Below are 72089 nucleotides of genomic sequence, written 5' to 3'. Positions count from 1 at the left end.
AAATACAAAAACAAAAAGCCGATGTGTTCATCCCTACTCTAAATTTGCCGCGCAGTGACAAACAGCTGCGTTTTTGTGCATAGGTCTGGCAGCGTCTGCTAGAGCGCCCCAGCATCCTCCCAACTTCCCGCTTACCTACTGTCATGACTGCACACTCATCCCCATGGCTGCCCACATGCTCGGTTTTGTGGTGGACAGTGAATAAAATGCAATACCTCGCCACTAAACCACTTAGGATTTTACAGTGTTGTTAAGAAATTAGACAGTGCAGAAAGTAAAATTCAGAGTGCAAAGGATTACGTGAAGAGTGCAACACTGACATGTTGCAATTGGAGTGGTGCAAGTACGAGCAGAATGTGCAGTGTTAAACAATTATAATGCACAGTGAAAAAGATTAAGTGCAGCGCAACACTAGATTACTGTGGTGCTTCAAGTGCACCTTCACCACTGTCAGAGCCATAGAGGAGGCAGGTTATTTTTCGCAACGGTCACAGACGTGTCTTAAGTACCCTGTACACTGCTAAATATTTTCCATACTCACTTGTAATTTCTCATTCTCTGGTTCCTTCTCGTCTATTTTATGATTTCTCTCCCTTATTTGTGTGAATTTGGCCTTAAAAGGGTCCTGTTTCTGTCCTTATTTGTGTGAATAGGGCCTTAAAAAGGTGCTGTGCATTTTCAGTAGGGAGTTATTTAGGTGGCCTTTAAAGTTAGGTTGGGTTGGGGTCTATAAGTTCCTGTTCAGAGGCATTTTTCCCAAGTCCCGGACAAAACCAAGTCCCGTACATGCCTTTGGCTCTATCACGTCGGATCTTGGAGGGATATATATATATATATATATATATATATATATATATATATATATATATATATATATATATATATATATATATACTGAAATAAATGCAAAAGAACCAGAGAATGAGGTTTTAGAGGTGAGTTTATACAATATTAAACATTCTGGGTACTTACAAGTCCCTGGCTCCTGGACTGGTACTTAACTGGAAAGAAAATAAGAGGCTGATGGATTTGGACTATCATGATGATATTGTATTAATTTGCGGAAGTATTTACGAGAGGCAGAGGGTGTTTGATTGTCTGGTGGGAAAAAAAGTGGGATTGGTAATAAATTGTGGAAAGACTGAAGTTATTGCTATGAACGTGGAGAACCAAATGGATTGTGTAATTGGCAATGATGTGGCGAAAAATGTAGAAAATTTTAAATATCTGGGAACGATTGTACCATCTAATGGATTATTAAACAATGAAACAGAGGAGAGGATTGGACAAACTTGGAGATGTTGGAATGTTGAAATCTGTTTGGAATAATAATATGCTTCCGGTACATACTAAAGTAAAAATTTACAAGTCCATGGTTAGACCAATTTTAATTTATGGGCATGAGTCATGGTACAGTACAATCGCAACAGATCAGAAAGTATTAGGATTTGAGAATAAAATACTGAGAAGGATTCTTGGGGTAAAGTGGCAAGACACAGTTACAAATGAAAGAGTAAGGAATATTACGAGAGTGGAACTAGTTGATGAATATGTAAGACTGTCTCGCTGGAAGTGGCTGGGGCACATATATAGAAAAGAATGCAGTTTAATACAGGATGTGGCAGAGTGAAGGCTAGGGGAAGAAGAGGCAGAGGTAGGCCGAGGGAAACCTGGTTGAGGACAATGAAAAGAGAAGCAGGAGAGGAGTGTTGGTGGTGTAGAGCCTTGAAGTGATAATGAGTTGTATCTGGTTCATTTTATGACCAAAAGTTCGGTTTAGTGGCCAGGGTATAGCTGTTTCCATGTGAACGTGATGAGATTGTTCTACTGTAATTTATCAGTATTAAGTCTCTTTATAATAATAAAATCTCTGACGGGTAGGAATATGTGCCTATGGTCATGTAATCCAGTATAATGTACGCATGCGCAAAGTGGTGTGAGGCACGACGATTTTCAGTGTTGTTTTCCGATGCAAGGGTATAGAGAGAGGTTGGTGGATAGTAATTATTGTAACTAGGGAATGTAGTTTTTTTCGGGAAATCAAATGTAAGGGGAAGCGCATCACATTGAGTCTATCATGAGTCTATAGTAACGAAAAGTTTATTTTGTGTAAGCCGTCATTCTCTCCCCCCCCCCCTTTCTTTTCCATCACACAATACTGGCTTACCATGAGCGTGTCACTCACCGACTGTTAAACGAGGAGGATGGTCGGTGCTGTCATCCTCCCACCCCCCTCCAAGGAATGCTGTAAGTAATTTGATAATATTGATGTTTGATATGTTGAAGCGCGAATAAGTGATACCCTGCGAGTGATAATAGTGACGAAAATAGAGAAACAGACTCGGGTTAGTATCAGGTGTTGTCGTCCCCCAAGAAGTATTGCGCTCTATCTTGCGAGGTGACGCCATTGGCCTCATTTGACGAGTGAGTCCTGAGTTCCCGCTCACCTCCCTTGTATTCTGTGAGCTGGATAGTGAGATATTTCCCATATACTTGTGTACTGTACTTTATATTATTATTACCTGGTGTGTAACTGGAATATGAGAATGTAGCAAAGAAGCAGAGTTCTGTCTGAACCTCAGCTAAATATATAAATTTTCTGGGCCAAATATCAGGTGCCCTGGAACTGTGAATTGTTTACTAACATGTGTTGGGATGACTTTGCAATTCAGTACTTATTAGGGCCGTGTTAGTTGTGAGTTAATGTTCACGTAGTTACTTTGTGAGGCACAGTGATATCGATGCAACGATGTTTTTCATGGTTAGAATAGGGTTGTTCATGCTTATTTGTTATAGTACTTTTCTTCTATGTTATCCCTACAATATGTATTATTTTGAGCAGACCTATGTGTCTGTAGTGCCATGTGTTATTCTGTTTCTGCTTGATATATCGAGTGTTGTAACTCATGTTTCTTAATTATTAGACTTTCTCGATAACCTGAAGGGATTACTTGCATAGGGAAAATAGTTATTCATTGTACATATTAATTTCTAGCGGGTTCCAGTGAGGGAGTCAAGTTCCCATTGCTGGAATCCAAGTCCAAGTGTGGAGGTCGAAGTCCCAGTGCGGAAGTGAAAGGCAGGAATGTCAGAAGACTGGACCAGTGAACTATGGGCTCAGGGAGACGATTATGGAGAGCCACATTGGACTGAACTTGGGACAAAGGAGCTAAGTCTTGTGGAAGTTGATATTAGGGCCACATGTTTGCTGAATAACGTGTCAACTAATTCAGGGTTATTCTGTAAGGCTAGTAGATGGGAAGATTTCTACTTTTTTTTTTTTTTTTGGTCTTATTAATACAGTACACATTTCCTCTCACTCGAACTTTATTGTTTGTATAACCCTTGAGAACTGGTGGTATATAGTTTACCTACTAGCTTGTTAATATGTAACCCAGGAGCATTTTGGGAAATCGCGAAGGTCGGGCTTGGGTTGGCCGAGTTGGAGACTAATCCCATCATTTGGTATGCTACCACTCTTAACTTTGCCACTCGAAAACTAACAAACGCAACCGAAGAGGCCGCTATTGGGAAAGAGTCTCCGTCAATCTGAGTTCCCGACCGTTCCAGCATGCTGTGGTCATCACCTGTGACTTGGTTTTTGCCCCCTTCTGACCATGCTAAAGTCGGGATCGCAGAGCTTACTCGTGCAGTGGGACCTAAAGAAGAAAGTAAGAGACAAATATTGGTGAAGAGAGTTCATCGAGATCCTTTGCATCCCGTGGGGTGCCACAGGAAATGACTGATTGATTGATTGATAAATATAGTGCCTTAGCTGGATGTAATCATATCAGTGAGTTGGTATATTATTACTAATGATGTGGTGAGCATAGTATTTACCTAGCGTTAGCAATAAAGCCACCAACATTAGAAATCGATCAATCGGTGAAGGCCAGAAGATGTTCCCTCCATCGCAATGCATGGAGGCGTATATGTGTGTGTGGATGCAATTATTTTCTCACAGTACTACTGCACCTAAGTTGGACGTAATTATAGGAATTAGATAAGACATCACTGTTCCCAGTGTGATAACCATAGACGTAGCTGTGGATATCAATCGGCCAGTAACCAAGCGATATCTTGGTGTGAGGAAGGCTGGTGGTGGTCGTTGTGTGTGTGTGTGTGTGTGTGTGTGTGTGTGTGTGTGTGTGTGTGTGTGTGTGTGTGTGGAGGAAGGGAAAGGGTGGAGAGAGTTGTCAAGGAGGGAAGGAGAAATGCAGTGATATTGTGTTGCCAGCTCCCTCCTAATACTTCCAGAGAGAGAGAGAGAGAGAGAGAGAGAGAGAGAGAGAGAGAGAGAGAGAGAGAGATGAATGTGTGAATAGTCTAAACATGAAAAAAAGATCACGGAAAATAATACAGGAAAAGTTTTACGTACGACACACACACACACACACACACACACACACACACACACACACACACACAATAACAAATGCAAGATGTGGGTAAAGAAAGAAACAAAAACAACACAACATGAGAGAGAGAGAGAGAGAGAGAGAGAGAGAGAGAGAGAGAGAGAGAGAGAGAGAGAGAGAGAGAGATCAGTATGTGAAGTCTAAAAAAAAGAACGAGGAAAATAATACAGGAAAAGTTTCACGAAAGACACATATAATAAAACACACACACACACACACACACACACACACACACACACACACACACACTTATATGAAAAGATAGGACATGTATACCATTTCCAATGGAGTTCAGTTTGGTAGGAATGGTCTGTTGTTGTCAAAGTCTCATCCAGTTGAGTCTTAACTGGTAGATGTAACTGGTCGTTGCAATTGAGAGGAATAGTTTGTTGTTGTTATGGTCGATTGAGTAGCATCCAGTTGAGTCCAAATTGGTAGGTATAATTGATTTTTGTTGTAGTCGGTCTTAATCTGCTACAAGGCGAGGGGGTATCACGTGAGCACTCTCTGCCCATCGACGGCCCAGGGATACTATTGTATCTGTAGCAGTATCAAATATTTCTCTAGTAAGACTATGTATTCCTCCTTTCAGGTGTTTGAAAGAGTTGGAGTGACGATGATACTTTTTCTTTAATGTCTTACATAATTCTGTTTTGAAGAATCCTTGACTGAGGAATTTGCTTGTGATCTGTTGGATTCTTGTAGTAAAATTTTCCAGATTTGTCCTAGCCTTTGCGACTCGTAGCAACTGAGACATGTATACACTGTATGCTGGAACTCGAGGTGTTTCCCGACAAATCTGGGTATGATACAATTTCAAAATTATAATAATCCCTTTTACCACAGATTTTTGTTTATATGACTTTGTTTTCCATTTTGATAGCCTATTAATTTCCAAAAAGCTTGCTTGGCATTTGTTGATGTTTTCTTTATTTAATACCAGTGCTTCCGGATATATTTCCTTTATCCTTTCTTTCATTTCTCGGTCATTGTTTAAGGATATTAGGTCGTCAATGAATCGTCTAGTTTTGTTAAAATTCTTCGCAACTGAATACTGAACTTTTGACATTCGTTCCATCCACTTGAATTCATTACAATATAAGTATAGGAATGCCATGAATGGGGCTTGGTTTGTTCCCATGGGTTATTCACACACACACACACACACACACACACACACACACACACACACACACGAGAGGCGCCAGGCAGACAGAATGCACGTCACATCGCTCTGCATCTGGCCAAACCTGGCCAAGTGGCCATATCTACATTAGCCCTCTCAGGCAATAAGTTGTTAGACTGTTTAACCCCTACACCGCGGGCTTGTTTACCAATTACTTGCGTGTCCCGCGGGGTTATTTGGGCTCCGACAGACTCTCAAAAAATATTTGCTAAAAATCAGTTATTAGACCTAGAATAATACAATTATATATGCTTATAGCACATACCTTCAGCTTTCTCCTGGAATGATTGTTGAGCCTTCGTCAGTTTCCGTAGGACTTGTGGAGACCTCTGAAGTAGGGTAACTAAGTCTCCACTTTACACTTCCCGACAACCCGTTATATGATTACCACAGCCAGATACAAACACTATAAACACTATTCTACCATTTTCAAGTAGTTTGGGATCCATACTAAAAAAAAAACAGTGTGAAAGCAATGGAAATTACGAGCGCGTCTGATCGCCGCACTTGCGCTAGTTCGCTCCAGGCACTCTGTCATTTATTATTCATAAAACCCCTCACACTTTATATTTCTATTACTATATCACACTTATATATATCTGGAGTCTTTCTCCATAAGTTTCCTTCAGTCGTATTATTTTATTGTCACTGAAGTCATTCTATTTTTCAGTCAGTAAAATACGTAGAGAGCCACGGATTCACTCTCACTGTTATAACAAATTATTTGTACTCATATTCCTATATTACTAATTACTTACATTACTATTTACATTTTCTATTCTATTTTCAATATTTACCCTTCTATTTTACTTACAATATGTTATTGACTGTCACTTTCAGTAAGATAAAACTATAATACACTGTTCAATCATATGAACTGAACATCCATTGCTTTCACCTGCTATTTACACATTATTTACACATTATTTTCAAATAATTCTGCTTCCACACTTGCACTGTTAGAACTGCTTCTGGCTGTGATAATCGAAGAAGCAGGTTACACAGAGGGGAACCTGGCATTCAGCGCACTGCCAAGAGGTGCGTTTATGCTCAGGTGTGCGGCGTGTGGTATGCGCACATACCTGACACCTGCGAATCGCAGCCTTCCTTTTCCCTGTGGCAGGCATTAGCTCAAGTCTGTGCCGATCCATATACGCCCTCTGCTCAAGTCGGTCGGGAAGTGTAACTGGATGGCGCCTTGGAGTTGCTGCTTGCACCTTACCATATTTTTCCAGCAGCTGCTGGACACAAGTCCTGGCAAACAACCTCAGGGAGAAGGACTTGGGTGGCTTTACCTTCATCTTGTACAGGATGAAGGCGTTCAGCATCGTCATATCTATGAGATGCAGAAAAACTTTCCTGTACCACCTAGTATTCTTCCTGAGTCAGTCGATCTCACCAATCATCATGTCGGACTTGTCCACCAGCCGCATGTTTATATTATAGTCCAACACAGCATCAGGTTTCATCACAGGTTCGCCTGTCCTACGGTCGACCTTCCCACTGTCTCTCATCTCCCCCTTATGTACGGTGGTGAGCATGTGCACGACTCTCTTGTCATGCCACCGTATTGCCAGCATCTTCTCAGACTTGCGTAGGTGCATGTCTCCTCGCTGCAAGTTTCCCGCCATTGGGAATTTGGGGAAGTTGGCACGATTACTTTTCACAGTGCCGCAGGAGCCAATGCCGTGCTCAGAAAGGTATTTGGCAAGTTTCGGTGCTGTATAGTAGTTGTCTGTATACAGCACATGATTCCCACCAAAATACTTTTCTAGGAACACTTTCACTACACAGCCTGAGAAGCCAAGGGGGTGTGTTTTATCGAGATCGACAGTGCTGGCTGAATATATGACGAAGTCAAGGATGTACCCCGTCTTACAGTCGCACAGTACAAGGAACTTAATTCCAAAGCGATGGTGTTTGCTTGGAATGTATTGGACAAACCGAAGACGTCCTCTGAACAGAACCAAGGACTCATCAATGACAACCTTCTGAAATGGGTGGAAGAATGACATGAACTTATCCTTCATTCTGTTCAGAATCTCCCGGATCTTCCAGAGTGGGTCAGTTTGGGAAGGTACATCATTATCGGCAAAGTGCAGGTTTCCCATGATGTTCCGGAAGCGATCTCTGGCCATGTACTTGTTGAAGGTCGGTGAGGGTAGTAAGGGGTCCATGGACCAGTATTCTTCCAACTCATGCTTCTTGGAGTGTGGCATAAGAAGCATGAGGGCAAAGAACACATACAGCTCCTGCACTCCCAGCATGGTCCACTGTTGCATCTTGGCTGCACCTGTACCACTAGCAGCACGTTGTGATTCGAACCTGTTGGTCTCATCACATATGTGCTGCATGACTTCGTCATCTAGGAAGGCCAAAAGGTAGTCGACACACTCAGCATTTTCGTCCATAGTGAAGGCAGGCTGAACTCCTGACGAGCTCTCATCGAAAACCAGGTTTTCGGGGACAAAATCTGACCCTTCCGTCCACGCGAAGGCGTCCAGGATTCCCTGGCGTGGCGGTGGAGGGATGGTGGTGGTGGTGGTGGTGGAGGTTGGCTGAGAGGGAGGCTTATCTCGGTCAAGGTCACTTGCACTGACCCTAGGTTGCCGTACAGCACTAGCAGCCCTTACCCTACTAGCTACACTACTTTTCACTCTCTTAGATCTACCTCTACCTCTATGGCCGGCCTTCACTGTTGATGCTGGTGGTGACTCCGATGACGAAGACTCCGGAGATAACTCAGCCGACGATGATGACGAGATGAGTAAGGCGGGGCTTGGGGAACGGGGAGGTGAATGCTCTCGTGACTCATGGCGGGCTGGGTCACGTGGGGGCATTGTTCTGGGGCTAACACGCCGCCTTTTCACTCCCTTCCCAAATTCTTTTCCTTCCTGCACTAAAGGCTCCTTTCCCTTGGAGCTAGACACAGATTCACGGTAGGAGCACTTGTTGTCGCTGTTTCTGGCGCGATAACTTCACCCGGCTCATCACATGATTCACCGGAATCGTCAAAATCGCTGTCCATTATTATCATGGACAATTCAGCAAGTTCTCGTGCCACTACAGAGTCACTGAGGCCTTTCCTGCTTGCCTCAACACTTTTCTTGGGGGTAGAGGTCACGGGGCCCTTTGCAATGGGCGCAGAAGCGGCAGGAATGGCGGGGCACGAGTGCGACATGTTGTCTCTGCAGTGGAGGACAAGGAACTAAATGCCGCGGCTTATCTGAGAAGGGAAGGGTTGACAATGACACTTTAGGCTGACTGCTGCTAACTTACAGGCTAATTTTTTATAGGTAGAAAATCTTGGCAATAAATAAAGAAATAGGTAGTTCCAGGTGAATGTAAATGTCAATTAGGATTCTCCCTTCCTTTCTGATATATATTTTTATTACAGACATCGATTACAAGGCATAAATCAAAAGGGAAATTACCGTGGTAATGTAGCGAATGAATGCACGTGAGGTTTTGTCAGGTGATAATTAGGCAATTTCTGAAGTATAACACTATCACTTACCTGTTTTTTTTTTGGTATATATTATTGGGTAAAAATATTGGGCATAGGGCTTATTTCAATGGATGAAATCTGTGGAAAAAGAAGGGGGAAATTTCCGTAGCGCAGCGCGGCGTGGGAGGTGAGAGGAGAGGGTAATGGAGGGCAGGTAGGGAGGGGAGTCAGGAAGGGGGTAAATTATCTGAGAAGGGAAGGGTTGACAATGACACTTTAGGCTGACTGCTGCTAACTTACAGGCTAATTTTTTATAGGTAGAAAATCTCGGCAATAAATAAAGAAATAGGTAGTTCCAGGTGAATGTAAATGTCAATTAGGATTCTCCCTTCCTTTCTGATATATATTTTTATTACAGACATCGATTACAAGGCATAAATCAAAGGGGAAATTACCGTGGTAATGTAGCGAATGAATGCACGTGAGGTGTTGTCAGGTGATAATTGGGCAATTTCTGGAGTATAACACTATCACTTACCTTTTTTTTTTTGGTATATATTATTGGGTAAAAATATAGGGCATAGGGCTTATTTCAATGGATGAAATCTGTGGAAAGAGAAGGGGGAAATTTCCGTAGCGCAGCGCGGCGTGGGAGGTGAGAGGAGAGGGTAATGGAGGGCAGGTAGGGAGGGGAGTCAGGAAGGGGGTAAAATAGCTAAAATGTCAACAATGGATGGGAGTACAGATGAGATTTTGAGTGCTGACTAGTGTTGGACATTGGCAGTACTGATATATGATACAAGCCACCACTTGAGAGCCCGGGATAATTCAAAATAACACAGAATCACAAAAGTGACGCCCCGCGGTATGATCCATTGTAGCCGAGCGTCATGAAAGTGACGCCCCGCGGTTAAGGGGTTAACAACCTGTAAAGCGCACCATGACACGAATCGGGTAAAAAAAATACCAAAATATGACACACATCAGCGGGAAACTTGTGTCCTCCCTTGTTTGACGCAATGTGCATCATGGTGCATTGTACAGGATGGCATTTAATGACTCGACTGGAGTCCGTGCATGAAAGGGTTAGTATCTTTATATGAGTCAAGCTCTGTACCAGGTTAAACTAAATGGTGCCCTAATATAAAAGAGGAAGTTTTAAGTAAGACTGTTGTTCAAATAGCAAAATAAACAAAGTAGTGCAGGAATGCACCCAGCAGCGTCAGCTGATTGTTTTTTCTGTGCCAGGGAATGTAAGTAGAATCTGTGCTCTTAGTAGCGCATGCTGTCCACGTACTTCAGTAAAGCAAATTTGGAAAAGAAAAGGGATAAAGGTAGAACGAAGGATGATGATTTCTACCAGGAACTGGTTGAAATGGAGACGTACAATAAGCTGGTAGAACGGGTAAATGGATTGGAGATGGCATTTCAGAATGAAATGGATGAAATAAAGAAAACAGTTGCACATGCACAAGGAGGAAATAGAAAAATTAGGAAAGGATGTCAACAAGAAAGAGTCAACAATAGATGAGCTGACAGTAGAAGTGGGTTCACTCAGAAGGAAAACTAGTGAAATGGCAAGTCCAGTAGTCAACCACGAGAGTATCATGGAAGCGTTCAAAAATGATACAGCGACAATTAGGCAAGTAAGGAATCTGATAGATCACAGCAGTGATATTGAGAAGATAACACAGGTGAATGAAGCGATGCAAAGCTACAAAATGATGTGGAAACCACTTATGCTGAAATGGTGAAAGTAAAGAAAGTAACAAGGGTTGAAGAAAAAAACTTTAAAAAGGAAGCGAAAAAGAATAATCCAGAACAATTCTAAATTGGTCAGAGATTCAGCAGATATCAATAAATGTATAGTAATCACTGGTATAGAAGAGGAAGAAATAAAAAAACAAGATCTCGAGAAACAAAAAGGAGATGGCAAATGTAATGAGCATATTGAAGGAAGTATCAGAGGAAATCTGTAATAAAGACATAGTGGAACACAAACGGCTAGGGAAGTATGAGAGAAATAACTCAAAGCCCCTAAAGGTAACCTTGCAGAGTGTAAACACTGTGGAGGAGATACTAAAAAATGCAAAGAAACTCATGGAAAAAGAGGAATTCAACGATGTGTGGATAAAAAGATGCCTAACTCAAGAGGAACTGGAATTACTAAAAGAAGAGGGAGGAAGCAAAAACAAAGAACGAGGGAAGATCAGAGGAGGAGCAGAATACATTTTTTTTTAACAAAGTCATTGGATTGCGGGTTCGAAGGTGGTACATAACCAGGAGGGAATACAAAGGAGGAAGGTAGTAGACCCAAGTCATAATAAGTATGTAAACAAGATGAATAAGTTGATGTACTCAAATGGAGATCGAATGGTATTTAAATTATTAGAGATGAATGATTATATCATAGAAAATGAACCACATACAATATGCCTAACTGAAACAAAATTAATACCAAGGATATCAAATGACATCCTAAACTTAGAGGAATATAATATATGGAGAAGAGATAGGAACTTAAAAAGTCAAAGAAATAGAACTAGATATACCCTTACAAGTAGAACTGATTGCAGAAGAGATCAATACATCTGAAGGGAAAGTAATTGTAGCAAATTTATATATGCCACTCAGATCAAACACATGGGAGAGAGGCGAATAAGAGGATCTGGCAGAGAGTACAATTCAGAGTTTATGAGCATTATTACATAGGATGGTAAAGAAATCGGAAAGAATCATACTTACTGGAGATTTTAGTACAAATATAAATTGGAATACTGTAGATATAATAAGCTAAGAAAGCTGTTGGGGCCAAAAGCTCCTGGATCTCCTGCAGGAGTTTTTCCTAACGCAACATGTACCCTCAATATTAGATCTTATATTTACTTGGCGAAAAAATGATATTGAAAATTTAATGTATCACCCTCCATTCGGCAAAAGCGACCATGCAGTACTAAATTGCAACTTCATGATTCCATATGACATAATTAACAGCAATGTAAAGTTGGCTGAGTGGACTTTCTGACCACTACTTGGTGGTGGCTAGAATTAGAATTCAAGTAAGATGGAGGAATAGAAGAAGGGAAAGGGATGAGAGGAAGTAGTTGCAAGGAGAGTGGAAAGGTTACAAGAGGATGAGAAAAAGGCAGAGTATAAGAGAGAAGTGGAGGAACGGTTGGGCAAATATGAATTGGAGCAGATGGGAGACTTGGAAGGTGTGTGTAGGATATTTACAAAAGAAATATGTGCAGCATGTGATGTGGTGTGTGGAAGGAAGAGAAGACGGAGGGGGGTGCAAGGAACAGCGTGGTGGACTGAAGAGGTGAAACAGGCTGTGGCACAAAAGAATAAAGCATACAATGAATGGATGAGAAATAGGGGCGTGGAAGAAGTTGAGAGGCGGAAGAGAGAGTTATATGTAGAAAGAAAGAGAGAGGTGAAAAGATTAGTAAGAGAGAGTAAGAAGAGAGTGGATGAGGAATTTGGAAGGAATTTGAGTGTAAAGTGGAGGGACTGTAAGAAAATGTTCTGGAAAGAGGTGAAAAGAGTAAGACAGGGTGGAAGTGAAGTTAGCAGGGGAGTGAAAGATAAAAATGGTAGATTACTAGTGGAGAAGGGAGAAAAAGTGAGCAGATGGAGAGAACACTTTAAGGAATTGTTGAACATAGAGGATGGAAGTAATGCGAGTATAAGTGGCTGGGGAATGGTTGGGAGAAGGAGGGAGGTGAGAAGACAGGAAGAAATCAGTAGGACAGAAGTTGTGGAAGCAATGAAGAAAGTTAAATCGGGGAAAGCCCCAGGAATTGATGGAGTGTGTGGTGAAATGCTGAAGCATGGGGGAGAGATAGTAGTAGAATGGATGTGGAAGATGTGCAGATTGGCCTGCGAGGAAGGTAGAGTCCCTTAGGATTGGAAGTCAGGTATAATTATTCCCTTGTACAAAGGAAAAGGGGAAAAAGAAGTGTGTGGTAATCATAGGGGCATTTGTCTTCTTAGTGTAATAGGAAAAGTGTATGGTTGGATACTTATTGATAGAGTTAGAGAAAGAACAGAGAAATTAGTTGGAGAAGAACAGGGAGGCTTTAGGAAGGGAAGAGGTTGTGTAGATCAGATACTCATTCTTAGATCTTTAGTGGAAAAGTTTCTAGAGAAGGGAAAGAAGTTGTATGCGGCTTTCATGGATTTGGAGAAAGCATATGACAGGGTGGATAGACAAGGATTGTGGAAAGTGTTAAGAATATATGGAGTAGATGGGAAGCTGTTGAATGCTGTGAAGAGTATGTACGATGGTGCGAAGGCTGCAGTGCGTGTGGATGGTGAACTAAGTGAATTTTTCTCTTTGAAAGTTGGGTTGAAACAGGGATGTGTCATGTCTTCATGGTTGTTCAATCTGTACATGGATGGGGTAATAAAAGAGGTATAAGGTAGGGTAGTGGATGTTGGAGTGGCCCTGGCGAGAGAGGATAGTGTTTGGAAACTCCCTGTACTGTTGTTTGCAGATGATACTCTGTTGTTGAGTGAAGACGAAGGGGAGCTGCAAGGCTTGGTGGATGAGTTTGAGAGAGTATGTAAGAAACGGAACCTAAAGGTGAATGTAGGGATGAGTAAAGTGATGGTCTTTGAGAGAGGTGAAGTTAGTGCATGTACAGCGAGGTTGGATGGTGAGGAATTGGAAAATGTGAGTACGTTTAAGTATTTGGGTAGTGTGATGAGTAAGGATGGAGGTTTGGAGGGTGAAGTGCTTGAAAGGGTACAGCAGGGAAGAAAGGTTGCTGGTTCTTTGAAAGCAGTGATAAGAAACAGGGAAGAGAGCATGGAAGTGAAAAAGTTACTACATGACAGTATTGTGATACCAACTCTAACGTACGGAAGTGAAGCTTGGACATTGTTGGAAGGACACAAGTCAAGAGTGAGAGCAGTGGAAATGAGTTATTTAAGAGGAGCCTGTGGAGTCACGTGGAGAGACAGGCTGACGAATGAGGATATAAAGGAGCGTTGTGGTGTGGATGTGGATGTGATAGGAAGCGTTATGAGGAACACACTGAGGTGGTTTGGCCATGTGGAGAGGATGGAGGGTGAAAGACTGACGAAGAGAGTGAATGTGAGTGAGGTGGAGGGGGGAAGAGGGAGGGGGAGGCCGAGGATGAGATGGAGGGATGAGGTGGAGAGGTATATGAGAGAGAGGGGTGTGAGTTGGGAGCAGGGCAGTGAAATGGCGGGGGACAGAGCGACTTGGAGGCGAATTGTTTGTGGCCACCCCAAATGGGATTGAGGCGTCTGGCAATATATATATATATATATATATATATATATATATATATATATATATATATATATATATATATATATATAATCTCTACAAGTTTCAGCACCCCCTGCGAATGTGGATGTGTGGAGATGACTTTAGCTAATGGCCACTGGGATCCTGGCTGGTCTGTTTTTATTAAGTACACATTTCCTATGTTTATGACTGACTTGGTACTGGCAGCCTGATCCCCATAAAACCTTACTCTTACTGTAGGCTGAAAAGATAAATCTTCGCCCCAATGTCTACTCCAGGTGTCCAATACTTTTTTCAAACCTTCATATCACTCACGTAGATGTTGTCCTAGTTGATTATTCTTTATGGTGGGATCATCTACTTCCTCCTGTATATCCACACTAGGCACCGGATGAAGCTTTCTGCCATACAATATATGAGCTGGTGTCATGGCTTCAGTTGATTCACTAGTTTCGTCTAGATAGGTTAGTTATTGCCTCAGTTTCAGTTATTACTATTCTCAGCTCCTCTGTAGTGATTTTAGTTTTGTATAAGGTTTCCTTAAGGCAGTTTTTCACAGTACCATTCATTCGTTGAGTGAATCCATTTTGCCATGGTGCTCTAGGAGTTATGAATTGCCAGGTACAATTTCGGATTCCCAGCATCGACTTAAACTTTGGGTCATTCATTATGTTTAAAATTAAGGGTGATGCTCGAACAAAACTGGTTCCATTGTCACTTATTAATTTACTAAGGCAAGACCTTCTAGCTTCTCATCTTCTGAATATGTTCAAGAATGTCTCTGAACTTAAATATTCTGCCATTTCTAGATAGACTGCCCTTGTGTAGGTGAATGTAAACAAATGTACATTTTATGAGGAGTTCCCTCACCCATAACAATTATAGCCCTTGCGTAATCAACTCCAGTTACTTTGAAGGACCGACTTAGTTTACCCTATCCGTTAGTCCTGGATAGTCTTATAGTGTTGTTCATACCTCCTATATATAATGCAACTCTTGAGATATTTATTTACAGCCTGTCTACTCCTTGGAATCCAATACCTTTCTCGAACTCGGGCCAAAGTCTATGGCACTCCCCTACTAACGAAGAGTTAACTCATGGGCTTCCTTAACAATTAATTGTACAAAATAGTCATTCTTGGGTAATATTATTGGATGTCTAGATTGGCGAGGCAAATGAGCCTTTACTATTCTGCCACGGCATCTGATTAGACCCTTTCCATCTAAGAATAATTCTAAATCTCTTATCAGCTTATTATTGCTGCTAGTGCCATGGCATAAAAGGTAAAAAATCTCACTGTAATATTTCTTTTGCAATTTTTTCACCCAGTATTCCATGGGATCCAATTCCTCAAACCCCATTTTCTTATGCAAAAACTTTTTCAAGTAATTTAGTTGTGTTAAATAGTTGTGTACCACATCTGGGTCGGGTACTACAGAATCCAAGTTTGCAACACTAACCTCAGCAATAATATACTGTTTCTGCTCAGGCCATTCTTTAGTAAGTAACCTCATTGGAACTTTAAACCACAAATCATCTCTGACCAATCTCTTTACTATCGAGCCTGTCGAAAGCAGATCAGCTGGGTTTTGCCTGTAGGATACATGCATAAATTAAATTTGGAAGACAGTTCTTTTATAATCTTCACTCTGTTTTGAAGGAAAGGAATTTTACTGTCTTCCTTCCCTATCAGTAAAGACATATCTCACTGTCAGTCCATATATAAATATCCTCAAACTGAGTGTCAAGAGTAGTGGTACCTTGCCAATTTAGCTCCTACTTCTATGGATGCCAAATCCATTTGAAGCAGGGTTCTTCCTTTAAGTCGTGCAACTCTGGTTTTGGACATAATAATTTTAGTATCATCTCCTGTTGCACAATAAACTACTGCCCCATATGCCTTTAGAGAAGCATGACAAATTATATCGGCATACGAATTCTAATTACTGTATATCTGTCTGGGAATATGAATGCTTGGTGATTTTTCAAATTTCTTTCTAATCTGTTCCCATTGTTCAACGTGTCTCACCTAATTCAGTGTCCCAGTCCAACTTTTGTTGACAAGCCTCTTGCACTAAATATTTGCCCCTTATAACTATAGGACTAACCAAACCTAATGGGTCAAGTAACATGGAGACTTCACTTAACTAGGACGTCTTAGTGAGAGTGACATTAGAGAACTTAATTGGTTTTAAACTTATTTCATCAGCCCTTGTATCTGAGTGAAGACCCAACACATTTTGAGTTTTGGGAATGTCAATGTTTTGATTGTCCTCCTGTATTCTACTCTTTAACCCACCGCATGCTGACGACATATGGATACGTCACCACGTTTTGTCACGGTGACACCTGACGACGTCTCCATACGTTATGCAATTGCGAGGTCCATCATTTGCACATTTTTCAAGTTTCACGGGTAATTTTTGGTAGGCACATGTGGGAGACCTTCCTCTACCCAACGCCAGGCGAGGATAATGCCTGGCCCCACCTGACCCCCCTCCCCCCCGCACGCCATTTTCTCGGCAACTCACCTGTTAGCAGTGACCTGGCCAGTAAAGACATGTCGCACCACGGTCTCTCCAATTATGAAATTCAATGCAAAAGTGATTCTTGAGGTGGAGCACAAAGGAAGAAAGAAGCCAAAGGAAAAAACAAGCAGAAGTGATGAGGTGGTAATGTCGTAAAAGAAGGTGCCATATGAACAATGCTTATATCACCTATATTATTGTCTGAAAACCAATATACTCTTGTACTACATATAAATTCGCACCAAATAGATAAATAACGAGTTATGAATGATTTGGAATAGTTACCCCTCCCACAGAAAACGTTTTCTCTTGAGTCTAGCCTGAGAGAACACAGTAACAAGGTAATGGTACTCTTACTTCTACCATACTTCTAAACTCAACTGAGCACTTTCTCTCTGAATTTTCGATGTTTCTCATAAAAAGTGGAGGTTTTAGCCAAAAAAACAAAACAAAAAATTAGAAAATCTGCCGGGATTTGGGGGGGTCAGTGGTGAAAAATCTGCCAGGACACGGCGGGTTAAAAGTGGTGAATTTGTATTCCAGCTCTGTAATGGCAAACTATCCCTCCCACATTCAGTATTGGCTACTTCGTAAGCCTTCAATGCTTCCGTCACGTTGTCATCAACACCTTGTAAGTTATTCATACAGAAGGCCTGCCCTATTTCTGGGCATCTGGCCTTTTCAAAATGATGCTTCAAAGTGTTGCACAGTAGGAAACCAATAGCACAAGCGCAAAAGAGCACCGATCGGAAACAGTAAGATTTCAAAGGACTATCTTTATTTTGAGGGTCTTGAGGCCAGAGGAATTTTATACATTTCCTATCGTCTTCTCTCATTCCTAATTTGAGAAAAGCCTTTCTAATGTCTGTTGTATAAGCATAAGGTTTCTCTCTAAATCTTAATAACATATTCCCCAACATGTCTGTTAATGTAGGTCCTCAGTATAGGCCATAGTTCAAGGTAGCTGATCCTTTGGACGCTTTACTGCTACAGTGAAAAACTATCCTTATGGGAGTTGTTACTGAATCCTTGCTTATTTTACAGCATGATCTGGTAAACAATGTCCATTTTTATTGACTAATAAATTAACAGAAATATATTATTCAATAAATTTATTGAATAATAAATTTTATAAATTTATTATTCAATTGCTCTTTTATAATATCCTTTATTGTTAGAATTGTTCTGGGTTGTCTCTCAACTTCCTTAGAAGGGAATTTAACTGAGCCGTAGCTGCCTGGTAATTTGTTGGTAACTCCGAATGGATTAGTTTTTATGGTAATCCAATCCAGAACTGTCCATCTGAATATCCCAGACTGATCATGCAGATGCATATTTATTTTATTTTCAGGGGTTCATTCTTCAGAGTGTATTCCTACACTGTCTAGGTCCCAAAATTTATGTATAGATTCAATTTCTTCATCCAGCAAGTCATTTATCTTAGTAGGTTCGAACTCTGCACCTATTCTAGCTACCATCAATGACTGTGTGGGAGTACTGCAGACTGAGTCTACTAATTTGGTCTCTCTTCTGGCATGCCTTGGAAAAGGCAACTGAACCATAATAAGACCACCTCCTGGACTCTTGAACAACTGTACCTGTACTTTATTAATCTTGAAAATCCTATGTAGGAATCTTCCACAGTAATCTAAACCAATATTAATTTTTATGGGACCCACAGTATCTGATTTCACATTCTGTTTAGCCAACCTTATCCCTAGGCTCTGTAGATGATCAGAGGTTTCCTTCAGTCCCTCGATAGGAATATCTGATACCATCTTGTCCAGTACAGCTGCTGTTTTATGGCATTTATGGCCAAGGTCTAAATGAATCAAAGGAGTGTGCTTCCTGAGTAGTTAAGAACCCTGTAATGGCATGATTTACTTTGCCAATATAGGTAACTTTAATTTCTCCACAATATCTGCTGACATGAAGGTTTTCTGTGCACCCTTATCAAAAAGAGTACATGCTGATGCACTTCTGTTTTCTATCAGTACTTTCACATCTGCAATTGGAACTGCAGCAGACATTGTTAGTGGAGTATTTGCTTTCGCAACCGTCACACTGACACTTGCATGTTTAGGAACCTTGTACTTGATCATCCTTGGGCACAAAGCACTGTGATGATTATCTCTTTTGCACTTGAAACAAAGATTGAATTTACTCTTACAGTCCGTGGCTGTATGTCCTGAATTCATGCAAATGATACAACATCCCTTTCCTTCGGCCTTACTAATCTTGAGACATCATTAGGATAACTCTGACGAAATACAATGGAATGTTGTTCGCTACAAAACACACAAACCTTCTTGTCCATTAGCATGAAAGTTTTTACCTCCTTATTATCATCAGCTTGTCCATTCCTTGTCTTCAATACTTTTTCCTCAGATTCTGAGGAGCTAAGAAAAGTGCCAACCTCTTCGTTATTTACAGGCTTAACCGTCCCTGACTTAGGCTTCAAGCCAGTTGCTTAGTGGTTCTTTTCCTTATTTCAGCCTTCTGTTTACTTTCAGCAACCTTTACTGCTTCTTTGCAAATGTTTACAGAGTTTTAATAAGCCCTCCTCAATCTCCTCATAGAAGAAATGATCCTTTTGATACCTGCCATACAAGGCATCCTTGATTCTAGGTGCCAGCTTTAAGGATATATTTCTAGAAAGCACCCAATCTGGCGTTTTTACATATTCGTTAGTACCTAAAGCTTTTAAATTACAACTCACTGCAATCCGACAGTTTTGCAAGGAATCAAAATCATGTTTAGGTATGGGTAATTCAATTAGAGTCTTCAGTAACTGGGGAATGACCTGCTCCCCATCTTCATAATTCTGTCAAAGGACAGTCAAAGCTGCCTCATAATTATTTTCTTCAACAGCTACTTCACTTATCAACTTGTAAGGCATGCCCTTTACCTGTCCTAATGGGCAGGAGAGTTTACTTACATTGGAGAGGTCTGTTCTGTCAGGGACTAAGTATTTAAATTTATCCCAAAAGGATCTCCAATTCTGCTCCCCATCATACTCTGGGAGAGTAATTTCTGGTAGTGTGGCTTTAATCCGTAGTTCCACAACTCGAGTTTCTGCGATGGTATTAGTTAATTTTGCCTGAAGTAAGCACACGGTTGTTATATATTCCTCTAGGTTATCTTCATATTTGGTAGTCTGATTCCAGCAGATCTTTCTCATCTTCCTTCACAACAGCAACTTCTAAATTAGTGTAACTTTCTTCATACTTAGTCCATCTGTCTTTCAATATGTTCAAAAGCCTACTTAATTTCTTCTTTGACAATGGTATTTCCTCTAATACTTCCTTACAATCGTTTATTGTCCTTGTTACCCATTCTGCCTTACCACTTGTTAAATTTTCTAACAAGGAAATAGATATTTTGGTTGATTACCACTATTACACATTAAATTCCTATATTTGCAATTTAAATTTTAATGATTGTGGGGAAGATTTTATTTTAAACACATTCCCTAGGATGTTAAAACCGTTTGTTATATCTTTGTCCCAACAATCGTATTTCTAAATAAACAACAAATTTACCTGATCCCAGAGGCAGTGGATCATTATATTTTGAGGATTGTAGGGATGGCTTTTTCTTTTAAACTTATTTCCTGGCTTGTTAAAACCACTTTAGTTATATCTTCATCACCACAATCATATTTCTAAACAAAGAACTAATTTTAAATTGCCCAGAGCTTAAGCAGTTAGTTAATTAATATTCCACTGGATTCCCCCCCAGACGGATAGTAAGGTTTCTGTCCCACGAATAAAACACGGCACACAGCCACTCAACGTTCGAAATGGAACCAGCTTTTCTACTCAGATCTCGGTATACACGCATTTCCGTGTCTGACACTCCATCGTGTGGAGTCAAACCCACGATTCCAACCTTGAACTCCTCAAAAGCCTAGCCACTTATCTGTCCATTCTCACTTGGGGCACCAAAATGTAAAAAAAATATGAAAACTTTTCTGACGAGTGTCAAGTCTAACAACAACAAATGTTAAATTTAAATAACAGGAGTCTCTTAGAAAATTTGGGTATAATTAATACTCTGACTCACCCATAATTATCTCCTAATATCCTAGCCAGTCCCCTCGACTGGGCCAAATCATAAAGGTTACTTAGCTAGATAGAGTCGGAATAACAGATGACGACGGGCTTGAGGTCTCAGTCGGTTTGCCAGCACCATGCCAAGCATCCTTGGTGCAACTATTTACAACGTGCAACTTGAACGAGCTTTTGGAAAGGAATGAAAAATGGTCTCTCTCTCTCTCTCTCTCTCTCTCTCTCTCTCTCTCTCTCTCTCTCCCCTCATAGGATTCAGAGGAGCCAAATATTAATTACAATTACCTAAATACAGTAACCTACCTCACAAAATTTACAAGAAAAATCCAACCTAACCAGTTAATAATAGTTTTAAATAAAACTAAAGCCAAGTATTCACTTTATCTACATTTAGAAATGTTACACCTTCCTCCGTTTTCCATCAGGATACCACGTCATCCTACCACACGGGCACAGTCTGGACGATGGAAACTTCCCAAGTACTTACATGTATTTACAGTGTAGTCGTCCGCAAAAGTTAAATGCAAGAGCATTTAATTAATTATTAATGATAATAATGAGAAGCAGGATTTACTGGAAGTTTCTCATTGTTTCTCGTATTCTTTTCCATTAAGTGTCAGAGTTGCCAGTTAGCCTGTTATTTTTGAGCAAGTTATTTTGTAAGTTGAACATTAATTTCTGTGCTCTTTTTCTTTCTAATATTTTATATATGTGATTATTCATTAAATTATGTAATTTTAACTCTGTATGTTAAATAATATGGAGTGTTGAGTAGTGTAAGAAAACTCTGGGATATTTTGTATGTCTCCGAGTTGAAAACTCTTGGATCTGTTGCTCCCTCGGGAACGCACGAGAACTTTGGAGAAGTAGTAGATCACTCTAGAATATAGGGAGAAGTAGTAGATCACTCTAGAATATAGGAAGCTTCTATAAAGATGGGAAAGAGACTAGAGAAGTTTCAGTCAGTTTTCAGTTCAGTATGACTGTAGTTCAGTGTCAGTTCGGTGCAGATGGTATAGCTCCAGGACTTGAGAAAACAGTGAAGTGTAGTTGGCAAGCAGTATGTGTAACTGCAGTTAGTGAAGAATGTAGCCTATATCTCAGGTACTTGTGAAAACAGTGAAATTGTAGTTGCAAGCATTAAGTGAAATTGCAGTTAGTGAAAATTGTATATCTCCGATACTAGTGAAAACTGTGAAATGTAGTTGGCAAGCATTAAGTGTAATTGCAGTTAGTGAAAATTGAACATCTCTGATACTTGTGAAAACAGTGAAGTGTAGTTGCCAAGCATTAAGTGTATTTGGAAAATAAAGACAGTGAACTGAAGAGGCCAGTGTTTATATTCAACGCCTGTGCTGCTCTGTGCTGTACACTGAAAGGCTGAGTCTAGGAAGAACAACTCGCTGGGCAACGTCCTTCCTATACTGTACTACTGCTGCTGGAGCCTGTGGCAGTGTGGGACGCGGATGAAACAGTGGTGTCAGGAGTGAGGGATCTTTAGGAAAGTGCTGCAATGAGTCTAACCTTCGACATGTAGGCAGAAGGTATACAGACAAGAGGCCAAGCTAGGCTGGAAGAGGCATCTGGGTGCAGTTATGAAGCTATTACAGTCACAACTACAAGCAAAGAATGAAGGACAGAAAGAACTCAAAAGAACAATTACAGACTCAATCTAAAGGACAGAAAGAACTCAAGGAACAATTACAGGCTTAAAATGAAGACAGAAATAACTCAGAGAACAATTGCAAGCACTGAGTGAAGAATGGAAATAACGTTACGAACAGCTTCAGGAGGTGTTACAAGAGCAACAGACAGAAATGCAACTGAGGATGCAAGGACAGCTTGATGTTTTCAAGGAGGAAATGAAAGAAGAATAGGAACAACTGAAGGAGGAAGTATATGCTGAGCTACAGCAGCAGAAGTATGAGGAAAGCAATACAGTAATGTGACAGAGTGCAAGCAGCATGTAGACAACCAGTTGAAGACAATTAGTGAGGGAACTGTGATGGAGTGCGGACAGTGTGTTGACAACCAGTTGAAGTATGTAGGCGACAATGTGAAGATAATTAGTTACAAAATTGAGGTTTTAGAGAAATATTGCACTGCTGAGTCACAGGCTAGTCACCAGTTTACGAAGTGATACCCAAAAGTTCCAGTAATTTGAATATTGTAGGAAAATAAGTTACCTTACCTCCTAGTTCTCACTGTCACATTCGAAGTAGTCCCTTTGGGCATGTATACAGTGGTCCCAGTGTTTTTCCCACAATTCCATGCATCCCAGGAAGGCTTCAGGTGTGATTGTCATGAGCACCTCCTGCGACTCTGGATCTCTCAATCGAGTCAAATCGACGCCCTTTCAATCGTAATTTCAGCTTGGGAAACAGGAAAAAGTCGCAGGGGGCATTGTTACGTGAATAGGGTGGGTGGGGAATAACTACCGTGTTAGTAGAAGCCAGGAACTGCCGGACAACAATTGATGTGTGGGCGGGGGTATTGTCATGATGGAGGACCCAGTCCTTGTTCTTCCAAAGTTCTGGACATTTGTGGTGGATGTTCTCCCTCAAACACTGCAAAACTTCACAGTAAACTTTCTGCTGACAGATTGACCGGGTGGGATGAATTCCTTGTGAACAATCGCTTGGATATCAGAGAAAACGAACATCGACTTGATACTGCTGCAAACTTGATATGCTTTTTTCGGCCTCAGTGAATTGGGAGACTTGCATTGCGATGACTGCTGCCTTGTCTCCAGGTCATAACCATAAACCCATGATTCATCACCAGTTATGACCTTGGAGATGAAGGTGGCATCATCTCTGCCCTAATTCTTGAGCTCCCTGCAAACTGCAATGCAAAGTGCCTTCTGCTCGTGACTCAGCAGTCTTGGCACAAATCTTGCAGCGATGCCTCTCATGCCAACATATCTGTCAAAACGAGTTGCACGCTTCTGTATGAAAGTCCAACAATATCACAAACATCATGGATAGTTTGGCTACAATCTGCAAGGATTGCCTGAAGAACATTTCCGATGCTTTCTTGTGTTGCTGCTATTGACGGTCGTCCAGAACGGTCATTGTCTTTGACGGACGTTTGTCCTTCCTTGAACTGCTTTTACCAGAAAAAATGTTCTTCTTTGGGACATGGCATTGGCACCAAAGGCCTGATGAAGCAACCGATGAATTTCTGCAGCTGTCCTGTTCCTTGAAACAGAAATTGATGCAGGTTCTTTGTCCCGTGAGGTTCCACCATTGCCAAACTGCCAAACCACCTACACACCATGTTACAATAGTAAGCATTGCTCAACAACACGTCTGCTCACAGACACGGCTGGGGCCACACTGATGCATAAGGGGTGCTGCTGCCTTTTCCTAGTGGCAAAAGGCAAAACTGCAAACGGTTGGCTCCCTCTGTTCAAATTACTGGAACTTTTGGGTAGCACCTCATACAGGGAGCATATCAAAAGAATGGACAGTGTATCGTAAATCTTGACGGACCCTAAACATCTGAAGATAGCATTACAGGGCTGAATAATAAGAATGCAGAAGTATTAAGTCCTGGACTTAATTATGATGCCCCAGTTTTTAGGCCCCAAACCAGTGAAGTGCATGGCTATAATAGGGGTCCAATTAAAAGGAAACCTCAGGAATTTGATGGTAGAGTATCTTCAGAAGTTTACTGTGCATAGTTTGAGTTACTTGCTGACCAGAATGGTTGGGATGATAGGCAGAGAGCAGTGCAGCTTGCTACTAGCCTCAAGGGTGCTGCAGTGGAAATTCTGGGCCTGATGTCGGTAGAGGAAAGGAACAGTTATAAGTCCTTGGTAGAAGTACTGGGGCGCAGATCTTGGACCATGTGCCAGACTGAGGTTTGCAGAGCAAGATTCCGGACCCATGTATGGGCTTGAGGCGAATCCCTACAGCAGCTTGCACATGACCTGGAGTGTGGCATACAAGGTGTACCCTGGAGCAGCACCTAACCTGTTGGCTACTCTTCTGAGGGACCAGTTTGTTGATGCTCTAGACAGTGCAGAGTTGAAACTGCAAGTGATGCATGCACAACCAAGAAGCATGCAAGAAGCTCTAGCCAGGCCTCTAGATCTTGAGTCCTTTGTCAGGCCCAGTAAGTCCACTTTTCAGGCAGGCCATAGTGCAGGATTCAAGGCAGGAAAGGGGAAGGTACATGAAGCGCAAAAATTTGAAGGAAGTTGCTGGTACTGAGAAAGGCCAGGACGTATGAAAGAGGACTGCTACAAATGGAAGAGGTAACAGAAGACCGAAGAAGGTTGCTGGTTCTGTGGGAAGCTGGGACACAAGAAGGACAATTGTTACAAATGGAAGAAGTAGAAAGAACAGTGCAGTGCAAGGAAATCTACAATTGTAACCAAAGCATTTTAGACATGCAGTGAGGTGGGACACTTCAGTTCTGGGTGTCCAGAGAAGAAAAAGGAGGATAAGAAGAAAGCTGCAAAAGGCCAGAAAGAAATGGAAAACTAATGCAGGCTGATGTTATGGGGCAACCACCAGCTGGCTCCCAAATAGCCCAATCACTGAGAAAATGCAAGAGAACTGCAATTGACAGTGTGCGAGTAGCTGTAAGAATATACGGAAAGAAGTGTTTCCTGGTGATTGAATCAGCCTTAAAGCAGACTTTTGTGAGGCATGATTTGTTATGTCTCTGCCTGAGTCATCAGAACAATTGTGTGACATAACTGGGTACCATGCAGAATTGAGGGAACCCTTGGATGTCCAGACTGAAGTGGCAGGGAAGAGGCCACGCTTCCAGTTCATGTAGCCGAGATGGAGGATCCTTGCCTTCATGGTCTGGACTATCTGATGTCCACGAGATGTGTGCTGGTCTTTAGCTCCATGTAGCTGAAGGTCCGAGGAAAGTTGATTTCTGTCACTGCAGCAGGAAGTATCAGTTCTGGTTGTGAGGTGAGGGCATTCCACACACCAGTGATACCCCCCAAGATCAGAACTGTTGTTCCAGTGAGAGATGAGTGGCTTCTTTGACAACTGTCAAGGGGTAGTGGAGCCTGATGAACAGTGCAAGATGAAGGCTGGTCTGCCGGTGGGGAGAACATTCGTAGAAACAGGTGTAAGTGAAATGACGGTTGTGGTGGCCAGTTTCTTCCTTGGGCCACAGAGGATCAACAAGAAAGAGATTGTTGGACCGTGCCAGGCAGTGGACCCTGAGTGGCATCAGAGGAAGGCCTGTCGAAGGAGTGTAATTAAAGAAGATGGGTATCTGCCAGACCACTTACAAGACCAGTTTTCAAGGAGTTGCCAATGCCTGGATGAATCACAAGTGCTAAAGTTGAGGCAGCTGCTAACGAAGTTTGGTGATGCCTTTCCACCAGTGACAGACCTGGGGTGCACTGATCTGGTGGAGCATTGTATAGACACTGGGGACCACTGCCCAATTAAATAGCCAGTGCAGACGATGGCGCCAGCCCAACGGTAAGATATGGAGAACGTGATGGAGAATCTCCAAAGTCAGTGAGTGATAGAAAAGTCCAACAGTCCTTGGGCACCAGCAGTGGTTCTGGTAAGGAAGAAGGATGGCTCGGTAAGGTGCTGTGTGGATTATCGGGCCATGAGTGAAGTGACAGTGAATGATGCATAACCCTTGCCAAGGAGTGATGACAAGCTGCATGCTCTGTCTTATAACAAGAGGTTCTCCATTCTAGATGTTATGAAAGCAAGATATCATGAGGTCCAGGTTTCAGAGAAGGACAATGAAAAAACAGCCTATTCACATAGGCAAAGGTTATGGCAGTTTAAAGTGATGCCATATGGCCTATGCAGTGCCCCAGCTACTTTGTACCATCTCATGGATCGCGTACTGAAAGGCCTTCACTGGCAGACAGCACTCATCTATCTGGACAATGTTATTGTACTTGGATTGACTATCGACCAGGAATTGGAGAGGCTGTCGGAGGTGTTCTACAGGATCCGAGCAGCACAACTCAAGCTGAACCCCAAGAAGTGCTACTTGTTTCAGAAGGAAGTGAAGTACTGTACCTGGGACAAATTGTAGGTGAGGGTGGCATCTGTACTTATCCAGAAAAGGTGGCAGCTGTGGAAAACTGGCCTATTCCAACTTGTTTGAAGGAGATATAGAATTTCATGGGTTTGTGTACTTACTACCTGAGTTTTGTCAAGGACTTTGCAGAGATAGCTGCACCACTACACAAGGTATAGAGGAAGAGGCAGAAGTTTGCATGGAGTGCAGTGACTCAGGCCTTCGATGAACCCAAGGATGCATTGGCAAGCTCTCCAGTATTACTGTACCCAGATCAGAATCAGCCATTTATCCCGGACTGTGATGCTAGTGGCCATGGTATTGGTGGAGTCCTGTCATAGAAGAACGATGAGAAGGAGTTTGTGGTGGCGTATTACAGCAAAAAGCTGAGCCCACCTGAGCAGAACCACTGTGTAGCCCATAAGGAGCTCTTACCAATGATGAAGAGCCTTGATTTCCTCCATCCCTACTTGCAGGGGTCCTGCTTTATTATCAGGACAGACCATGCAGCACTGAAGTGGCTGAAGACATTAAAGACTCAGGAAGGACAACTAGCATCGTGGCTTGGGAAGCTAGACCAGCTCAACTATGAGGTGCAGCTCCATCTTGGGCGGGTACATGGCAATACTGACAGCCTGAGTGTTTGGCCTTGTGACCCAGAGTGCTGGCAGTGTTGTAAAAAAGATATAGCAAGAAATCCAGCTGTACTGCAGTGACAGGGCCAGAGTCAAATGAATACCTGAAAAGGATGCAGATGGAGGATGCTAGAGTGGCAAGAGTGGAGTACAGTGCGACCATCTCAGGAAGAGATTTCCAGATTCACCCCTGCGACCAAGAGCTACTGGAGACAGTGGGACCTTCTTCATTTGAACAACAGACTACTGGAGTGCCAGTGGGAGACACCTGATGGCCTTAGCAAGTATTGGCAACTGGTGGTTCCAAAGAAAATGAGGCCTGAAATCTCAGATGAGTCCCATAACCAGAATACAAGTGGGCACCTGGGAGTGAAGAAAACTCTAAGTCAGCTGCAACAGAGGTTCTACTGGACTGGCATGAGTCAGGATGTTGAAGAGTATGTCAGGCCTGTGATGTACGTTGTGCCAAAACTGAACCCAAGGAATGTGGTTCCACCCCTCTTCAGCTGTGCTAAGTGGGATCACTGATGGAAAGTTGCAGTGGACATTGCTGGACCTCTGCCACTCTCTGAAAGAGGAAATAGGTATATATGTGTCGGCATGTACTACTTCACAAAGTGGCCAGAGGTCTATGCCATCCCCGATCAAGAAGCTGCCACTGTTGCTCAGGTGTTGGTTGGCCAGTTCTTCTGTTATTTTGGGATGCCACAGGAGCTACATTCAGACCAGGGTAGAAACTTTGAGTGTGTTGTGTTCCGTGAATGCTGCAAGTTACTGAGAGTCAAGAAGACTAGGACAACCCCACTAAGGCCACAGTCAGATGGGATGGTAGAGAAATTCAAATGGACCCTGGCACAAGAACTAGCCAAGTACTGTGTAGAGGTACAAATCGAATGGGACCAGAAATTACCTGCGTTGCTGATGGCATAACGGTCTGCATTTCATGTGTCTACCAGCTACACACCTGCAAAACTGATGGGTCACGAGTTGTGCTTACCCGTTGACTTGTTAATGGGAAGACCACCTGGTAAAGAGCTGCATACAGACACCTCCCGCAATGTGAGGCACCCTCAGAAAAGGCTGGCTGAGGTACAGTTGTGAGCAGATGACTCAAGGCCACCTAGTCCACCAAGATGTTGGTGTTTTATCTGGCAACAGTGGTAGCTGTGAACTTGACCGAGATTCAGTCTGCTGTCCGGGCGAAACAAACCCAGTGATAATTTGTCAATTTGCAGTGCTAACTGGTCTCCAATCAATATCATGCAAGTAAACGTATAATACTGATAATGGTTAACGTGTCAGACACGTGGTAGATGTATTTATAACCACAGTATTACAACACAGGCATCCAAATTGTGGTGCGTTCATTCATGTGAGACGGTATCCCGAGCGTGCAGCTCCATCATCACCTTGGTTTGTGACGTAGGCACCACGTGACGTCATGTATGGTGGGGTGGAGCTAGTTGACCCGTTCATGATGATAAACATTTACAGAGAGTAATTGTTCGACTTTATCACTCGATTATTAAAGAAACATTGATAAACATTTATAGAGAGTAATCGTTCGACTTTATCACTCGAATATTAAAGAAACATTGATAAACATTTACAGAGAGTAATCGTTCGACTTTATCACTCGAATATTAAAGAAATATTGATAAACAGTTAGCGAGTAATCGTTCAACTTTAACACTCGAATATTAAAGAATCATTGATAAACATTTACAGAGAGTAATCGTTCGACTTTATCACTCGAATATTAAAGAATCATTGATAAACATTTATAGAGAGTAATCGTTCGACTTTATCACTCGAATATTAAAGAAAAATTGGTTTTCTCTGTCAAAACAAACCTATTATAACCTCTAATCTCATATACGTTAAATACCGCAGCCAACCACTTGCCCCCTCATCCCCCTCCCATCACACGTCCTACCTCTTCCCGCCCTTCCTCACCCACCACCCTCCATATAACTCACCCCCCCCCCCTCCCCTTGTTCCGTGTACTGTGGTGTGAACCTTTAACTGTCGGCGAAAGTGAGGTTAACGGTGAGGGATGACTGGCATGACGGTGCTTTTTGTGAGAATAATGCTAGGTTGCAGGGAAGCCGATAACCCTACGGCATATCTCTTGAAAACTGGGAAAGGTTGTTTGGTTCACGACAATAGTTGAACAAAATAAATCACTACCGATATCCGTGTGTCTCACATGAATGAACGCACCATAATGTGGATGCCTGTGTTGTAATACTGTGGTTATAAATTCATCTACCACGTGTCTGACACGTTAATCATTATCAGTATTATACGTTTACTTGCATGATATTGATTGGAGACCAGTTAGAACTGGACATTGACAAATTATCACTGGGTTTGTTTCGCCTGGACAGCAGACTGAATCTCGGTCAAGTTCACAGCTACCACTGTTGCCAGATAAAACACCAACATCTTGGTGGACTAGGTGGCCTCGAGTCATCTGCTCGCAACTGTACGTCATTAAGTGCGAGGAGTCCATAATTTTTGGGGCGAAGTGATGAAGTGCAAGTATGATGCCAAGGCAAGTAAGGTGAGCTTTAAGGATGGCAACAAAGTTTGGTTATACAATCCTCCGCGGAAGAAGGGAGTCATTGAGGCTGAAGAGCCCGTGGTATGGTCTTTAAACTGTGTTATACTGCCTATCAGATGAAACATATTGGGTTCGAGGAGGCAGGAAGTCCCTCCCAAGGTGGTACATGTGAATCGCCTGTGATAGTTCCATGGGCCAGAATAGTACAGCTGGGATGTCTCTAAGGAATCATGCTCTCACGCAAACAAGGAAATTAAAGAGGACTAAGGAGCTGAAGTGCAAGAGGATGTTGACAGTTTCCCAAGAGAAGAAGTGAATCAGGAAGAGGACCAAGACATCCCAGGGGGAGTGGACTGTGTGGAGGAGCAGGGACGTCGTCTGAAGCGACATAGAAGACCAAGTAAGTTGAAGGAATATTTTATGCACAATTTAATGTTTAGTTTGGACTGAAAATCATGTTTTGTTTTGTTTTATAATCATATTGTGTAGTTTTGTCGGGACGACAAAGGGCTAGGGAAGGGGTAGTGTCGAGAAGCTGGATTTACTGGAAGTTTCTCAGTGTTTCTTTTATACTTTTACCTTATGTATCAGAGTTGCCAGTTAGCTTTCTGTTTTTGAGCAAGTAATTTTTTATGTTGTACATAAATTTTTGTGCTCTTTTTCTTTATAATGTTTTATTTTAGTGATTGTTTAAGTCATGTAACTTCAGTTTGTATGCTAAACAATTTGGAGTGTTGAGTAGTGTAAGGAAACTCTGGGATATTTTGGATGTAACTGCTGTATCTGTTGCTCCCTTGAGAATGCACCAGAACTTTGGAGAAGTAGTAGATCACTCTAGAATACAGGAAGCTTATATAAGGATGGGGAAGAGACTAGAGCAGCATCACTCAGTTTTCAATTCAGTTTGAATGTAGTTCAGTGTCAGTTCATTGCAGATTGGATAGCTCTAGTACTTGTGAAAACAGTGTAGTTAGCAAGCATTAATGTAATTGCAGTTAGTGAAGATTGTATATCTGCAATACTTGTGAAAACAGTGAAGTGTTGCTGGCAAGCATTAAGTGAAATTATTTGGAAAATAAAGACAGTGAACTTAAGAAGCCGGTGTTTTTTTCAGCACCTGTGCTGCTCTGTGTTCTTATACACTGAAAGGCTGCCTGTAGGAAGAACAACTAATTGGGCAACGTCCTTCCTATAGTGTATCGCTGCTACTGGAGCCTGTGGCAGTGTGGGACATGGGCACAACAATAAGAATTATTAACCAGAACTCGAGCTAAATCTCTGGGCTATTAAAAAAAAAAAATCTCGAATTAATCATAAACATTCTCTGAAATTTTCCTCTGCTTTCAACAGGGACAATTATTTCAAAAAGGAAAGAAGCACAAATACCGCTAACACAAGATAGTTGCTCTAGGGGAAAATATTTTACACACTGTCGCAATAATAAAATCTTTGAGTGTTAGTTGGAATAAGATACTTGAGTTATCCCGGCTTGAGTAGGAATACGAGGAGCAGCTAAAGGTAAAGAAAATGGTTAGAGAATGGGTTCATTTCAGTACGAGAGTTTTGCTGTCCTATTTACCCTTTGGAAAGATGCAGCAAGTTTGGTCACGTGACAGGACAGATCTTGTGGTAAGATAGATCATGTTTCGAGACAGATCTTGTTGCAGGACATCTTGTGAGAGAATAGGTATGTGGCAGGAAAAGCATTTGTACACACATTTATTGCCTTATCAGGAGAGTAGGGACCCTTGGTTAGGCTATTTAGTCCAGTCATTTATGGCCGGAATGACCAATCGTCAGCCGTGAACGATATTATGTGAATAGTTAACCGCAACCAGACCTTGGATTTAAACCCATTATAGGCCGTAGGCTGTTTAAGTGTCCTTAACCAACTAGATCACTAGTTGTCTACATTTTGGTTATACTCAACCTAGTGAATGGATCATGCACTCATATTACTCTTTACATTGTGGAGTGTCCCATCGTCTAGTTCACTAACTTCTAAATACCAGGGAGCCCTGTTCTTCACAGTAGCTTGCTAACTTTGTGTCTCCATGCAAGGGGTGAGGGAGTTACTTCAAGCTCACTCTCCATTTCCCCAGTATAAGGGCGGTTTTATATGGTAAGGGTCTGTGAGACCCATGTCTACCTGAGGTGTGTGGGGTTTTTGTTCTCCCTGACTGCAGATAAAATTGCAGAGTTTGGCATCCCCTCTTCACACAATGAAGCACCATCCCATACCATGCTATGGAACCACTCAAAAAACCATTCAGATTTTTTGTGTGTGTTCTTATAGATCAAAATTTATTTACTGTTTTTTCTACAGTTTTTTTCATTTTTTAAAAATATAAAAAGACAAGAACAGTTCATTTTCTTACATCTCTGTGTTGTGGAAACATTGAATATGTTACTCTATTTTCAGTATTGGAACAAAAGGAACATAAACGTTTTTCCCAAATTTATATATTTGTAGGTCTAAGAGACCCACGTCTACCTTATATACAACACGGACCGACCTCTACCTGAGGAGGGTTAATGATTTCATTTAAAAAGGATTATGAAACATTTAGTGCATTATCATCTATGCACAAAAAGAACAACTCGACATTCGTAATTATGAACAAATACTGTGGATGTTGTAAACTTTCAAGAACTTTGGAGTATAAAATGCTGTTGATTAAAAAAAAAAAAAAAGTGTTACAAGAAGGAGTGTAACCGAAGTTGAAGTATCCAAAAGGTACGATATGGTTGGAATATTCAGAAGGAAAGTCATGATGAAATTAACACAGACTGAAAATAAGCCAAAATTGTACTTTGCTTAATTAGAAAGAGCCTTTTGTCTCGCACTGGAAGTAAACGAACCCTCGAAACTCCGAATCAATCTGTGCCCCGAATTAGGATACAGCGGCGGACACGAAACTGCTGGATGTACAGTAGATAAATAGCTTCCTCAATCTGTTGAAATAAATAATAAGCAAGCGTAAATATTCATTAACCCCTTGATAGCTACGATTTCTCCCAGCTATACTAAATAGTCTGTCTTCGTGTGAGAAAGCATTGGTATATCATTGTGTCCATAGGACGGTGTTTATTTCATTTTTTTTTTTTTTAACGGGGGTTTGTGCTTCTCTCTGTTGAACAAAATCGTCTTGTTTCTTTATCAGTGTTAGATTAACACTGATGCATATTCATCCTGACGTATTAACTGAAAGATACATTTACTGACTAATTTTATTACAGATTTACTGGCTGAGTTACGAAAATTTATTGATTATATTATAAACTGAATTTCTGACAGTCTGGCTATTGAGTACCTTATACTAACTGATTATCAAATAGTTTATTAACTGATTTATAAACAATGATTGAGTGATTTATTGAAAGACACTGATTTATTGAGTCATATTGACATCCATTAAGTAGCTGACGGATTTCTTGCCTGAATATGACTTGGCTGACTGACCGCTTTACTGACTGATTAACTGATTGACCATATCTGTACTTATTGATTTACTAATGTAATGACTGACGGATTTACTGACTCAACTTCAATGACTGAATCAAAGGTTGATTTATTGCCTGATTTAATGACGAGTGACTGATTTAATATGAACAAATTTATTGACAAATTTAGTGGCTGATGTTTGACTCACACTGAATGACTTACAGAGTGAGTTAGTGAGCTTGCCACTGACTGACTCATAAAGTGACTGATTTATAAATTGACCGACATTTATCAAATAAAATATTGATTAACTGATCCAGTGACTGACTGACTGACTGGTTGATCTATTGATTGATTCATTGACTGACTGATTCACAGACTAATTGATTGATTTAATACGTAATTGACTGACTGATTGAGTAACTGGTTGATTGATATATTAAGCAACTGCCTGGCAAGTAGGTTTATTTACTGATTAATCGACTTACTGTTTTATTGACTGGTTGAGAGACTGATTTATTGCCTGATTAATTGACTTATTGGCTGAATGACTTATTAACTGATATACTACCTGACTCACCAGTTCATTGACTAATTTAATGACTTACTGTTTTATTGACTAACAGATGAACTGAATGGCTAATATGTTACTGATAACTGACTGATGTATCTTGGTAACCAGCTGACAGACATATTAACTAACTGCCAGACTGATTTTGTTTTACTGGTTTTTTATAAGTGATTTATTGAATGCTTTATTGATTTACAGATATATTTCGATTGTCCTACTGATTCTTAAACTGGCCGATGTATAGGGTGATTGACATATTGACTAATTGTGTTATTGACTGACTGACTGACTTATTGACCAGTTAATAGACTGACTGATTTAATGACTGACTGATCAATAGTTTAACTGAGTGATTTATTCTGACCAATAAACTGATTAATAGAATGAGTGGGTGATTTATTGACTAATTATAGACTGACTGTGTGATTTATTGACTGATTAATAGCCTGCGTACGTGATTTATTGACTAAATGAGTAACAGACTGACCAATTGACACCCTGACTTATTAATAGGCTGACACATTTGTTTATTGGCTGACTTGTTGCTGATTTGCTGACATTCTGAGTGACTACAGTAAAAGCTCGATTAACCAGAATGCATGGGGATTCCTCTATAACGGATATGGAATTTTATGGATAATCGAATGTTACTCTTAGAAATTATCTGGGAGGGTAAAAAAATGAAATAGGACCAAACTTGGGACTTTATTTCATAAAGTACATTATTCAGTATTAGATACAGTACAGGGACGACACAGTACAGGTAAACTAAAATACACAGAAAATACAGCAAGAGTAACTCTACAGGACTGAACACAAACCAGTAAACATTACCAAAAATTATTTAACCCATTAACCGCGGGGCGTCACTTTCGTGACGCTCAGGAGCAATGGATCATACCGCGGGGCGTCACTTTTGTGGTTCTGTGTTATTTTGAATTCTCCTGGGCTTTCAAGTGGTGGCTTGTATCATCTATCAGTACTGCCAGTGTTCAGCAATAGTCAGCACTGCTAATGTCATCTGTACTCACATCCATTGTTTACAATTTAGCTATTTATCCCCGTTCTTGACTCCCCTCCCTACCTCCCTTCCATTACCCTCTACTCTCGCCTGCCCGGCTGTGCTGCACTAAGCATATCTTCCCAGGAATTTTTCACTGATTTCATCCATTGAAATAAGCCCTATGCCATATTCTTATACAAAATAATATATACGAAAAAGAAATAAGGTAAGTGCTAGTGCTATACACCTGGAATTCGCTAATTATCACCTGACAACACCTCACATGCACTCGTTCGCTAATTTCCCACGGTAATTTCCCCTTTGAAATATGCCGTATAATCTATTCTCGTAATAAAAATATATATAAGAAAGGAAGGGAGAACCCTAAGTGATATTTACTTTCACCTGGAACTACCTATTTTCTTATGTATTGTCGAGATTTCCTACCAATAATTTTTTAGCATGTTACTGCTAATGTCCAACAATAGCCAGCACTCCTAATCTCATCTGTACCCCCATCCATTGTTGACAATTTAGCCATTTTTCCCCGTTCTTGACTCCCCTCCCTACCTCCCCTCCATAACCCTCTCTCCCCTCCCTACCTCACCTCCATTACCCTCTCCTCTCGCCTGCCCAGCCGCGCTGTGCTAAGCAAATCTTCCTTGGAATTTTCCACTGATTTCATCCATTGAAATAAGCCCTATGCCCTATTCTTATACAAAATAATATATACAAAAAAGAAAAAAGGTAAGTGATAGTGCTATACACCTGGAATTAGTTAATTATCACCTGACAACACCTCACGTGCACTCGTTCGCTGATTTTCCCCGGTAATTTCCCCTTTGAAATATGCCGTATAATCTATTCTCGTAATAAAAATATATGTAAGAAAGGAAGGGAGAAGCCTAAGCGATATTTACATTCACCTGGAACTACTTAATTTCCTGCCAATCATTTCACAGCATATAAATTAGCAGCTGTCACCTCGCTGACGTTGTCAACCCTTGGCGGTCCCATATCCTCTCGTCATTTAGTTCAGTGTTGTATCTTGAGGTGAAAGCACATAGCGCTCACGCCCCTCCATTTCCACCCTTCTAGAGGGCCGTGCGACTACCCCTACTAAACTTCATGTGGGAAAGGGTAAAGGACTAAATGACTCTGCTGTGGAGCGTGAACTGGCTAATTTATCCATGATAGTGATGGACAATGACTACAATCTTTCTGGTAAATCGTGTGATGAGCCAGTGGAGGAAATGGTGATAAACTACGAGTGCTTCAGTGTCCCAAGTTCATCCTGGCTCCAAAGGAAAGGAACCCTTATTTACTGGAAGTGACAGTGTATAACGTAGTGTGAATAAAATAGAAATGTAAATAATTACTAATATAAGAATCTGAGTACAAATACTTGGAGTATTGACAGTCAAAGCTTTGCTCTCTACGCTAGTTTACTGGATGAAAATGAAAATAAACTATTATCCTGGCTCCAAAGGAAAGGAACCCTTATTTACTGGAAGTGACAGTGTATAACGTAGTGTGAATAAAATAGAAATGTAAATAATTACTAATATAAGAATCTGAGTACAAATACTTGGAGTATTGACAGTCAAAGCTTTGCTCTCTACGCTAGTTTACTGAATGAAAATGAAAATAAACTACTATTACTGAAGGAAACTTATGGATAAAGACTGTAGATATATATAAGTGTTATATAGTAATAGGAATATAAAGTGTGAGTGTTTTTATGAATAATAAATGACAGAATACCAGCGGTGAACTAGTGCAAGTGGGAAGGTCATATGCGCTCGTAATTTTCATTGCTTTTGCGGTGTTTTTTTTTTTAATATGGATTCCAAACTACTTGAAATCATAGAATAGTGTTTCTAGTGATAATATCAGGCTGTGGTAATCATATTACGGGTTGTCGGGAAGTGTAAAGTGGAGACTTCGTTACCCAACTTCAGAGGTCTCCACAAGTCCTACGGTACTCGACGAAGGCTCAACAAAGATCCCAGGAGAAAGCTGAAGGTATGTGCCATATGCATATATAATTTTAATATTCTAGGTCTAACAACTGATTTTTGGCAAATACTTTTATAGGGTCTGTCGGAGCGCGATTAACTCCACAGGACTGGCAAGTTGAGTCAAAACTACCCCACGCTTTAGGGGTTAAAGAAAAATTTAGCATATGTTACAGGCCAGAATAATTTTGAAAACTTAGCTGCATACACTACTTTATCCTGTACTGTACAGAACTAATCAAGAGTTATAGGGGGATCATCGGCGATGACGAGTATCCAGAATATTTTTGACCCCATGCCGGATCAAATTTGCGTTCTGGTTATAAGGCTGTGCTGATGTATCAGATGCCGGTTAATCGAGCTTTCACTGTAATTGGTCATTGATTAGTACACCAAATGAAGTGGCTGGCTCTTCATTTGACTGACAAACATACAACTTTTTTGACAACTGATTTACTGACGGATGCAGTGAATGACTTTTATCTGACTAGAGATGACCTGGTTCCGTGTGCAGTTTGTGGTGCGCCAGCATCACATACATTGCATCATTATAATTGTTATGGAATGTCCCCTCATACATGAATAAATAACTAAGAGTAGTGAAGAGAGAGAGAGAGAGAGAGAGAGAGAGAGAGAGAGAGAGAGAGAGAGAGGAGTCGTACTGCAGGGATTAACGGAGATAGATTTCTATTCATTCACTACTAGGACTGTTCTCCAAGGGAAAATAAAATAATAATCACTGTCTTGATCAGTGATGACCCTTTTTTTTCCCCATAGAGGATTCCTGCAAAATATATAGAATCCTTGTACAGTAGGGTGAATTTAAAAAATGGAAAATTGAATTATGACATGTAATACCTCCTAAAAGTTGTCATTTGTCCTACATATATTGCATGTCAGATCTGGTATTCTGAAACTGACATTTTATGCCCTCTACCAAAATTGCTAAGTCTATATGCCGGGACATGTTAAGTCATATCAATTACGGTACATTTGAGGACAAGGCAAATAAGGTTTCAGATACATGCTTCTCAAGTGTTTTATGAGTACCTGAGTGTATATATTATATAATGCGTATAATACTTCTAGTTTGTTAAGCCTGCTATGTTCTGTTGCATATCTAATGCAGTTTGAGTGTTGAAGCATGGTGACAAGATGGTTGAGCGTCATCCGAGAAAACCTCTGGCATGCCAAATTATCGGTAATCCTCAGAGAATGAACTTGCACAGGTTGCCAACCATTGAAGACATGCTTATGGACTATCAGTGGGTCAGACTGGATTTGAATAGTAATTCAAAAAAAGAACCAACTGTTGCTGAAGTGCCTGATGTCCTGGCTGTCATAATTAAAGAAATTTGGACCTGAACATCAATACCTACTGTGACATCAACCCGCATTATACAGTTGATATGAAATCACCACGATAAATATCTCAAACTTGTAAGATACCCAATGTTGAAAAGAAATAAACAGTATGAACAGAAAGTCACCGAATTCAAGGAGCAAACCAGGAAGATTTTAGACACTGCAGCATGCAGATGTGCTAACCATTCATCATGTTCGTGTGCAAAGTCTTGCAAGGTTCCATTTTCTGAACTGTATTTTCTTCAAGATCAACGAACCACACACAAGATGATGATATGGCCACTTGACAGCATAGTCGAAGGAAAAAGACAGGTTAACCCAGTATCACCTTGAAACTAGTGCCAGCTCATTGACATCAAAGAAAAATGAAAGCAGCTTTAGCAGTTCTGCAAAAGATGAACTTGGTGACAGCACAGACAGTGACCCTGAAATATTATCTGCTACTGTTGCATGTACTTCGCAATCATTACACCGTTCTACTGCTGCATGTATTTCTCAAACAGCATCACAGCAGAGACGTCGGCTAGAAAATACTCCAAGGGCTTCGGAGCGACATGCAGTTTCATTTAGAGCAGTGGCAGAGATTGCATCTGCAGTTTTGGAGGACTATGGTATAGTATCATCTGAGGAGTGCAGTGATGTCATCGACAGAAGCAAAGTTAGAAGAGAGGGGCAGAAGTATTGTGAAACCATCCGTACTGAAGCAACAAGACTTACTGCTGAAATACATGGCCTATATTTTGATGGCAGAAAGGATAAAACACTGACTCTCAAAACAGTTGCTGGCACAGCTCACCGGAGAGTGACTATAGTGGAACATAAATCGCTGGTACAGGAGCTTGGCTCCAACTATCTCGGTCACATTAAAACTGAAAGTGGCAGTTCTGCAAGGATAAACCTGGCCATCATCCATTTTCTTGATGAAAATAGCATAGACGTTCAGAAGCTGGTGGCAGTTGGGTGTGATGGCACTGCAGTGAACACAGGGAAGAAGGGTGATGTTATAAGACTCCTTGAAGAACATGTCAAACGTCCTCTGTAGTGGTTTGTTTGCCTTCTCCATGCAAATGAACATCCTCTACGTCATTTATTCGAATATCTGTATGGTTGCACGACAGGACCAAGAAGTTTCTCAGGGCCAATCAGTTCTTTATTGGCAAATTGTGTGGAATTGTCAATCGTTGCATTTTAAGCCAATAACATGTGAATTTCCAGATGTCAGTGCTGAAGATCAGAGTTCATATCAGCAGTATTTGCTGGATATTTGCCAAGCAGTAATCACTGGCAATTGCTCTGTCTCTTTGTCACATTGTCAGCCATAAAAATTCGTCATGTCGCGCTGGGTCACACAGGCCAATCGACTTCTGCGTTTGTATGTTGCGACAGAAAGGCCTAGCGATAATCTCAAAACAATTGCTGAATTCATTCTGAAGGTCTGGTTCACAAGTCCAAATCTTCATGCAAGGATGGCTCTAAGCACCTATGGATGCAGATTAAGAGGTAATGCTACCTGTTGCAAGATCTGAAAGCTGTAGTTGATCCAGTGCTTCAGAGAAATGACTACTTTGGCCACCCTGAGAACATTTTGCTGAGCATGGTAACCGACGAGCGACAACATATCAGGGAGCTTGGCGTTTGACGAATCATGCGAGTTCAAGCCTCCAAGACACTTCAACGTGGTATCAGATGTTTTCAAGTACCATCTCTCAGTCTCAATGCTGAGAGTACATTGATTGGATTGACTGGGAGAAGTGTGTCCTGACTGAACCTCCGGTCACAAAATCAATCTGCGATGCTGACCTGGAAAGTGTGGTTCATAACAAAACAACTCTTGCCACTGAAATTCCACGCTTTCCATGTCATACACAAGCAGTGGAAAAATGCGTAAAGGTAGTCACTGAGGCATCAATAGCTGTTGTTGGACAAGAAGCAAGGGATGGCTTTATTCGAGCAAGAATACATGCTCGAGCTCTCGTGCCAACATTTAACATTAAGAGTGAATATCGCACTACACAGTAACTTTTTAGATTTGTTGTAAGTGTTGTGCCTGCTGGCTTAAGCTGCACATATTGGGTCGTGTACATTTGTACATTGCATATTATAATGTAAAATTGTAAAAGCAGACTTTTCTGATCTACCAGATGACCCGCTGACATGTCATAAAAGTACCCCCGCTAATACAAGTACACCAGTCCAGAATGAGACAGCCCCAGCATATACTCAATATGGATGGTGGGTGTTATCGCCGAAGTGGTGACATGAGATGTAGGAGGACTACTGGGCCCCAAGGAGGACTACTGGGAGTTGGGAATAGGCCCTGATGCCTTTACCCAGAGTTGGATACGTATATATATATATATATATATATATATATATATATATATATATATATATATATATATATATATATATATATATATATATTTATATCATACTGTATATTACAATGAGTGCCAAGGATTTGTGTCATTTGTGTCACAGGTTGGTAAACAACAGATGGTAGAGGGCAGAAAATTTAGTCCTATTTCAATAAAATGTTATATCATTAATGAGTAATAGCATTAGCAACTTTCGGTAGGTATTACATCCAATAAATCAGTGATTTGTTTTTTGACCCCTATTTTCACTCCACCCTATTGTACAGAAGGGCTTAAAGAAGATTTTGTTTTTACCTGTTCTCTTCGAGACACCCATCCCACATGAAGCATATCGTGTGGCATTAGGAAGATATAATTAGACTGACGTTATTGCTTGAAGCGGCTACAGCTGTCCACTAAAGCAAACTAAAGAGAAGAGAGTACTGACTAGCCAACTACAGGCCGTGTTATAAGCTGGAATACAGTTGTGAGGCGTGTAAGTGGGACCGACACATAACTGGCAGCATCAATAAGAAACGGAGTTTTCCTTGTCGTCCCTGACAACGGCGCCCAGAAGATGAAGTGTTGTGACAAGTGGAGAGGAGTCAGGTGATGGAGCTGGCAGATTCATCTCACTTCCTGCTGTTGACAATGGTGGTAACTGATGGTGGTGCTGTGTTCAGGGAAAGTTTATGTGAGCGATGCTACTGTTGTTGACAATGGTGATAACTGATGATATTGCTGTGTTGATGGGTTGTTTATGTTTTTTTTTTTTTTTATGCGAGGAAGAAGGAACCAAAGGCCATGAGCCCGCAGTAACAGTTCCCTCCAAGAGAAAAACATAATACAATAGAGAGCCAAATTCAAGATCCGATCATTTTGAGATGCCTGGACACACTGCGTTTGAAAGACTGGAGATCATAGGCAGGAGGAAATACAGACAGAGGGAGACAGTTCCAGAGCTGACCTGTTGCATGAATGAAAGACTGGGAGTAACGGTTAACTCTTGCATTAGAGAGTTGGACAGAAAAGGGATGAGAGTTTGCTGCCAGACGGGTGCTACGCGCCCGTCGTAGAGGTGGAGGAATGCAAGCAGACAGTTCAGAGGAGCAGTGACCATTAAAGTAGCGATAGAAAAGAGATAAAGATGCAACAGTGCGGCGAAGAGACAGAGGTTGAAGGGAGTCAGTAAGAGGAGGAGAGTTAATGAGACGAAAAGCCTTTGACTCCACCCTATTGAGAAGAGCTGTATGTGGGGAGCCTCCCCACACATGAGAGTTGTACTCCACACAGGGGCGGATAAAACCCCTGTATAGAGTCAACAATTGTGCAGGGGTAAAGAAAGAGCGGAGTCGGCTTAGCACACCCAATCTCTTGGAAGCAGATTCTACAAGAGATGTAATATGATCATTCCAAGATAAGTCCCGAGTAAATGAAACCCCAAGCATGTTCAAGGATGATGCAGGATTAATCTGAATATTATTAAACATTAGTAGGTATACCTGTGGAAGATTTTGTCGGGTTGATAGGTGTAAGAACTGAGTCTTAGAAGCATTAAAGACAACCATATTATTTTTACCCCAGTCAGAGATATGAGCCAAGTCAGACATTAGGTGTGCCATAGCCTCATCCTTTGTTTCTTGAAGTAACTGTTGAGATGGGCGTTGCGGGAACCGAATGGAAAGGTGAAGGGTGGAGTCATCAGCGTATGAGTGGATAGGGTTAGATGTACAGCTTAGAAGATCATTGATGAATAAAAGGAAGAGAGTTGGTGATAGGACAGAGCCCTGAGGAACACCACTGTTGATAGATCTAGGAGAAGAACGATGGCCGTCTACGACAGCAGCTATAGAACGACCAGAAAGGAAGCTAGCGATGAAGGTACAGATAGAAGGATAGAAACCGTAGGAGGGCAGTTTGGATATTAAAGATTTGTGCCAGACTCGATCGAAAGCCTTTGAGATGTCAAGTGCAATGGCAAAGCTTTCGCCAAAGTCCCAAAAGGAGGATGACCAGGAGTCTGAAAGGTAGGTGAGAAGATCGCCAGTGGAGCGTCCCTGACGGAACTCATACTGACGATCGGAAAGAAGGTTGTGATAGGAAAGATGCCTTAAAATTTTTTTATTAAGAATTGACCCGAAAACTTTTGAAATACAGGACGTTAAAGCAATTGGACGATAGTTGGAGGGTTGGGAGTGGTCACCCTTCTTTGGGACTGGCTGAATGAGAGCAAACTTCCAGCAAGAAGGAAAGGTACAAGTTGACAGACAAAGGCGAAATAGTTTGCCTAGGCAGGGTGTAAGCACAGAAGCACAGTTTTTGAGAACAACAGGAGGGACCCCATCAGGCCCATATGCCTTGTTAGTACTGAGGCCAGTAATGGCAGAAAATACATCAACTGAAGAAATTTTAATGTCAGCCATGAGGAAGTCAGAGGGGGAAGTGATGGAGGAACAGCACCGGAATCGTCTAAGGTGGAATTGGAGGAGAAAGTCTGTGCGAAGAGATCTGCTTTATCAGTAGAAGAAATAGCTACAGAACCATCAGAGTAGAAAAGAGGAGGGAAGGATGATGAGGTAAAGTTTTTAGAAAGATTTTTGGCAAGGTGCCAGAAGGAGCGGGAAGAATTCGAGTTGGAGAGTTGAGAGCATTTAGTATGGATGAAATTATTTTTAGTAGAGCGAAGAACAGACTTAGCACGATTCCGGGCAGAAACGTAAAAATTATGTGATTCAGGGGTGGGTTGGCTCCGGTACCTTTTGTAGGCCTTCTCCTTGTTGCGGACAGCATTAGAACAAGCGTGATTAAACCAAGGCTTTCTTGCATTAGTCAAAGGATATGAGAAAGGAATGTATGCTTCCATGCCCGAGAGAATAACCTCCGTAATGTGCAAGGCACACTCAGATGGCTCACGGCCATGGAAGCAATAATCATTCCAGGGAAAATCAAAGAAGTACTGCCTGAGGGCCTCCCAGTCCGCAGCTCCAAAATGCCAGAGACGACGTTTCCCTGGAGGGTCCGCAGGCCGTACTGTAGCAATAGGACAGGTTAAGGTAATAAGGTTGTGATCGGAGGAGCCCAACGGAGAGAAAAGATTAACAGAGTAAGCAGAAGGATTAGTTGTGAGGAAGAGGTCAAGTATGTTGGAGCTCTCTCCAAGGCGGTCAGGGATACGGGTAGGGTGCTGTACAAGCTGCTCTAGGTCATTAAGGATAGAAAAGATGTAGGCTTGTTCACCAGGTGGATCCGTGAAAGGAGAGGAGAGCCAAAGGTGGTGGTGAACATTGAAATCTCCAAGAATGGAGATTTCAGAGAAAGGAGAAATGGACAGAATGTGTTCCATCGTAGAAGTAAGATAGTCGAAGAATTTTTGATAGTCAGTAGAATCAGGGGATAAGTAAACAGCACAGATATATTTAGTCAGAGAATGACAGGAAAGCCGAAGCCAGAGAGTGGAGAATTCAGAAGAATCAAGTTCAGGAACACGAGAGCAAGATAAGTCGTTGCGTATGTATACACAACAGCCACCTTTGGCTTTGAAATGAGTATAGAGAAAGTAGGAGGATACAGAAAAGGGTTTGCGGTCAGTTGCCTCAGACAGCTGAGTCTCCGTTAGAAAAAGAAGGTGAGGTTTAGAGGAGGAGAGGTGGTGCTCAACAGAGCGAAAGTTAGATGAAAGGCCGCGAATGTTGCAGAAATGAAGAAGAAGAGAGTCAGACAGTGGTTCCAGGCACCTCGAGTCGTCACCAGGAGAGGGGCAGATGGCGGGGGCATTTATGGTCCCCCCCCCGGGGACTCCGAGGCTGGGTGAATTGACGCCATTTTGGTAAATTTTGAATAGGAAGTGTAGTGTGTACTGTGCATGTACTTTGGTGAAGATAGATAGAGAAATTTGTACTGGAGAGCATGCTGGCCTACTCTCTGTGTAACTGAGACACTGAAAAAGTTCAGCAAAGGGGGATGGTCAGGAACTAGTCCTGAGGGCTGATGAAACGGGAGCTCCAGCACTCCCTGTCATCAGCTTTCCATCCACCTCGGGAGTACTGCCCTGCTCGACTGGTGCTACTGTTGCTGGCTGTTGTGGTAACCGACCGCATAAGGAATCACTACACAGCTTATTTGAGAGAGATTTTGTTTCTTTCATTTTTTTTTATTGATCCTACCCAGTTGATAAATATGTGGGTAATCTACAGAGGCTGATGATGATGATACTAAAGATGATGATGATGAATGATGGTGGTGGTGGTGGTGGTGACAAATACCTACGGAAGTAATCAGAGTTTGCTCATCCCTTTTAAATGCTTTCGTAGTTTCTCATATAAATCCCTGTAATTTTCGATATTACCTTGCACTCCTTCACTTTGGGAATTATGCTTTACTCGTATTTGCCACCTGTTCGTAATTGTTTATAGGCTCAGATATTTATAATGCCGGCCGGGCTAGTAAGTTGCTTTAAAATATTGCCTTATATTTTCGGAACCCATACGTTAGAGACCTTTACTTATTTTCCACCGATTATCTATTACTGGAAGACCCATACACATATTTATTACACCATCAGGGAGAAGAGGTGCTCCTTAGTTAACAATAATGATATAATGTTAGTCTATAAATAACAAAAAAATAGGGGCCAGCATGGTAAACCCTTCACAGGTAGGAACAGCATTAGCTTTATATTCCAGTTAAAGTCAGACGATTTTATTCTGGTGAGAGCTAGTTAGCATCCTGGTCGTGTTATTACCATTACCCTTTCCCAATGTGGACAAGTGTGTGAGTGTCGGTGGGTTAAGGGGTGTGTGATTAATGTGGTGGCAAGCGTTTGTATTTGGGTTGCTTAGGGGGTGTGTGGTTATTCCGTGGCAGGTGTGTGGGTGTGGGTGGGTTGGAATGGGTATGGTTAATCTGGTGGCAGGTGTGTACGTGTGGATGGGTTAGGGTGTGTGTGGGGCAGGTGTATGAGTGTGGGTGGGTTAGCTTGGGTATGTTTAATGTGGTGGCAGGTGTCGTGGTGTGGGTGGGATAGAGTGGATGTCGTTATTGTGGTGGCATGTGTAGTTGTGTGGGTGGGTTAGGGTGAGTATGGTTAATGTGGTGGCAGGTGTGGTGGTTTGAGAGGGTTAGAATGGATGTGGTTAATGTGACAGCACGTGTGTGGGTGTGCACGGGACATGGTTGGAAGGGTTGGAGGTACTTAGCAATCTGAAATGCTAATCATCGCTCTCCATCAACATATACCGGTATTTTTCTTTGGTGATTAGAAATCTTACAACAAGTTGTTCGTAGGGTGGATCGTTTTTACATTTTTTTTTAATTCAAAATCCAATGATGCTCAAAAGTTGAGTATTCACGAGAATAAAAAAAATCACAGTGAAATAAAATTTGTCTGCAACAATATCTTCTGCCTCCCGAACGAGCTCAAAAAATGAAATAGTCAAGCAAAAAATACGGTATTTGCGTTTTTTTTTTTTTTTTAACTATAAACCAGGCATATATCATATAGCAGTAGTTATCAATGTCTTCTAATATGCATCCTAAACACACAGAAAAATTCTGCTTCATATTTAATAATATCTTCTGTCTCCCCAACTTAGGAATTTTTTATTATATATTTCATTAAGATTTAACCATTTTTCAAAATATTCCTATAAATCACAATAGTTACAAAGATGCTTCTAATAGTTAAAAATGCAATGTATGGCATCATATATGACTGTGCATAAAGTCTCAGTGCTGTAGTATAACATGAAGTGCATAGCCTCCATATGCCTACGCATCCCTTTCTTCTCATACTGCATGTGTCCTCCTTTTCTTTCAGATTCAGTCCATCTTCATTCATCTGTTACTGAAGTGGCACCTCACAAGTTTGCCTTTTACAGACAGTTATGATTGGACTGAATACTGAGCAAGGATGACGTCCCAAGAAACAAGACTTTCGATTCTGTGCCCAATTAATGGGATACCAAACGATTTGTTTATGAACTATCTTCTAACAAATAATGATGTAATGAGATTCTTTCTATATGTACGGCAGAATTTGAAGACATCTAAAAAGGAGCCAATATTTTTTAGATTAGTGTTTCCATCATTTCAAAGGTAAAGGCTGTGTGGCAAAGAGCTTCTATTCCGACGATCACTGATGAACGTATTTTGCTGATGCTGAAGAGCTATCACAACAAATACAAAACACTACAGAAACCAGTACAAGGTAAGAAGAACGTTCAAAGTTATCTAGAGAAAGTTCAACCTTTTCGAAAAGGTTCTCAGGACAGACTATTTGATGCTGCTGCATGCAAATGTAAGGAGTCCAAGAATTGTAAGTGTGAGAAGGAGAGTAGAGTGCCACAAATGGAGCGAGAATTTTTGATGGACCAAAGAAAAAAAAAACACAATGGTTATTGGATCTTTGGGTACTACTATAACTAAGAGAAATGTAAAATGGTTGAGTAGAAAACAAGCAAAACCTGGTCCGAGTTCAAGCGATGACTTGTGTGAAAATGAGTTGTATTGCAGTACTAGTTCAGCAAATGAAAACAGCGAATATAATTTTTCTGAAGAACTACTAGAGCAAAACAAGAACTGAAAGGGAAGAGCAAGAAAAAATGTCTGCGATCTCTTGCTATTGCGTGTGATCGATGTGTATTATGTGACACAGTTGCTGCTTCTGTGGCAAGTGCTATACTAGACGACCTTGGTATGATAGATCAGACATGAGTTAATGACAAAAATAAGATAAGAAGAACAAGTATAACAAGAACTGAAATTCAAATACAAGAAAAGGCATTTCAACCACTCATTAGCATCCACTTTGATGGCAGTAGAGATAAAACACTAATAACTGAGAGAACAGGAAGAACTCAACGTAAAAAAACATTGAACGAAGAACACATCACTATTTTGCAAGAGCCTTCTTCATGGTACTTAGGTCATGTCTACCCATGCTCAAGAACAGCCGGAAATATTTGCACTGAAATGTTAGACTTCCTGCTCTCGAAATACGTTTACATATCAAAGATAAGAGCAATAGACTGTGATGGAGCAGTGGTAAACACAGGACCGGAGACTGGTGCGGTAGTCCTAATGGAGAGAGAACTGAAATGATCACTGCAATTGGTCATTTGCCTGCTTCACGCTAATGAATTTCCTTCACGGCATATGATAATTGAATTAGATTGACCAACAAATCGACCTAGAGGATTCATAGGACCAATTGGAAAGCTGCTTTTGAACTGTGAAAACTTTCCTATTGTGAATTTCAAAACTGTTGAAGCAGAAGACATTCAGAATGATCTGCAGATCTAAGTACTGATCAGTGATACATGTTGGATATTTACAACGCTGTGTCTAAAGGTCACTGTGATGGGTCACTGGCTCAACGAAGTCCAGGAAAATTAGCTCATTTGAGATTGTTAACAACGACAAATAGAGTTCTCAGACCGTGCTTTGCAACAGAAAAACCATCAGAGACTCTTGAAAAGATCATACATCATGAAAGTTTTTGCACCAATGTGGTTTAAGATCAAGAAAAATTCTTCTCTGAAGTTTCCAGGAAAATGCCTTCATAAAACCATCTCTTGTGCAAAATCTCTCCCTCCTGATGTGTTTATGTCAGGACTCTAAAATATCATAACACACTACATAATAGCTAATAACATATATATGTATTACAGAGGTTAGATGAAAGTCATGCCTAAGCGAGAGGGCTAGAGGAAATAACGTTTACACATTCTCAGTTAGGAGTTTCAAACACGGCAAAGTGTGACGCCAGATGGAAACTCCCCAGAGTCGGGAAGGTTCCAAACACCCGTGCCCTTACATGTGACACAACCATTCATATACGGGAGAAATGGGACCGACAGGTCAGAAGGGGTTTAAGAGAGACTAGAGGCATGGCAAGGAGAGGCAAGGAGCGCGGGGGGTTAGCCAGCATAAATCCATTCTCACCTCAGTACTGCTAGTGTGAGTTACTCTCTAGAAAACTCGCCTCAGTACTACTCTTGTGATATTCCCTTGAAGAAAATAAACTGCAATCAAACCCTAAACTCATCTTTATCTTTCTGGTGCCATCTACGATAAGTACAGTACAATGAACATTCTCTCCTTAAAAATCTCTACAATTCAACTCATTGTTACAATAGCTCGGTGAAGACTACGATATATTTACCATTACGATATATTTTGGTGGCAACGGTGGGTATATTATATACAGGGATTATATAGCTATATTATATAAGATATATTACATAAGATTGTAAATTCAGTGATTCAAAGGAACGCATATTTTGCTCATCCTGAGAATCTTTTGATAAGCATGATCTTTGATGACGATAAACAAATCAGAGAGTTGGGCTGACAAAAGATTTTAAATGCAAGGAAACGATCACAAGACAGGAGCAGAACATTCAAAATTCCACCATTGAACATTGATGCTGGAACTTACCACCATATGATAAAATGGCATGATAGCAATGTCCAAGTGCCTAACCACCTCTCACTACTGATTTGCCAATGAATAATATCAACAACATGGCGAAAAATGGTGTATTGCCTGTTGATGTTGTGCTGGAGGCTGACACTTCCTGTCATACCCAGGCTGTGGAATGTCACATCAAGCTGGTAACGGAAGCCTCAGCATTAGTGGTTGGGGCACAGAAAATAGATTGTTTCATTAGAACTTTTCTTCAGACACAGAGCCACAATTCAAGTCCCTTTTTGATAAGTAGATAAATTCCAGTAAGGTATGGTGGATTGGCTGGGTTAGGGTGGAACTCAAAATACAACCACCTCCACATGGTGAGTTCTGGGTTATTTTGCTAAGTATATTTTTAGTAAGACAAGTGAAGAGCTGTATACACTTGACTGAATTACAACTTGTTACTTTAATATCTTACTGTGGTACCTAAATGACTCACTTGGTAAGCTGCTGTACTCACGCAGTTGCAAGCACTGGTTCGAATCCTCGCAATACCCCCTGGGGGTAGGGGGGTTTCAAGAATACTCCCCCAGTATCCCTGCTTGTCGTACGAGGCGACTAAAAGGGTTGGTGGTGGGTTAGTGCCCCACCCCGTAAAAAGAACTAACTAAAAAAGCGAACAAAGCGCCTCGGACCCGGACGGACCATACGTTGACGACTAAGGAACGGACAAAGGACATTCTTAGGGTGGGAACGTGGAATGTGAGAGGAGTGAATGATGAAGTGAAAGAGAGAGAGATTGTTCATGTGCTTGAGGATGCAAAAGTGGATATATGTGGATTGACTGAAACTAAATGGAAAGGTGATAGGGTGAGAGAATGGGAATATGGTTTAGGTATATGTGCGGGAGTCAATGAATATGAGAGGGCAAGAGAGGGAGTATGTCTGATGATAAGCAAGAAGTGGAAGGAGAATATAAGAGAGTATGGAACAGTGGGTGCAAGGATTGTATGGGTGAGGATGAAAGTAGGTATACAAGCGTGGGCATTTGTATGTGTGTATGCTCCGACAGAGGATCGAGTGGCAAGAGTGAAAGATGAGTTTTGGGCAAGTGTAGAAGCGTGTATGGACAAGTTTTAGAGGAGCGAGAGAGTGCTGTTGATTGGAGACATGAATGGCAAAGTTGGGAATGTACGAGTGGATGGAGTGGTTCGTCAGTGGGGTGTGCCAGCTGATGTAGATGGGAATGGAAGTGCTTTGGTGGACATCTGTGCTTGTAAGGGGTTGGCAATAGCCAACACCTACTTTCGGCATAAGATGATCCACCGGTATACATGGAGAGTAATGAGGAGGATGGATGGTGAACTTGTTAAACGAAAGGCAATGATAGACTACGTGTGTGTGGATGAGCGAATGAGAAGACAAGTGTTGGATGCAAGAGTGTGGAGAGGGTGGGGGAATGGAGTCTCGGACCATCACTTAGTGATGGCCAAGGTAGAGCTGCAAAGAAAGTGGTTGAGGAGACAGGAGGAAGCAACTCCTGTGAGAAGAGTGGAGAAATTGCAAGATAGTGAGAAAATGACAGAGTATAAGAGCATAGTGGAAGAAAGACTGGGAAGGTATGAGCTAGAACAGATGGAAGGGGTGGAAGACGTATGTAAGATATTCACGGAAGAGATGGGCGCAGCGTGTGAGGCAGTTTGTGGAGTGAGGAGGAGATGCAAGGGTGTGCAAGGGACAGCATGGTTGAATGATGAGGTGAAACGAGCTGTGGAACAAAAGAAGAAGGCATATAGTGAATGGTTAGCGAGTAGAGGTAGGGGAGAAGATGAGAGAGAGAAGAGAGAGGTATATGTGAGCAGGAGAAGGGAGGTTAAGAGACTGGTGAAGGAGAGTAAAAAGAAAGTGGATGAGGAGTTTGGGAGGAATCTGAGTGTGAAATGGAGGGAGAGTAAGAAATTGTTTTGGAAGGAGGTAAAGAAAGTAAGGCAGTGTGAAAGGGGAAATAGTAGGGGAATGAAAGATAAGAATAATAGATTGTTGGTGGAGAAGAGAGAGAAACTGAGGAGATGGAAGGAGCACTTTGAGGATTTGTTGAATGTGGAGAGTGAGAGCAGTGCGAGTATAAGTGGTTGGGGAATGGCTGGGAGAAGAAGAGATGGGAGGAGGGAGGAAGAGATCAGTAGGGCGGAAGTAGTGGAAGCGATGAAGAATATTAAGTTGGGAAAGGCCCCAGGAATTGATGGAGTGTGTGGTGAAATGCTTAGGTATGGGGGTGAGATTGTTGTGGAGTGGATATGGAAGTTGTGTAGATTGGCCTGGGAAGAGGGAAGGGTTCCAGAGGACTGGAAATCAGGTATAATTGTTCCTTTATACAAAGGAAAAGGAGAGAGAGAAGTATGTGGTAACCATAGCGGTATTTGCCTACTTAGTGTGACTGGTAAAATATATGGTAGAATACTCATTGATAGGGTTAGGCATATGACAGAGGAGCTAGTTGGAGAAGAACAAGGGGGATTTAGGAAGGGAAAAGGGTGTGTAGATCAGATATTTGTTCTAAGATGTTTAGTGGAGAAGTATCTAGAGAAGGGAAGGAAAGTGTATGCTGCCTTCATGGACTTGGAGAAAGCTTATGACAGAATAGATAGGGAAGGTATTAAGAATATATGGAGTGGAGGGGAAATTGTTGAGTGCTGTGAAGAGTATGTACGAGGGAGCTAGGGTTACGGTGCGAGTGGATGGTGAGCTGAGTGAGTTCTTTGATCTCAATGTGGGACTGAAACAGGGTTGTGTGATGTCTCCATGGCTGTTTAATATATACATGGATGGGATTGTAAAGGAGGTGCAGGGTAGGGCAGTGGATGTGGGGGTGGCTCTAATGAATGAGGGTGAGATTTGGAAGCTTCCGGTGTTGCTGTTTGCTGATGATACAGTACTTTTGAGTGAAGATGAATGGGAGTTGCAAGGTTTGGTGAATGAATTTGGGACAGTGTGTAGGAGGAGGAATCTGAAAGTTAATGTAAACAAAAGTAAACTTATGGTGTTTGAGAGGAATGAAGTCACAGAGTGTGCAGTGAGGTTAGATGGTGAGGATATGGAGAATGTGAGTGCATTCAAGTACTTGGGTAGTGTGATGAGTAAGGATGGAACTTTGGGGGATGAAGTGCGTGAAAGGGTACAGCAGGGAAGGAAGGTCATTGGTACACTGAAAGCAGTGATGAGACATAGGGAGGTGAGTATGGAAGTTAAGAAGTCACTGCATGATAGTATTGTGATCCCTACCCTGACGTATGGAAGCGAGGCATGGACCTTGCAAGAGGGGAACAAGTCAAGAGTGAGAGCAGTGGAAATGAGTTACTTGAGAGGAGCATGTGGAGTGACGTGGAGGGACAGGTTGACGAATGAAGAAGTGAAGGAATGCTGTGGGGTGGATGTGGATGTGATTGAGAAGATTAGGAGAAATACAACGAGGTGGTTTGGACATGTGAAGAGAATGGAGAATGAAAGACTGACTAAGAGGGTGTATGTAGGTGAGGTGGAGGGAGGGAGAGGGAGAGGTAGACCGAGGATGAGGTGGAGGGATGGAGTTGAGAGGTATATGAGGGAGGGGGGGGGTGAGTTGGGGGGAGGGTAGTCAAATGGTGGGTGACAGAGCGACTTGGAGGCGTTTTGTCTGCGGCCACCCTTTGCGGGATTAGGGCGTCGGGCTATAGATAGATAGATAGGTTATCTAAATCTTTTAACTTTGCAATAAACAGATGGTAGCTATTACAATAGAGTATTTGGGGAGGAAGAAGATGTTAAGCTACAGAAATTAGATTTTTAACACAGTCATTTATGCTCTCTAACATTACATTTTTATCTGTTAGAAACATCTTTGTAACTTTTGTGATAATTAGGAATATTTCGATATATGCTAAAAAAATTTAAAAATTAATTATAAATTCTTAAGTCGGGGAGGCAGAAGATTTTATTTAACTGCAAGCATATTTTTTCTATGAGCTAAGGATTAAAATTAGAAGATATTTATAACTATTGCTATATGATTTATTCTATCTATCTATCTATTGCCAGACGCCTCAATCCCGTTTGGGGTGGCCACAAACAAATCGCCTCCACGTCGGCCTGTCCCCCGGCATTTCACTGCTCTGGTCCCAACTCACATCCCCCTCTCTCATATACCTCTCCACCCCATCCCTCCATCTCATCCTCGGCCTTCCCCTCCCTCTTCCCCCCTCCACCTCGCTCACATACACTCTCTTCGTCAGTCTCTCACCCTCCATCCTCTCCACATGGCCAAACCACCTCAGTGTGTTCCTCATAACGCTTCCTATCACATCCACATCAACACCACAACGCTCCTTTATATCCTCATTCGTCAGCCTGTCTCTCCATGTGACTCCACAGGCTCCTCTTAAATAACTCATTTCCACTGCTCTCACTCTTGACTTGTGTCCTTCCAACAACGTCCAAGCTTCACTTCCATACTTTAGAGCTGGTATCACAATACTGTCATGTAGTAACTTTTTCACTTCCTTGCTCACTTCCCTGTTTATTATCACTGCTTTCAAAGAACCAGCAACCTTTCTTCCCTCCTGTACCCTTTCAAGCACTTCACCCTCCAAACCTCCATCCTTACTCATCACACTACCCAAGTACTTAAACGTACTCACATTTTCCAATTCCTCACCATCCAACCTCGCTATACATTCACTGACTTCATCTCTCTCAAAGACGATCACTTTACTCTTCTCTACATTCACCTTTAGATTCCGTTTCTTACACACTCTCCCAAACTCATCCACCAAGCCTTGTAGCTCCCCTTCGTCTTCACTCAACAACAGAGTATCATCTGCAAACAACAGTACAGGGAGTTTCCAAACACTATCCTCTCTCACCAGAGCCACTCCAACATCCACTACCCTACCTTGTACCTCTTTTATACCCCATCCATGTACAGATTGAACAACCATGGAGACATGACACATCCCTGTTTCAACCCAACCATCAAAGAGAAAAATTCACTTAGTTCACCATCCACACGCACTGCAGCCTTAGCACCATCATACATACTCTTCACAGCATTCAACAACTTCCCATCTACTCCATATATTCTTAATACTTTCCACAATCCTTGTCTATCCACCCTGTCATATGCTTTCTCCAAATCCATGAAAGCCGCATACAACTTCTATCTCTTCTCTAGAAACTTTTCCACTAAGGATGTAAGAATGAATATCTGATCTACACAACGTCTTCCCTTCCTAAAGCCTCCCTGTTCTTCTCCAACTAATTCCTCTGTTCTTTCTGTAACTCTGTCAATAAGTATCCTACCATACACTTTTCCTATTACACTAAGAAGACAAATGCCCCTATGATTACCACACACTTCTGTTTCCCCTTTTCCTTTGTACAAGGGAATAATTATAACTGACTTCCAATCCTCCAGGACTCTACCTTCCTCCCAGGCCAATATGCATATCTTCCACATCCATTCTACTACTATCTCTCCCCCATGCTTCAGCATTTCACCACACACTCCATCAATTCCTGGGACTTTCCCCAATTTAACTTTTATCATTGCTTCCACAACTTCTATGCTACTGATTTCTTCTTGTCTTCTCACCTCCCTCCTTCTCCCAGCCATTCCCCAGCCACTTATACTCGCATTACTTCCATCCTGTATGTTCAACAATTCCTTAAAGTGTTCTCTCCATCTGCTCACTTTTTCTCCCTTCTCAACTAGTAATCTACCATTTTTATCTTTCACTCCCCTGCTAACCTCACTTCCACCCTGTCTTACTCTCTTCACCTCTTTCCAGGAGATTTTCTTACAGTCCCTCCACTTTACACTCGAATTCCTTCCAAATTCCTCATCCACTCTCTTCTTACTCTCTCTTACTAATCTTTTCACCTCTCTCTTTCTTTCTACATAAAACTCTCTCTTCTGCCTCTCAACTTCTTCCACGCCCCTATTTCTCATCCATTCATTGTATGCTTTCTTCTTTTGTGCCACAGTCTGTCTCACCTCTTCATTCCACCACGCTGTTCCTTGCACCCCCCCTCCGTCGTCTCTTCCTCCCACACACCACATCACATGCTGCACATATTTCTTCTGTAAATACCCTGTACACCCCTTCCACGTCCCCGATCTGCTCTAATTCATATTTGCCCAATCGTTCCTCCACTTCTCTCTTATACTCTGCCTTTTTCTCATCCTCTTGTAACCTTTCCACTCTCCTTACAGCTACTCCTTCCTGTCGTCTTTCCCTTCTTCTATTCCTCTATCTTACTTGGATCCTAATTCTGGCCACCACCAAGTAGTGGTCAGAAAGTCCACTCCCCCAACCTCTATAGGCTCTTGCATCCATTACACATCTTCGCTTCCTTTATTCATGTCTTGTAATTTTAAAAAATCTGGAAATCCTGTATTTTTGCTAGACTATAAATTTTTGAGCTTGTTGGCGAAGGAGAAGATACTGTTGCAGAAATGTTTTATTTCACTGTGAATTTTTTCTTATGAGTGCACAGCTTTGGAGTGCTATTGGATTTTGAATGTCAAAAATAGTATAAAAACGATCCACCCTATGTTCAGTTACACTGGCTGCTGCTGCCTGTAGTACGATATTCAGCAGCCAGTGTTCTGAATACCTTGGATAAAACGACAGAATTTATATAACATATCCCCTTCAGTCCGGCGACGCGCTTATTATTTCATTCTTGCTGCCATAATATATATATATATATATATATATATATATATATATATATATATATATATATATATATATATATATATATATATATATATATATATATATTTTCAGGTTAGGTAAATCATCTTGTAATAATGGGGGCTTGACAAATGTGTATCTTTTAAGTGTCCGACTCTGGTCATAACAACCCGTTTCCAGAGGCCCAACAGTCCTCCCACGCTTCATACGCCTTCACATGTCACCACTTGGATACCAATACCCACCATCCATATTAAATACATGCGCAGACTCTCATGCAGCCCTGGTGTATTGGTATAAGCTTGGATGTTTTTACATGTTCAGTTTGAAAATTATCTCAAGATAAAGATAATCGTTGGGAGAGAGCAGCAAGAAAATTATATACATCACATCGTCGGACTGTACACGTTTATGTCACTAATCGCTGGGGCAAGAAATCTCACTGGCCCATTTCATATGATACTAGAAGTTGATATTTACTTTCAGGTGAAGGAAAATAACGTCTTCCAGTGAGAAGACTAAGAAAAAAGATGGTGAATATCCTGCGGTTATAAATAATTTTCGATGCCGATTTTCGTTTAGGCATTGCAAATTCCTTACTTATTCCCAAATACAAGAAATATGAGATAATGGAAAATGATGACCCTAAATGAGTGAAAAGGGAAAGCGAAAGACACCTATGACTCACTGTTGTATAATCAGCGACTGGCGGTAGACGATGACAGTAATGACATTTGTGACGGTAGGTGTCTGATCAGCTAGTCAGGTCAGGTGCGGGTAAGGGGATGGGTCTGTTATGATGTGGCAGGGGTAAACCAGCTCTGCTGTCGGGCCCTGCTGCGGATGTCACTGATTACATTGCGCAGTTGACCCTTGTGCGGTGTGGTGCGGTGAGGATCTGTCCGTTCTCCCCTTGGGGGTAAGATGCGAATGAATGTGTTTGAATGGACGAGTAAATGGGGAGTGTGTCGTCCTGTCTCGGCTACCTCCCTTTCCTTGGGGGAAGCAGCCTAGGTATATAGATAGATAGGTAGATAGTTGTGATAATGGTAAAAGCCGTGGGTTAGCTTGCTTTAGTTCAGAATATTTACGGGCAGTGATTCTTCCCCGTTCTGGATAACATTATATAATCTAACACTTTCAGTTGCCTGATGGAGATCTGACCCCACTTTCATTTCGATTGGCGCCTCAGACCACTAAACCACCAGGCGTCTGTACTGCCAGGTGAATGTGATGATATACATTAACTCTTCTCAGCATTGTAATGTGGGCGATGATAATTTAACTGATGCTTTATACACTAATTTAACCCATTCACTACAAACTTCCATTCTAACATCATTTAAATCGCCTGGTGGTGGTTAGGATGTGAAAGCAAAGAAAAGATTTTACTGAGAAAGCTAAAGGACATTGTCTGTAGAATTTTCACTAAAAGACGTCTTTCCTGATATGGATTCTGATGTGAAAAGAGTCGAATAAAAATTAAGTGCCATTATGAAGGTAAGTGGTTAATGGAGAAGTCTGTTACTCATTTGTTACGAGAGGTTTCCATAAAGTAATAAGAGTCTAGCAGTAGGAAGAGTATAATAAAATATTCATTGTACTAATGGGGAATGTAACTCCTTCACTACCGGACGTCTACTCTAAGATGAATAGAAGTGCCTGGTCGAAGCAAAAATATAAACTTTCTTTTATATACATTCCTAGTAAAACGACTAGTACCCAATACTCGTTTTATTCGCACATTTTTTTTTTTCCATTTCTCAATTTAGCAGCATCACTGAATTAAAGTGAATAATGGTTAAAAGATGACATTAAAGCGAAGACGGCTACAAGTCGGAATGTGCCTAAATAAACTCTTTCCTGCCAATTCATTCCTCTTTTTCCGTGCTGTTATTCCAGGTGTGGCCATCCCCAGCGGCAGGTGTTGATGGAAGCCAAATGCTGGAGTGCAACCTGGCATAGGCACTAAATATAGCCTGAACACTGTTTGCCACTCTCACTCACACCCACACCACCAGATTCATTACAATACCATCCTCAACTCTGTGTGTGTGTGTGTGTGTGTGTGTGTGTGTGTGTGTGACAATGATTCTTGTGTCTTTTCTGAGAAAAATATGTGTATGTGTGTGTGTGTGTGTGTGTAAGAGAGAGAGAGAGAGAGAGAGAGAGAGAGAGAGCTGCACACGCACACACACACAGATAAATACGGTGGAAATAAAGGGACAACTCAACAGGCAGCGAGATCAACTGCGTGCGTTCTGTAAGATGGATTCTTGGTGTGGTGGTATCGAAGGTGTACCGTACATGTGGTGGTTCGCACGGCGGGCAAAAGTGTGAGGGACTGTGGGAGAAAAGCATCACTGCTTCACTGGGCCGACAGTGGTGCTATACTGGCCGTTGTCTCTGTGATAAAGCCTATTTTTTATTTTAACCACGTCTAAATGTATGATTTCTCAGTTAAGAAAATCATTGTCTCTAAGTTGCTATACACATGAGGACTTTTCGGCTTACCAGGTAAACATTATAGCCGGGGTAAAACTGTCATCTCTGTCGAGTTTACCTCAGCTGTGGATCAAAACACCGAAAATTGATAAAGAAGTATGTAATGGACGTTTTTGTTGTTGTTGATAAACCTTGACATGTCTGGCCAAGCAGACTCGTCAGGATCAGGCAAGTAACAACCCTTGCAGAGCCGTCCCGAGCCGTGAACCGATGATTCATTGCAGTTAATAGCACCTGGCGGATGATTCACGCTGACCCATCTGTGCATTAGGCTGAGAACAGCAGACCTTCTGTAAACAGCCTAGGGGTGACACTGGGCAACACACAAAGGAAACTCTCTACCTGCACCCTGAAATATTGTATGAAAGTCAGAGATCAGCTACACTCCGTAGTTGTAACATTTAAGCTCCTCAATAAACAGTCCATTGGGAATACTGAATTTTTAAGATCACCTGAAATCCTGATGGACCCACACCTCACATTGTTGTTGTTGTTGATAAACCACAGCATGTCTGGCTGAGTAGACACATCAGCATCAGGCAAGTAACAACCGCTGCTGAGCCATCCCGTGTCATGCACCGATGTTTCCTTGCAATGTAAAGCACCTGGCGGCAGTGAGACACGGGGAAAAAGAGTGGAGGTTTAGTTCCTGGTGCGATACCGCACCTGCGTCTCTCCACCACGTTGATAGGTACAATAGCAGGCTCCACATCAACACGTTATCTGGTTATCTGGTAGGCACCCAACATTGTTAATGGTTTCCTGGTTTACAGGAAACCATTAGGCTTGTCATTAAGTGCAGAGCCACGTGTAGTGTAAAGAAGAGTAATAGAAAGCGACAGGAAAGAACGGGAGAAGTAAGAAGACAGGAAGGCAGACATAAAAATAGAATGCTAGAGATGAAGGAAGAAGTGCGCAGCATAACATCAAGCAGGTGCATGATGGGTGCCCCAACAAACCTACAGTATTATATAGTAGGCATTAAGTTGGGGCTCGAGCATGTTATAAAGATTATTTTGATGCCAAAGCCAATCCCCTGCCTCTTTGAAGTCTCGTTTTTTAACCTTTTTAATATATAATATTATACCAAGGCTACTTTGACCTAGACACCATTACCATATAGCATACCAGTATCCTGTGATAATAAAGAGCTATATGGTAGTAGTAATAGTAGTAGTAGTAGTAGTAGTAGTAGTTGTTGTTGTTGTTGATCCCTAGGCAGTCTGGCTGAACAGCCCCGAGTCTCTTAGGAAGGCCACGGCCGGGACCGGGCTTTCCCACAGAGCTCTCAAAGAGTGTATGTTGTGTTGCTGGCGTAGGTGATTGGTGCAATGCAGTCTTCCATAATGTGCTTAATAGTATGGGGTGCTGTGTTACATCTTGGACAGGCATCAGCGACGGAGTCATCCAGCCTTTTCTGGTAGCTTAGGAGGGCTGGATGATGCTCACATCTCAGCCTGGCCAGGTGTACCCTATCTCCCTCGTGACGACAGGATCCACCTGTCAGCTATATGGTAAAGGCGTCTATCTCAAAGGCAGTCAGGAAATATTATAAGATAAAAAAAAAAAAGTTTTAAAGCAACACCTCAAAGAGCACAACTGTTGGGTTTGGTATTGAAAAAAAAAAAAAAATAGTCTTATGGCAGAATCTGACATTAAGACCTACAAGTGCAAAATAATTTCATAACTGCCAGCATGATCACGACGATCATGTGTGCCCCTCCATGCTGCAAGTGTGTTTATAAAATCTCCACCCTCATGTCTCTATGTCACTCTATCTCAAGATGTAATATAACAAAGTACTTACTATTTTAACTTATTTTCATTTCCCCTGTGCTTAATTAGCATACATCTCTTCACAATGAAGTGAGGTGTCAGCATATATATATATATATATATATATATATATATATATATATATATATATATATGGGGTTTACTCTCTTGACCAGGAATCGAACCCCAGACCTCTGGATAGAAGTCAGGCACTGATGCCACAACACCACGCCGTGATAAAAGCTGTGATACATGATTTTTTTTTTTTTTAATGAACCAGGTTTATCCATTATGGGAGGATATATTTCAGTCACAACACAGGATTATTTCACAGCCCCACGCAACTCGGCAAGTGACAGAGCAGTTTTAGTGTATCCCACACACAACACAAGCGTCTGTATATTTTGGAGAGACACACATTACACGCGTGTTTACAAATGTTTTTTACGCTCTTGACCGGGAATCGAACCCCAGACCTCTAGACAGAAGTCAGGCACTGATGTCACTGCAACACGACGTGATATATATATATATATATATATATATATATATATATATATATATATATATATATATATATATATATATATATATATATATATATATATATATATATATATATATATTGCCGAAACAGGTAAATCCATTATGGGAGGATAAATTTCAATCACAACATATTAGGATAACTTAACAGCCCCATGCAACTCAACAAGTGACAGAGCAGTTTTAATCTATCCCAGACATAACACGAGCTTCTTTATATGTTGGAGAGACATACATTACACGCGTGTATACAATGATTTTTACGCTCTTGACCGGGATGTCGTGGATTTCGGGTTTGAATATTCCCGCCCACGACAGCACATTTTTTGTAAATAATTTCCTGTACTGCATAAATTGGGTAAGATATTATTTATCGCTAGAGATAAATCTGGTCATGGAGAAAACAACGTATTTTGTTATATAATTATTTAGTAATGTTAAGTTTCATTTGATTTACTTCGTGCACGAAGCTGCTCGAAGCTGACTAGTTCTCTCCTTGCCACCAGACTATACAGTTCTCAACCACTTTTTTGCATGGTCGCGGAGAGTGTGGACGTGTTTTCTAGCTCTCCTCCAGCATAGGGCTGCCTTGCATTAGCTTTTGTTTTTTTTCAGCCACTAGGGTGTTTTTTGAATAAAGTTAGGCTAGATAGTACTCATTTTCCTCCCCTCCCTATTAGAGACACAATAGGTGTTTGTGTCTTTTTCTGAGTTTACCTTTGCTTATCGCCCACGGAGGGTCCCCCCCACTGATCGCTCTGGGGCGTGAATTGACACGGTCGGGCCTCCTTGGAGTGGTTTGAGAGGGCAACCTCAGACATAGGTGTTTGGTCCCAGGTTGATTGTCCCTTGGTCGTTTTCTCTCCTCCTTCCTACTTCCCCCGTTAGGGAGGAGTGGTACTATGTCGGACGCCCCTACTGCCTCCCCCCCCTTCAGGGGGGGGAGGCGGTCCTGACCGACCCCCGACTGAACCACAGACTGACAGCCTTCAGACAGACTGGCCCCAGACTCGAACCACCCTTGACATTCCTGTACATAATGCACAGTTTGTGACTCTCCATGCCCTCGGTTCCACTTCCTTGAGCAGTATCAATCCTTTCATCATCAAGAAAGCGATTGATTACTGTGCTGGGGAGGTGGAACAAGTAAAAAAACTTGGTAATGGAGACCTTATCAAAACTGTAAACACATCCCAGGTTAAAGACTTAATGAAACTGCGTAAGTTCCACGAATATGATGTCGAGCCGAGGATCCCGTATTCCATGAATTCCTGCAAAGGTGTTATCACCTGCAGGGATCTCATGGTTATGGATGAGGACGAGATCATACGGGAACTTGCTCAACAGGATGTAATCGGTCCCCGGTTTATTACTAGATATTCCGAAGGCGTGAGGACGAAGACTGCTACTATTGTCTTGACTTCTGGCAAAGTTTCACTCCCAGACCATGTCAAAATTGGCTACGAAATTGTTAACGTAAGGCCTTATATCCCCAATCCACTTCGTTGCTTAAGGTGTCAATTATATGGGCACGGTGACAAGACTTGTCAGGCTTCCCAGTCAGTGTGTGGCAAATGTGCAACACAGGGACATGATGCTGAACACTGCACATCGGAGACGGTACGTTGTTTTCACTGCAAGAGCGCACACTCCACTTCCTCTAGGGATTGTCCCAAGTGGAAGGAGGAGAAGGAGGTCTGTGCAGTGAAAGCAACTACTACGAAGCTAGGAAAAAGGTGCATGCAACTCCCACGCCGAATAGGTCCTATGCTTCGGCGGTAATGTCCCGTCCCGTGATGTTCTCTGTTGAAACACAGACTGACCCTGAACCTGTTCCTCTTGCCTCACACTCTACCTCTCCATTTCAGCCTCTTGTCCAATCCAACTCTCAAACTGACATCCCCACTGCAACTTCCTACTCTCAGGCTGCTGCTGCCTCTCAGTCAGTAAAGCCTAAACAGAAGCCTGACAACTCTAGTAAGAGTAATATGACCACCCTTTCAAAACAGCCACGTCCTCATGTCCTTCCTGCTCCTGGTCCAGCGAGGAAGAAAAAGTTTAGTTCTTCCTCGGGAAGCTCTGGGAGCCTAGTTATTAATGATCAATGTTGGAGGTTTCCATTAGTAAGCACCGGGATAGGTCCCCCGGTAGCCACTCGCCTGGCGGCGGGCTGTATAAAAAGCTAAGCACACTGGCCTCTCTCGTAAATCTTAAACCGCCACATTCACTGTGTTACAGTGGAATTGTAGGACTCCTGGGAATAAATTCCACAATATAGCAATTTTGCTATCTATACACAGGCCAGACGTTGTTTGTTTACATGAGACGCGCTTGGTGGATCACCCAGATCCTCCACAGTTCAAACAATACCATTCGTATAGAAGATATAATGGTCATGGAGTCGCCATATACACCCACAAATCACACCCACAAACGGAAGTAATTCTAAGTTCTACTCTTGAAGCTGTCGCGTGCAGAGTAAAATTTAATAACACATATCTGTCTATTTGTTCTATCTACTGTCCTCCCCGTGGTCCCATTGATGGTGATGCTTTCACTTCACTAAGCCATCAACTTCCTGGTCATAAATTAATTTTAGGCGATTTTAACGCCCATCACTGTCAATGGGGAAGCTTGAGGAGTGATGGCAGGGGGGAGCAAGTAGCCGACCTCATACTGCAGTCAAACCTCTGTCTTTTAAACAATGGTAGAGCGACTCGTGTAGATGACCGCACTGGTAACATGTCATGTATAGATCTGTCCTTGTCATCTGATATACACACTAACATCTCTTGGGACCCATATGACGACTCGATGGGTAGCGATCATTTACCAATCTTTCTTATGCACGCGACGATTCTCGGCCTCCTCCACCACCTAAATTTAACTTTAAGAAAGCAGATTGGGGGCACTACTCATGGGTCGTCAATCTAGATATATCAGGAGATAACATTGAAGAGAAAGTTTCACACCTACAGACTTCCATTATACACGCAGCTGAGGCTGCTATTCCCAAGACATCTACAATTCCAAACAAGCGTAGAGTTTTGTGGTGGACACCAGATTGCCGACAAGCACTCACAAAGCACAATAGGAGATACAGGATTTTTGAGAAACAGCCAACAGAATCAAACTTTATTGCCTACAAAGCAACTAAGGCTGAGGCAAGGAGGACAATTAAAGTGGCAAAACGGACTAACTGGCGTAGTTTTGTGTCCATGGTGAATTGCTCCACCCCACTAAGTCAGGTCTGGTCCACCATAAATGTACTAAACAACAAGTACACCCAGTCACCAATCACCACACTTGAGGTGGCCGGGAATGCCATTGACGATCCCGTGGATATTGCCAATACTATTGCCGACCATTTTGCCCAGGTAAGCAGCTCAGCCAACTATTATCCTTGCTTTCTCCACCATAAGCATACGGCTGAGCTGCAACACTTAGACTTTGCCACGGAAGACGGAGAGACCAGCTACACCTCCGAATTTACGTTAGATGAACTTCTCCTTGCCCTTAAATCCTGTAAAGGCTCCAGTCCCAGCCCATCCACCATTACGTACGGTATGATCCAGCATCTTACTCAGGCCAACCTGAGTAAGCTGTTAGCGGTGTACAATGAGATTTGGGCGTCTCGCACGTTCCCAAACTCATGGCACTACGCGCACGTCTTACCGATACCTCGCCGAGACGGTCGCCTTACGAGTCCCAGCTCGTTTCGACCTATTGTGCTAACTGACTGTCTATGTAAGGTCTTTGAACGTATGGTTAATAAAAGGTTTCTTTTTGTTTTAGAGTCGAAGGGTGTGTTAAATGATCAACAGAGTGGATTCCGTAAATACAGGTCCACTCTCGATCATTTAGTGCACCTGGAGCATTGCATAGCCGAGGCTTTTGCCAATCGCGAATTCATGATAGGAATTTTTCTGGATATTCATAAGGCTTATGATATGACCTGGCGAAACGGAATACTACGTAAACTCTAGGCTTATGGTTTAAGAGGTAATTTGCCCATTTTCCTTCAGAACTTCCTTACTGACAGAATGTTTTCTGTCAGGTTACCCTGTAACGTAACTTCGGACATATTTGTCCAAGAGAACGGGGTACCACAAGGAAGTGTGCTTAGCCCTACTTTGTTCAGCGTTGCCATTAATGACATTCTGTCATCCGCTTCCGTCCCCAGGACGATTAGACACTCACTCTATGCTGATGATTGTGCAGTGTGGCACTCTTCCTGCAATGTACAATCCTCGGCACAGCAGATTCAACTAGCACTTGAATCTGTTCAGCATTGGGCCCTGGAGTGGGGATTTAAATTTTCCGTCCCTAAGTGTGTCGGTGTTGTTTTTACTTGTAAACTTAACGTACCTCCTTTCCATTTAACTTTAGATAATCAGCCGATACCTTTTCAAAATTCAGTCAGATTCCTGGGTCTACATTTTGACAGTAGACTCAGTTGGAGAACACACATTAATCATTTGCTTGCTTCTTGTAGTAAAAAAGTAAACGTCCTTAAGTTTCTCTCTGGTAAATCGTGGGGAGCAGACAGAACGTCTTAATTGATGGTGCATAAGTCCCTTGTCCGTTCTAAGCTTGACTATGGCTCACAGGTGTATGGGTCGGCATCGGATGCTGTCCTCCGTAGACTAGATGTGCTTCAGAACGTATGCTGGGGGAGGCGGTGGCTGAATCGGTAGAGAGGCGGCCTGCAGTCCTGATGGACCCAGGTTCGAATCCTGGCTGGGGCAGGGAACAGTTTAAGGATTTGAATTTCATAAAAGCAGACTTTCTTGATCTACCAGAAGACCCGCCGACATGTCATAAAAGTACCCCCTCTAATACCAATACACCAGTCCTGTATGAGACAGCCCTAGCATGTATTCAATATGGACGATGGGTGTTAGCGCCGAAGTGGTGACATGTGGAGAGGTGTATGGTATGTAGGAGGACTACTGGGCCTTGAGAGCAGGCTGTGAAGCCTATGCTCAGAGTCGGACATATAAAAAAAAAAAAAAAAAAATGTCTCGGAGCCCTTCGATGTACTCGTGTGGAGCGGTCGGAAGTGGAGGCTAATGTGCCTCCCCTCCGTCTACGACGTGACCACCTGTTATTTTCTTATGGTATCACCACCCATCGTAAACGCTCACTTGGCCTTCCGACCTGTCAGATCCTCCTACAGTGGGAATACCTGCTGTATGAGACCCTCAAGCCGGTGGCTGTGAGGCTTCACTTCCTCTGTGAGGCGTTAGGGTACGACCTTTCTAATGGGGATCAGGTTTTAACATCAAAAATAGCGCCCTGGGAGTCACTTGCCACCACATTCAACACTGACTGGCTTCCCGTTGCAAAGTACAAGGCGCCGGAGGTGGAGGTACGACAGTTGTTCCGGATGATCCTCATTAGACACCTAGCGTCATTCCACTTGTACACCGATGGCTCTAAGATGGATGAATGTGTGGGTGCGAGTATGTGGTCTGTGGAGTGTCGCATCCGTTTTCGCTTGCCCCCCCATACGTCTGTATTCAGTGCTGAATTATTTGCCATAGATCAAGCTACAGACTTTACTTTGCATTCAGATCACAACTGTTTTGTCATTTTTTCGGACTCTAAGTCAGCCCTTCAGGCAATTCATTCATGTAGGACTGATTCACATGAGGTCCTGGGCCGCATTATCAATAAGCTGCATACACGTGCTAAGTCCTTCACTCTGATCTGGGTGCCTGGTCATTGCGGTATTTACGGCAATGAGCAGGGTGACGTACTAGCTAAATCAGCTGTAGAACTCGAGGAGACTTGGGACGTTCCTCGTGAGCTACAGTCTAGTCTCTCTTTCGGAAAGAAATCAATTAATCTTCTGTGGCAAAGTCAGTGGACCGACCTGGCAATTCCATCAGTCAAAAGGACCATATGTGATTGGTCCAGTTCCTCATGAGGAAACAGACGGGAGGAGGTCGCTTTAGCCCGCCTCCGCATGAATTCCACCCTAATAACTAACACATATGTTACCATATATTAAGACAATTTCCACCGCGTTGTACCATCTGTGATGCGGTGTTATCTATTAGTCACATCCTTTTGTACTGCAGTAGGTATGCTGGGGAACGTACCTCTCTGGCTGCCTACTGTAGGACAAATGCGCTCCCTTTCACACTTGATTCTGTCTTGGGTGATGGGGACGTTGGTGTGACTAATAAATTGATGACTTTCCTGAAAGAGACCAGATTACCCAGAGAGTTGTGATTTATTTTATGAACTTGGCTGTGGTTTCCTTATTTATTATATATATATATATATATATATATATATATATATATATATATATATATATATATATATATATATATATATATATTTTATAGGGGTATGGTTTTTGTCCATATGCAAATATGTCAATACACTTTTATAGATTTGTGAACAGCAGGAGGAGGTTACATTTATATAAATGTGTATTATTTTTTCTTTTGTTCAGGTCCAGTAAATTTGTATTTGTTTTTTTTATGTTTTTTTTTTTACGTAAATTTGATAATTATTTGATTATTTTGTAGTAGTATAGTAATGAGTCTACATGTGATGTATAGATGGAAGTATTTGTCCTGGTACTATCCATGTATACTGATGTATTCTTTATTACTTATTGTTTCATAATCAGGAATAATAACTTAATATTGGTATGAAATAGATGCAAATATTTCATATCATTATTTTGGCTTTCATGATTATTGATTCTTTCTGGCCTAATGCCCCTTCAGGGTGATGGCCCCCCCCCCAAAAAAAAAAATCTCAACCTGCCAATAAATAGTAAACATACGTGCCTCAAACTCTCTACAACGATCAGCCATCTCTCTGCTATCAATACTGTCAACACCACAGCTAAATACTCAGCATATTTATTAAGCCTAGAATATTTATACTGAGTACTGATCAAAATGCCATATTCACATACCGTATATTGTAATGGTGAGTTGTTTTGCTTTATGTTAGTTAATAATTAGGGACCCCCTACAGTAATAATAACTAACATAAATTGGTGCCGTGACGAGGAGTATATCTAGTGATAAATAATAGGGGGTTGCGGGTTTCAGAGCGGGAGCATTGTTTGTGCTGTGTCGGCGATCAACCATATGTTGCGTGGTGCACCAGGGGAGGCTGCGCGTGGTTGGGGGGGTATCGGGGTAGGGTTTGAACCTTCCCCAGTATATTATCCGTCCCCTTCGAAGAAAGTAGCCTTCTTTGGGGATTCCTATGTTCAGAGATTCCCACTAGGTTGTCCGGTGCAGTATCCAGACGGTGCTCCAGCCTTTTATGTCCACAAATTTGGGGTGCCTGGTGCCAAGGTCAGCACAATTAGAGATAGTAAAGAATACCAGGACCTCCTAACATACAAGCCAGATTTAACACTTCTGATCGTCGGGGGGAACGACTTGTCCCGAGATACGGCCTTGAATCAGTTGGCCGTCGATACAGAAGCCTTGGCTAAGGAAATTGAGGATGAGACGGGAGGCCACTGTTTCATTGTCGGCATCGAGGAAAGGACGAACCTCCGAGGTATGGCCTATGAAGAATATATCCGGGCCAGAAACGGAGTGAACCTGCGTCTGAAGAGAACTTTTCCTTTCGCAAAGGCTCGGTTTATCTTCGTGGGGATGAATGACTCTGACCTGTCATGGGATGGGGTACACCTGGATACTCCAGGCAACAAAAGGGTGTTGGATGGCCTTTTGAAAAGAGCAGTTGCTTTCTTGGGCAACAAGCTCCTTATGAGGGGGTTTATGGTTTGATCTCCTGGACTGCCTAACACACTACCCTTACAGGAGCTTGCCAAAATTATTTGTCAAAATTTTGATATCGAAATTTGGCTTAATTTTAATTCATTTTATTTTTATTTGGAATCTGCCCAAGAAAGACTACATTTAACTTAAAATCTGTACTTGCTGTCATCTTCTTTCACTTAACTGCCTATACAACAAAAATGGATAGAATAAAATCATTAAAGAGGCTTAGAGCAGCCAAAAAGGGAGCCATTACTAAACTGACCACTAACTTAACAGAATTTATAGAACATGCTGCAACCGTTCATGATATCAAAGGAATGAAAGTGACCGTTGAGAAAATCCTCGCTGAGATCGAGTCTTACAATCAGGAGTTGTATGAATTGTATCCTGATAAAGACCTAGAAGAAGAAGTGGTCAGTGATATGGAATACGTTAATAAGGTCAACAGACACTTGATAGAATTAGAGAGTGCTCTAGAATTACCCGCCATGGACTCGGTAGTAAAAGAACAGGCAGAGAGTCGGAAAGCAACGGGAATCAAATTACCATCTCTGAAACTGCCAATATTTGATGGTGATCCGATTCAGTGGCTGGGTTTTTGGGAGCTATTTGACTGTAGTGTGCACTCCCGAACAGATCTGACAGACATCCAGAAATTTACATACCTTAAGGGACAATTAAGTGGTGATGCGCTCCAAATTATTAGTGGATTCAGTTTGGTAGCAGCTAGTTATGAATCAGCAGTCACAGTTTTAAAGAATACCTACGGTCAAGAAGATCGCATTAAGGCTGCTCACATTGCAAAATTATGTAATTTACCTCCTCCAACTCATGAAATGAATGAACTAAAAGACTTTTCTGCATCATTTGAATGTGCGTTAGGATCACTACGTGCGATGGGAGTGACCGTGAGTGAAATTTGTGCTGTTTTGCTCCCTAATAAACTCCCTAGTACACTTTCAGAAGTGATCAAACGTGAACTAAAAGAGAAGTGGTTGGATGTAGATGATTACGTTCGTGTGCTAAACACGGAGGTATATAATATCGAAAGTAGACAGACTCCCATGGAACATTTGGGTGCTACCGCTACGGCAGCATATGCAGTGAAGCAAGTGAAACACGCTGAACCTATGCAGAGGAATGGATGTAAATTGTGTTTTAAACCAGGACATTTTTGGGCTAAGTGTACAAAGTATAAAACAAAGAAGGCAAAATTAAAGAAAGCAAAGCAATTGAAGCTGTGTGTCGGATATTTGTCGGCAGATCATGGTAGTCAGGGTTGTACAAATCCCAAAGTAAGGCCATGTCGATACTGCCAGCAGAAACACTACAACTATTTGTGTCCGACTGCTCGTTCTGAACCCCATGAACAAACAGTAACCCAAGAACCAACAATGACAATGGCTGTGGCTTTGAGTCATAATGCAGTGTTGTTGCCAACGATTCAGATCCCATTGGTTACTTAAACGGGCCAGCAGAACAAGGGATCAATGCTCACAACGTACCTTTATTCTAAGATCAAGTTTAGCGAACTTGAAAGTTAACAAGATGAGAGAGGAACGTTTACAACTGCAAGGATTTACTGGCTCTATGGGTAGTGATGAGTATGAGGTCGTGGAGTTGTTTTACCACCATCGTAGAAAGGTACGCAAGTTGAGGGCGGTGGTTGTTGACGAACTACCTAACTATAAGCCAGGGAAGGGGCTGCAACATAATGTGCGGGATCTGAAGGCTCGGGCCTACAAGTTAGCAGATCCAAGTGTCACTAGTGGGGATGTGGTCGAATTGCTGATTGGGCCGGACTTTTATTATCACATTGTACTCGCTGGCTATATAAGGGAAGGAGGCATAGTTTTGTTACCCACAAATTATGGTTTTACACTGAGTGGCACTTATCGGTCAGAAGAAGAAGGTACTCATGTAGAGCTGGTAACTGTTCTGAAACTGGCAGTAGATCCGATAACGGAGTTAGCAAATATTGATGGCAGGAATTCTACTCCAGAAATCAAGGATCTGACTGCTCTATGGGACTTAGATCACATAGGTATTAGTCCCAATGAGACCGTTAAGAAGGGAGAGAAGGTATTAGGTAACTTCTATGAAACGGTGCAATATTCCAAAGAACAGGGACAATATGTTGTGGAATTACCGTGGAAAGAAAACGTTGATAAGTTGCCTGATAATTTTAAGTTAGCCTTGGGCAGATTAAGAGGTTTGCAGCATAAATTCATAAAGGATCCCAACTATTGCAAACAGTATAGTAAAGTCATCCAGGATCAGTCAGAAAGAGCATTCACAGAAAAGGTGGAGGACAAGAGTCTGGTAGGACATTCTGTACACTATCTAGCTCATCATCATGTCACTAAAGATAGCTTAACAACACCAATTAGAGTAGTGCTTGATTGTTCAGCTAGAGAGCATGAGAGGGCATACAGTCTGAAACTGCTTACATGCAGGCCCATCTTTGGTTAATGACCTTACACAGATGTTGTTGCACTTCGGTGTCATCGTTTTGCTTGGGGAGTGACATCGACAAGGCATTTCTTATGATGGGTTATCTGAAAGGGATAAGGATGCCACTAGATTTCTTTGGCCTGTTGAACCTTTAAATCTAAATAGCCCTTACATGATATATAGGTTCGAGGCAGTGTTGTTTGGAGCCACTTGTTCCCAATTCCTGTTGAATGCCACCATACAAAAACATTTATCAGTGGTTCAGGAGGATAAAGCCTTGATTGATAAATTAAGGAAAGGGTTGTATATTGACAATTTGAAAGGAGCCAAGGAAGATGAGGATGCTTTACAACAACTGTGTTGGGATGCCCTGAGAGTATTTTCAAGTGCCAATTTGTCCTTAAGAGAGTGGGTAACAAACAGTGTGAAATTGCGGAAGCTACTCCACCAAAAGGGTTTGGCTTTCGAAGTTCAGGACAAGGTAAAAGTACTTGGCATTCATTGGCTAACTGATATGGATATGTTACAGGTGAAGGGACACGAAAGCAGACCCACAATATTGACGAAACGTGAGGTATTGAGCATAACTGCAGGTGTGTTTGACCCTCTGGGAGTATTATTGCCGGTGACCATCCGTACTAGAAAATTTGTGCAAGATCTATGGCATATTGAATGGGGTGGGATGTTCCCATACCGGAAGATAAGGAGGCTGAATGGCAGGGGATATAGGAGGATATGATGAACAGTACCAGTACTGTATTTCCCCGCCAAGTCACTGATAGTAAAAAGGTCACGCTGCATCTATTTAGTGACGTAAGCACCACTGCTTATGGTGTAGCAGCCTACTTAGTTAGTGAGGGAAGTAGTAGACTAGCTATGGCAAAGGCCAAAGTAGCACCCATTAAACCCCTCACTATACCAATTTTAGAACTGACTGCTGTCATGTTAGCAGTTCGTCTCGCCAAGTATATTTCTGAGG

The 72089-nt window shown here is 41.8% G+C and overlaps 1 protein-coding gene across 1 annotated transcript in view; it reads left to right on the top strand.

The window, feature by feature from the left end:
* The first annotated feature begins 70204 nt into the window (after positions 1-70204).
* Positions 70205-72089, top strand: part of LOC145398668 (uncharacterized) — a 2100-nt gene continuing 215 nt past the window's right edge. Inside the window, exons 1-2 of the mRNA XM_080271473.1 lie at positions 70205-70745; positions 72039-72089. The exon at positions 72039-72089 is cut by the window's right edge and continues 215 nt beyond it. Coding sequence (XP_080127599.1) covers positions 70205-70745; positions 72039-72089 — 592 coding nt within the window. The remainder of the gene's footprint in view (positions 70746-72038) is intronic.

This window comes from Coenobita brevimanus, chromosome 46 (genome assembly GCF_032717465.1).
Source record: "Coenobita brevimanus isolate Jiangsu-jjx chromosome 46, ASM3271746v2, whole genome shotgun sequence".
Lineage (NCBI taxonomy): Eukaryota > Metazoa > Arthropoda > Malacostraca > Decapoda > Coenobitidae > Coenobita > Coenobita brevimanus.
Note: the sequence above shows the minus strand (reverse complement) of the source record. Positions and strands in the feature narration are given on the sequence as shown.